The sequence below is a fragment of the Glycine max genome, chromosome 2 (genome assembly GCF_000004515.6).
Source record: "Glycine max cultivar Williams 82 chromosome 2, Glycine_max_v4.0, whole genome shotgun sequence".
Lineage (NCBI taxonomy): Eukaryota > Viridiplantae > Streptophyta > Magnoliopsida > Fabales > Fabaceae > Glycine > Glycine max.
In genome coordinates, this window is record NC_016089.4 from 7,848,896 (window position 1) to 7,912,127 (window position 63,232).

A 63,232-nucleotide genomic window follows, 5' to 3' on the forward strand; every position below is an offset into this window, starting at 1 on the left:
AAAAAAACATGCCTTGAGGCTTTGAGAAGGCTTTCGTGACATAGTTTCCTGGCCCTTTGATCTTGAGACTGCAATTTCAAGACTTACACAAAAAGAACAAGTGAACCTTAAAATTCTACCCAATCACATATATATAATAGAATAATAGGATTTATATTTATACCTTTCATGAGGCAGGCACAATCTAGAGACTACAAGTTCTTTATTAAATGAAGATTGATCTAGCAGTTGATGATAAAAAAGGATCCTCAGAGTCAAATCTATCCCTTGAAGTAAAAGTACCTTGGTATAAGAGTCAACATTCATTAAAACTGTGGGCCTAAGAAGACTTGATAACCCTCCTCAAGGAATGTTCAACACCACTCTTTCCACTACGTACCACTAAATTAAATAAGGGTCTCTTCTCTTCCAAAATCCTTTCTTGCTTGCATACCTTACAACTAGGAAACCATAGAATACACAAAGCATAACTATAATAGGGATTTAGCACATGGGTCATCCAAAACACACAATCACATGGCAACCAATGAAAGAAGAAAATACCACATCCCCTTCAATCTAATTGGAAAATACCACATTCTCTTCAGCACATGCATACATAAATATTAGTAACAGGAAAAAGCATCACAATTCAGAACTCTCAAACAAATTACACACAATTTAACAATAAGCTTACATCCGTGGGTGGGAACTGCCAAATTTGCTGTAGAACACAATCAATCATATACGCTTCCTTACAAAACAATCTCTCTTGCACTCTTTCTCATAAGTAACCACCCTTAAATAATGTTCCTAGTTTTCTATTACAATCAAATCTCTGACATATCTTTTCAACCTTTTATAGAAATTCTAAACATCTTCCACATATCCACGAGTACAATAAGAAACTATCCATAACAATATTTAATGAAATTTCGCTCAGTTACCATCTCTTCACTCTTGCCTTCTAAACTGTTAACGGATGAATCACTTGAAGAGGAACTATCAGCTAAGTTAGAATTAGAATTCTCTGTATTCTGCCCATTGCTTTTGGTTTCATTTTTTACAGGCTTCTAAACCATAGGTTTGGGCTTGGGAATTCTATTAATACTACCAACCTGTAAATGTACACTCAACAAGAAATGACATTGCTTTCTTAGACCTGTAAAATCACATGCAATTACAGAGTCTTGTGAATTAGACAAGTAGAAGAGATGAGTACCTTGGTTTATTGAATCTAGAAGTCCTTCCAAACAAGTACAAAATAAGAAATTAATAACCAATTAGGCAGTTACATTAAAACTGTTGTATGTACATAGCAATTTACTCAATGATCAAACTCAAGTTGGCAGTCAGCAAAATGGAAAAGTGATACTTTACAAAGCTAGACTGATCCATTTTCTAAACATTAAGAAGTGCATAAATGAAATATGATATAAAAAAGGGGAACTTTGAAGCCATCAACGATATGCTTCAGATCCATTGGTCATCCTAAAATCATTTACACAGTCCTTATGGAGAGCAAAGGGAGGGAGGAATGTACTGCCTTTCGAAGCTTCTGAGAGAACAACTTGCAAGCATCAATGCTCAAAATCCATGGTCGTGGCAAGAGCAATGAAAGCCACAATATCCTCTATGCAAGTCCCGTGTTGCACCACAACCTCCACTTTTGGCTTGCTACCACTACTAAAAAAATAAGTTTTAACATCGTCTTATTAACATCGGTTATTTTACAACCGATGTCGTTAAGCACTTACAATATCGGTTTTCATATAACCGATGTTAACAGCTCGATTTAGTGCGATTTTAATATTGATTATTTTAAAACCGATGAAAAAATAAGTTTTAACATCGTCTTATTAACATCGGTTATTTTACAACCGATGTCGTTAAGCACTTACAATATCGGTTTTCATATAACCGATGTTAACAGCTCGATTTAGTGCGATTTTAAAATAACCAATGTTAATATAAACTCTTTTTCTTTAATTATTTATATATTTTTTTAAAAATCATATATTGAGTTATTAATTATATTTTAATTAAAAAATATAATAATTAATAAACAATAACAAATTCAAAAGGTAAGCATTTAAAAATTAAACTAAATTTTTAAAATAAATTTTGTAATTTTAATTTTATTATTTCATGATTATCATTTAAATATAACACACATTTATATTAATTATTTCATATTAGTTCATTCAAAAATAAAAAAAAAATGGTTTTATTTGTATGACACTCGGTACCAATTGGTTCTCTGTGCATATAGTTGGTCTCTTTAAGTATGATACTCGGTATCAATTGGTTCTCTCTCTCTCTCTCAAGTTGGCAAATTGGCTAATTATTTTTTAAAATATAAAAAATTAAAAATTATTAAAATAGTTGATTTTTATATAACAAGTTAATAAAATATTTTTAATCACTATAAACTAAAATTAAAAATAGAGATTATTATTATTATACTATAAAATATAAAAATATAATACATAATAATAAAAATAAAATAAAGTGTATCAATTGTAACAATAAACAATTGTTAGAAATTAAAAAAATATATAGATAGAATATTAACCTTAAAGTGGCCATTGAACACACATGTAGTATTAAATTTATCATCTATGATTTTACCAATTATAAAAAATTAAATAAGAAAATGAGTAGATATTTTATTTAAAAACCGCTATTAGTTGGTTTTTAATATTTCTAAACCTATGAAGTTGGCTCACTTTGAAACCCTGTCATTCTCTCGAACTTCACTTCTCCGTTGTTGCCACTCTCTTGTTGATCACCGCCACCGCGTCACCATGTCTCTCGAACCAGGTTTGCTATTAGATTCTCTTTGTGGCTTTTCAATTTCTTCGTCCTTCCGCTTCCAATGGCATCAAATAACCACTCACCACCTCTCGAGATATTAGGTATTCACTACCACAGCACAACATATTTCGATTCAATTTCTTTCTCTCTAACTTTTGATTTCCATTTTTGTTCTCTCAGTTCGAGGACTAGAAGATTTGTCTCTCTAGACCATCCAGAAAGTGAAATGCATCAACGCGAAGTTCAGTGACGATGGATCCAAGCTCATGGCGACAAAATTGAACTTGTTGATTAGCGTCTATGATTGCAGAACCGCCAAAGAGATTTGGGCTTTTGAAGTCCCCATAGCCATCGTCGTGGCTTTGTCGCCCAATGGAACTTACTTTCAAACCTTTAAGAAGCCTTTGGCGCTATAGGAGAAGAACGTCACACTATGGAGCATCAAGACTGGTGCTACGGTTCACCAGCAGTCGCAGAAGAACATGACCACACCCGTTGCATAAATTGGCACGAATTTGATTTCTCTAAATTTGGCTGCTATGTTGAGAAGTTGAGTGATATGTAGATTTCAAAAATTTCTTTAATTTCTATAAATTATATTGACACATATACAACTTAACCAGAGAGCAAAAACAAGTTGGATGAGATAGTAAAAAAGGTAAGCCCTAATCACAAATTAATTGCAGGCTCTTTATATAATCTCTTTCTTCTTTTACTAGCTAGTACTGTATGTTTATCATAGTTAACTTTCAGCTATGGTAGAGGCGTTGTGTCTTGACGACAACCATTACTGGACCTGCAAGCACATGCATGTAAGTACTAATCAATTAACAAATTGGAAGAGTTACTTGTAATTTTATTTGTTTCAGTACCTTCTAGTTCCCTTAAGCCACGTTAGACATTTCTTTATTGGAATAATATTGTGATAAGAAGTTGAGTTTATTTCATATATAATGCTTGCAATATGATTGTGTTGTTTGGCTAGCTTGTTCTTCTTGTTGTTATTGCTGCTGCCCATGCTGCTTAATTAAATTTAAGAGATCATCCCTCTATATGGCATATAACTCGTATAATGAAAACCTTGTGCTTATAACTTACCAAATTGCACATATTGACTCCTTATAGAAAATTTCTTGGACATATGCATAAGTAGTCAATATGTATAATGCCTCGTTCAATGAGTTTTAAAGCATATAAAGTATTGTACACATGACCTATAATTGGAAGAAATACCCTTAACAGTAGCATATTTATAAGAGCTAGCACTAGCTTTTTCCTACATTTCTCACACAAATTACTAGACTGCACTTAATATACTTGTTTAGTCATTGTAGTAATTTATTTATTTTTTGAATTATCATGTTATTAGTATGAAATATCCACCACATGTACACCAGCCATGTTTCTTTAAAATTGGCTTCATTTGATTCATGGTTTATTTTTTTCCGTTAACGTTTAAAAAATAAATTAATGAGTGAGGGTGTATGATGATTGACATCAAGATGAGAATCCATTAGGACTTACAAGGCAGACACGGAAACTAGGATAGGCTAAAGATGAATTGAAGTAGGAAGTGAGTGGAAAACGAAGTTCTGAGAAGAAAGAAAGTGAAAGGAATATAATATGTATGAATGAGGAGCGATTGAAGCAATGCTTGAGATGACACAGACGGAGGACACTAAGAATAAGATGATGGCCTTCATGGCTACATTACATTGCAGTGTTTAAATTGAAACAACAATTACATTGTGATCTAAACATACCAAGTCTTTAGACGGCTTATTATTGATCTCGTGATTTCATCCTTTCATTTTTGCATTATTTTATTGCAGGAAGTAGGGAGGGAATGTCGGGCTGACGTGGACACACTCACAGAGAGCGACGTGTAAGTTTTAGTTTGCTCCATGCATTGAATAAAATAATACAACTCAATTATACACACAACACTGCACAGATTAAGAGTCAAACAACACACACAATACGTAAAGAGACCGAACAACGTATCTGCTTTATTTGTTTTTTTTTTAATTTGAGGCAAGCTGAACTGAAATCATAGTGACTATATGCAGAGACTGACTGTTGAAGTAACTGGTCACAAGGCCCATGGACCTGTTCCACAGCCTGGATCTGTAGTCATTGCTCGTGTATAATATCTATGTCTATGGCTATGCCCACGTGTCATCTAATACACTTTTCATTATGCTCTTTGTTTTCAACTGCTGCATTTTGCTTTGATAGGTCACCAAAGTGATGGCTAGGTCCGCTTCAGCTGATATTATGTGTGTTGGACCAAAGTCTGTTCGAGAAAAATTTACTGGCATCATTAGGTTCGCTATTCTTATACTACTACCTTCTAAGTTATCATTTGTGGATTTAGTTTGACTTTAGCGATTACATGGGAAATAAAAAGAGGAAGCAAAGGATTGGAGGAATTGTAGTTATTGATTATAGGTCTTGTATGCTTAGAGTTTCTTCGTATTTTGATTGAACTAATTTAGTTTATATTTTTTTGTGTTTTTCTAATTCCTCTTTATTTTAAGAAACAAATTTTATCTTCTTATTAAAAAATGTTTTTTTTTAAAGTGCTTACAAAAAATTGCCCCAATTGTTATTATAAAAAGGTTTTTTAATATCTCATCGAAAGTATTACACATTGTTGTTTTATTTGGTTCATTATTTATCTATATTTTAAGTGTGGACTGTGGAGCCGAGCGTAAATAAATTATTTATTTATTTATTTAATTTTCTATCCATTTTCATTCACGCAAAACCTAACCACAGAGAATAGCGTTGGTGAAAGAATGACTATGACAGACGCAACGTCTGATTCACGAAACGATGCAGCGATGCAAGCCACCAACAAGTAAATTGTACACACACCAACTTTTTTCATCATTATTAAGCCTTAAAGCTTTTTTTTTGTTTCATTGCATTTTGGATCATGCAATTTGGCTTGTTCCTAACATCAACTATGATGTAGCCTACGCATTGTTTTTTTATAGCTTTTCAGCTTATTCTTTAATTTAATTTTTGTTTGCCCTGATTTTTTTTTATTTTAAAATTTTAATGTAATTTTTTTAGGATTCTGCTCACTGCGCACCATTATAGAGATTAAGGACTAACATGCTTGAGTTGTTGGCTAGGTCTATCTAGAATATGCAGTGTTTGTTGACATGCGACATAGTGGTTATATACCCCTTTTTTTAAGACAGCCCCTAAGTTTGAATCTACAAATCCTCTTAAGTGGTTTTCTAAATAGATTTCGTTTTGGTTAGTGTATTATGGGAATTGCTTCATTCTCTTAAGTGATGACTTTGTCTTTTTTGGTCATTTACTCTCTTAAGTGATGGGAATTGCAAATCCTCTTTTTTTGCTTTCTCCTTCTTTGGTTCTTTCTCTAAAAGTTTGTTTGTCAAGGGGTGATGCAATAGAAGAGTTGCATTTATACTTTTGAAGATGAATATTGCAGAAGGTTAAGTTAGATGGCCCCTATTGCATAAGCACTAATCAAGATGAATCTTGTCCCAGTACTGGAATAAGTGGAATGCTTTATGGTCATGGAATCTGGTTTTGGTTTTTGATGAAATGTTACAATGTATTGCGTGTAAAGAGAATGTTATTTATTCACGACATGGTTTTGAGGAAACATTGGCTGGATAAATTACTTTCATTGGAGTGGCTGTGAAGTTTTATATCATGAAACAAATCCAATGAAACACTTAATTTCTCAGTTTATTAATTTGTTCAAATGTAATTTATGTTAAAACATTTGCATTCTTTTATCTATAATAGCTTGATTTAATGTTTAAGAAAGTGTTGTTACATGCAGATTGAAAGTCGTAGGAGATTTCATATCATCCGTTCCTGGGATCAAGATGGGTGAGTTGTCTCTGGGTGTTTCATGAATTCTCTAGGTGTTGATCTGACTGTTTTTCTTTCATGGAAATATGGCTTTATTCTTTAAATGTTTTATGCAGGTATCATGTTGCAGAGGTTGAATGGATACAAGATATTATGCCACCAGAAGGAACACATGAAAGAGAAATTGTAAGTTCACTAAAATTTTGTTATGAATGTGTTTGTAAGCTCATTGTCATGTTGGATAGAATGCTAGTTTATTTGACTATCTGCATGCATATGAGATTTTATTTTTGGGTGTATAATGGTGGTAATGGGGCTTGTACTTAAGATTCCATGCAAACTACTATAACTCCCACTGTTTGGCCGACCCTAGTGGTTTGAATAATTAGATCTTTGATTGCCCTTCAAGTTTATATTCTTTTATCAGTTTTATGCTTTAGTTTTAAATGTTAAGGCTTAGCTACAAGTCTAATGACTCTTTAAATTGAATGCATTATACTATAATAAATTGATCCATCTTTGTAAGTAATAACTTAATTGTTATGTTGTTAGAGTTACAACAATAAACATATAATGCAGCTAAAGATGCTCATTATAAATTTACATATCAACATCGGTTATTTAAAAAACCGATGTTAACTGGCACTAACAACATCGATTATTTAAAAAACTGATGTTAGCTGGAACTAGCAACATTGATTTTTTAAATAACCGATGTTAACTGGAACTAACAACATCGGTTTTTTAAATAACCGATGTTGTTAGTGGCAGTTAACATCGGTTTTTTAAAAAACCGATGTTGATATGTAAATTTATAATTTTCTTTTTTCAAAATTCTTATCATATAACATCGGCTATTTAAATAACCGATATTGTATTTATTAGTTAATATTGGTTTTGAAAAACCAATGTTAACGATATTACTTTCAACATTGGTACTTTCAACATTAGTAAATAACCGATGTTGAAAGTCTTAAATAACCAATGTAAAAATCTTATTTTCTAGTAGTGTACACTTCCCTTCACCGTCCAGTGTCACCAACATCACAAACCTCGAGGAGTAACACTAGAGGTAGCATCGATGGTGAATTTTTCGCCGTGCTAGGAGCTAATGGTGGAGGCGGTGAGGGTGACGGGGTCAACGGTGTCGGGAAGGACTTCAAAACGGTAGCCGATGGCATTAGAGTTGTTGGGCTTGCACCAAGCTTCAAGGTGGCCCCATGGCTTCCAGGTGTCATCTCCATCGAGACAGATTATGAGCTAGGCTCCCGGGTTGGAGTGGCCGAGCGAGTAACCCACTACAAACTAGGGGAGGGGACGAGCGGCATGACCATGGAGGCGGCGGCGATGAAGTGGAAGACGAAGTGAAAAGGTAGAGAGGGAGAGTGACAAAAACAAGAGAGTAGAGGAAGAGATAAAATTTAAAAACACTCACTTCTATGACGGTTTTTACAAAACCGTCTAGAATCACAACTATTCTAAGACGATTTTTGAAAAACCATCATAGAATGGTATAGTTTCTAAGATAGTTTTACAAAAACTATTTTCGTTTAAAAATCATATATTTATGAAATTGTCACCGTCTTAGATACGACGATTGTTTTTTTAGAACCTTCGTCAAAGGTGTGTCGTTAAAAGACTATTTTTTAATAGTAATTATACAACGTAATAATCATTATTCAATAATAATATCAAATATCTTTAAAAAATTATATTTTTTTGGCTTACCTAGTTAAAAACGTAAAATTATTTGAATTAGCCAGATTTGGATCGTGTGTAACTGTGTCTGATAATGCCAACCGCTGCTATATATACATCAATAGCTATAACATTTTACGGTTCAAATTGATCTGACCTATTTGAGGTACATCTCCAACTTATATAGTATAATTTGATGGTAATAATTGAGTGACAGATGACAGATATCCGGAGAGACCAAGATAATTCTTTATTCTTCCAAGCAATTATTAATTATTTAAAACTTTAGCTGAGAATTAATTTTCGCAACGACTTAAACTAAAGTACAAGTGGACTATATTCTTTGATGCTTGTACCACTAATCTCAAGGATCGAGAGTGAATAAAATCAATAAATAAATTCCCCCGTGCTATGTCGTCATCCACATCCTGTCTTCCAATAAACTTGCAATGGCTCTGGAAAGCTTTATAACGCGTATAGATTGACCAGAGTTTTATTTTGCGATCCGAATATTTTAAAGAAATTATTTGATTAATGTTCTACAAATTAACTAAGTAATAATATATATAAAAAAGAAACAATGCGAAAATATTGCAGTAATATGCCACATGCTATTTACAAAAACATATAAATCAAAATTAAAACTCCTTATATATATTAGAAATGAGTCATGGGTGTTGTAGAACCGGACTGTGGAAGTAGCTAGCCCAATATTGAAATTAGAAAGAGTCTGATACATTATATTAAAAATGGATCAAACCTAATAACTCAATGACAAAAGATAAGTCGAAAAAGAAAGTTGCTCAAATCTTATAAAAATTACTTTGGCCATATTCCCATTGGATGTAAGATCTTAACACTTTGTTCTTGCATGCGCGGTACGTCTCGATGAGTACATTCCACAAGGATAACATTATTTCTCATATAGCATTTGTCCTTTCTTTACGTATCAAGCTAACACACTGATATACAGCACATTATTTCTCATATAGCATTACACACACACACACATATAAATTCTTGTAGGGGATAGGCATTATAAGCATTAATTTCCCCCTATAAATAGAGCCATTTGAGACATATATTTCCGTGTCAAAACACACACACACACACACACACACATATATATATATATATATATATATATATATATATATATATATATATATATATATATATATATATATATATATATAAATTCTTGTAGGGGATAGGCATTATAAGCATTAATTTCCCCCTATAAATAGAGCCATTTGAGACATATATTTCCGTGTCAAATAGCTCTGAGGTCTCTTCCTCCTTTTAGACAAGCAAGAAGGAAAACAACCTATATCTCTTCTTCCCTCTCTCAAGTTCAAAAACAATCATATTCCGAGTTTTCATCTTAATTGGTTTTCTGGGTCATTTTTTAATATTTTAATTTGATGGTATCTATCCTTCGTTTTACATCAATATCTCGTGAGGAGGAAAGTGTTGGTGATGCTGTTGACAGAAGATAGAGAGCACAGATGATGAAATGCAAGAAAGGAAATGGCATCTTACTCTTTTGTGCTCTCTAGTCTTCTTGTCATCATCATTTTGCCTCCCCTCTCTTATGCCTCCATTAGCATTATCATGTAAAAATAAACCTTATTCAGTTTTACATCTATATTGTTTGTTTTTGTTTCTAGCTAGCATCGTCGATCTAGGGGTATAATTAATTAGTTGATGTGATTTATCTCTTTGCTGCAATTTGATTACTTTATTACTTTCATTATTTTTCCTTGTTTATACAAGTAATTAGTCACATAGTTGTAGCTTAATTTATAAGTGTACACAGAACCACATGCATATCGGTTATGTTAAATATGATCAAAATAAGAACTTTTTTATTTATATAATTATTCTATCTAATTCAAATAAAATTATATTTCAGATGAAGATATTTGTCACCTCATACCACAAAAGGGATCACATATGCATTTAAAGAAGATCATGCCTACCATTACCAATGAAAAGGTTTAATTGAATCTATTTAGCCATTAAATATTGTAATTTGATAATGTACTTCAATTTGTTGCAGAAATTCAATATTACAATTTTAATTTGTTAGCAGATCGGTGCATGCTCATTAAAATAGAAGATATGTAGATTGAGGTTGTGATTTTCCTTGTTCTAGCTTGTTCTCGTTGTTGCTTTCGGTGTGGTGATGCTGTAACTGGTCTTTGTATGCATTGACTAGCTTCAAGGTGATTTTCAAATATTAATTCGGTATACCAAATGTCACTTGTAGCTTAATACATATGTAATTGTCGCAGGTATGAAGCTAGCTAGGCAGCTAGCTGGTTTGTTTATGGTCAGGAGACTCACTTTAGTCGATCTAGAACATCTGTTAAGATGGCTACATACACAGTTCATGTCCCCAGTACGTAGTATTATTCTAATAAAATGACCCATATATTTTGCTCTTGTACGTACCCACTCAACAGTGTCAACAATGATTTTGCGACCAAATTATTACAGGAATGTTGTTAATAGATTGTTTTAAATTTTAAACATTCATTAGTCATTTTACGATCAATTTTGTTACCTACCATATTATTAATATTCACAAGTTAAGCATAAATAAATTATACTCAAATCCCCAATCTAAGACTATATTTATATATAAATTTTCGTGTGAATGTATAGCATATATAACTCATATTGTCGCACATATACAATCACCAATTCAGACTAATACTTTTACCCTGTGTTGCCCCTATATATATATATATAGCCATAACTGTATAATCTCCATCCATCCAGATCTTAAACTGCGTACCAGACCAAAAATGCAGAAAAGAAACTATAGAGTAAATTATCCTAATCTTCTTTGAAGTTTTATGAAATTATATAAATTCTTTCTGTTTTTTTCTTATAAGAGAGGGCGCTGTAATTTTTTCAAATTAAGGGGAATATTAATGTAATATATAAGAGATGTCGAGGAATTAGTATAAGAGTAAATAAAAGCAGAAAAAATGAGTAATTTTACAAAATCATCGGTATCTAATATAATTAACTCACAACTATATGTAGTCTGCCAAAAAGCTACTACTGGCAATCTCTTTTAGGAAAAAAAAAATAGAAATTAAAAAGCCTAAAAAACTATTTGTTCTCTGATTGGTAAAAGCACATTGTTATCATATTTTAACTGGGTGCACTTTTTTGCATGCGTCGAACATACAACACCGATGAAAATGAAAAGCTACAATTAATAAATAAGGTTTCAATAAAGAGTCTAGCTTAATTACTTCAACAGGAATACGTGAATTGTTGTATCTGTTTTTAATTTTTACGCATAACAAAATAAAATAAACAAGGTTTCATAAGCAGTAAATATTTCACTAACAGGGTTACAAAACCTTTGTTCTTCCTTCATTTTCAAGCGCAAACTAACCCGTTATGACCTTAAAAAACAGTCTCATCAGGCTCGGATAATCTCTCAATTGCCAAAGATGCCTGCAAATTATAGCAAGTTTAACAAACTTTGTAAATCTTCTAGTAACATAAGAACTGCTCACACTTTCCATAAGATTTATTGCTATCTTCCCTAAATATCCATGAAGCAGAAAAAATAAAGGATACTGCAACTGTACATTAAACCTAGAAGTTAATGTAGACTATGTTTTGATGTCTATTGGTAGTACAAAATGGAATGCAATGGATCATTGGATGTAGTGTACTTAGGAAATGAAATATAACAAAATTATAATAATGTTGTTTAAAAATATTTTATGATGAAATGAAATAATTTTTTTTTTCATTATTTAGGAAATATACCGAATGGTAAAGAAACTAGTTAACAATAAGTTAGTTTCATTCTATTTCATCTCATACCTCCAAAACAGGAGAAGAAAATAAGGGGTATTAGTGACATGCATTCCAATAAGTTTGAATTCCATTTCATTTCATGATCATCTCATTTCAAACAAAACAAAAAATTAAGGACAATTGATATCATTTCATTCCATCAATTCATTATTTTTCTATGTTAATTCTTATTATTATTTACTGATTTTTTGAGTAAGTCAGAACATAAAACAACAGGTAAAGCACAGAATTAAGAACCTGTTTTTCCCAGTTTGTAAATGCTGTCAGCAAAGCCAGTATTATTGTTTGTAGTGTAGATCCGGTTAATATTCCAATCCAAAGGCCTTTACCATTGAAGTTAAGACCAAAACCAAACAAGAGAGACACAGGGATTCCCACGGCATAATATGCTACAAGATTGGTAATTGCCCCTATCTTCTGCCATCCACTGCCTCTGACAATTCCTGATTCATTGAACACACAACTGAGAGCCACAAACCTAATGTTTATTTGCCACCATATCTACTAGCTTTCACCATAGAGCTGTTGTTATCATTGAGTGAAGTGATTGTCATTCCCTTTTAAAAATGTATTTTCGAAGAAGAAGAAGAAGAAATGAGTTTAGCTTTTTTCATAAGTTAAATCAATTTATGCACTTAACTATGATAGAAACTCTCTTTTAATATATCTCTTCAAAAGGTGAGAAGTATAAGTTGATTTTAACTTATAAAAGAAACTCAACCTGTTTTACTTTTTAATTTTTTTTATCCTATAAGTTCTTAATGAGAAGTTCATTCAAATAGGGCATTTATAACGTTCAATGTGGAAAGCTTACCACACAAAACTCCTAGAAAGCCATCCACCATGAAAGAGAGACAAAGCACAGGAACTATCTTTGCAACATAATGTACAACTTCCATCTCATTGCTAAATGCAAATCCCAACACATGACGGAAGCAAAAGAGAACAGAGCTAAAGACAACTGCATCCGTGAATGCTAGAACAATTACAGCAAAAACAGCCTCTCGCGCTGCCTGTGGTCTTCGTGCCCCTAATTCATTCGAAACCCGGGTACTACAAAATTATAGAAGTATGCTTTGTAATGTGGTTGATTTTTTCACGGGTAAAACAACTAAAGTATAAACTTTAGGCTCACCAATAAAAATATTTTTTCTTTTAATTTTATAAAGCAAAAATGTCACATTTATTAAAAAAATGAAATATATGTTGATAAAAACGTCTAATATATAATTTTATCATTAAAATATTTCTCTTAAAATTTATTTTAAATCTAACTTATGGTTGGTTGTTGGACCGATACCTGGTGAGATAAGAAACACAAAAGTAAGATACATAACATGAGGAGTATTTAGTGAGAACATGAAAAACTTTAATCCTGACCATATAATATTATATGCTTGGTTAAGATTGTTTTTCTTAAATCTAATCTGGACCATCCAATACAGCGATATGATCAAAATTAACTCCTCATACGACAACATAAGCCCCACATAATACATCAATGTGTGTATATAGAGCTTACCTTACTGCAGCACCGGTTCCATATGGAATGAAATAGTGCAAGGTGCAAATGTTAAGGCTGCTCAAGGAAAACATAAGCCAGATGAATCCCTGAGTTATCAGGTAATGAACTTTTAAATATTTACATAACTGGATCACGGAGAAACACACCAGATTGATAGAACGGAAGTTTCAAGTTTGGGATTTGGTAAAAGTCCAGCAAGTATTACTACCAGCTCAAATGACCACCACTCAAAACTGTATGTATCCATTAAGATAGAAAAATGTTACAAACAAAAAGTAAAGAGAAGCAGCATTGAGTCACTGACCTCCCCAATCATACAAGAAATTATTACATGGGTTGGACTTTGGAACCACCACATGTTCATGGCCTCGACAATCTTTACATGATATATAATCAAGATTTTCAATTAACAAAAAAGAGTTAATAAAACTCGGTTGCATGTCATATGGTGGTCTTGGACCATGGTAGTCCTAAACCATGTAATAATTTCTCTAATCATACAGGTGTAAAACTAGAAACTTACCAAATCATAAGTGCAGATGGGATGGCTAAGAAGAAGAACTCCTTGATGCTTCTTAAAGCATTGCTACCTAAGGCTATCTTAGTTTTCTGACATGATGGATAATACTTTGTGTAAATTAAAAGTAACATGACACTGAGCCAATATGAAATTCCAATGGATATTGCTGCTCCATTTTGTCCAAGTCCCAGTCCAAACACTAGTACCCAACAAATAGGTATGTGCAAAACTAAAACAACAACTGAGGTTACCAACATTGGAAAGATCAAGCTCTGAGTCTGAAAATAACGAACCAAAGCTTGAAGAACAGCATAACCAAAGAGTGCAGGAATGAGCCAAATGCAGTAGTTTCCTGCTATTAGTGAAATAGCATGGTCTTGCCCCAAAAGAATAAGCAGTTTATCCATGAAAATCCATATGATAGATATTGGGACACTACTTAAAATGAGAGAGAGTATTGCACAGAAGACATAGTTTCCAAGCTTATGAAATTGCTCTGCTCCAAATGATTGGCCACATTGAGTTTCCAAAGCACCAGCCATTCCCATCTGCATTACATTTCATGTTCAATCAACTAATACCAAGGCAGTATTGGAGATGGTCTAACTTGTCTAAGCATCCCAGTTCATACCAAATACCACAAATCGTAAGCAAACAAACACACTCAAGTTCCAATATGTGTGATTGCAGTATTGCATTGACAGCTAGAAAATATGTCGGATCAAGATATAAGCTATACAGCTAGTAAAAAAACATATAACTATTTCAAAGTAATAAATTTATAATTTTAATAAAAGAAAGTATTTCGTCAAAAAAAATTATAAATATATAAAATTACGCACGAGGCTGATGTTAATTTATTCTTTCAGCATATATATAGATCACAGAGTCCGAGCAAAAAAATAATCTTTATCCATCACATGAATTAGTGGAAACTAGTGAGTTTTGACTGCTTGTCTACTTTGATTTAAGAATATTATTCGGCAGATAGTCAAACACTAATCCTTCAAATTACATAAATTTATTTAAGAGACCGAGTTTTCTCAACTACTTAGATGATAATTTAAGACTACGTAGATGATGTTTCATAAGTGAGCTTGGCTTATACTATTTTTAGGTAAATATTTTATTAAGTATTTGTAAAAAAAAATTCTTTCATGAACTAAAAAAAATCGGTTTATACCTTCAGTTTTTAGAAAAGTTAAAGGAAAAAATTTCTATAAACATTAAATAATATAAAAATTAATTTTAGCCTATAAAAAATGTAATTTATTTTCTTTTCTTAGTCTATTTATTTGAATCATGAAAAAAACATAATTAAAAAAAATATTTTTTTTACAGAGATTAGTTATAGTAAATCTGTTGATATCCTGTACCAAAAAAATGGCTAAAAGTTGATTTGCTAAAAGAGAAGGAAAATGCATTTGAATGGTCTGTAAGTTGTATGTGAAAATAAGAAGGGAAAGGAGGGAACATACAAGTATGCTAAAGCCAGTGACATCAGCAAAGGAAGTAGCCAATGCAACCCCTGCAAGGGAGAGTTCACCAAGATGACCAGCCATCATCAATGACACCACTTGCAGCAAAAACTGTGACACTGAGACCACCACCATTGGTGCTGCCATCAAACTCACATTCTTCAACTCTTGGACAAAGCCACTACTACTCTTTGAGTTTGTTAAGGTCACCCTCTTGTTTTCTTTTGGCAACAATGTCTCCTCCATTTCTTTCTTTCTTTCTTTCGGAGTTCCCACGTGTGTCTGTGGTTAAAGCCAAATCAAGGATATACGAGAAGGTGAAGAAAGGTGGTAAGATAACACTAGTGAGACTGATGTTTCGTGTACAACGTGGGCATTTTCTTTCCATTTTTTTTTTCTCTGCACCGATGTGCATTTAAACAAGAGGATTGGTGCAACACAGAACTGACAATGCTCAGATTCGAGGCTATTCATTCCTGTCTATTTATTTATGAGTGTTTTCTGACTCTTTCTCATCTCAGAATTAAAAAATACACTTCTTTATAATAATATATCATAGAAAAAGGGAATTTACTTTACATAATACTTTTTTTTATAAATAATTATTTTTATTTATGAATGGATAAAGTATTAATACATTTATTCTCAACAGGTTAAAATTCAAATTTTAATTCTGAAAATATAAAAAGAATAACAACTATATTATCAAATTATAATTTCTGTAACGCCAATATTATGTATATTTAGGGACAAATGAGTATTTATTCTAAATTTTTTTTCCAATCTAAGTGTAGATATTTATCTTGTAGTTTAAAATGTTATCCATTGTTTTTTTATGTGATCACTCCAAATATGTCACAAAGATTTGTATTTGTAATAACCAAAGCTAAAAAAAAAATGCAAAACAATAGTTCACCCACCCTCTGTCAAACATAAAACATACGCCCAACGCATTGAATGCCTCATTATAGTTACCATTACTTCCAAGACGACTTCTAGAGTGGAGAAGTGACTTAGTGTTTTGCAACCTGTTATAATAGGTTTTTGTGTTTTTTAATTTTTTAACCAGTCACCTATTTTAAAAAAAAAAATACATATGTTGACGAATATAACTTTAATAAAAAATTGTATTGTGACCTTTATGCCCTCAATGTTAACTCCGAAAACAATAGTTTTTGTTGCATTACCTAGAATCTATTATCTAATTTTTACTTATTAAAATTATTTTATAGGCCCTCTATCACGCATGCCTCCATGTTCCATCTCATGCCATCGATCTTTGACGCATGTCATTGTTGGAAGTGATTTCCGAGGCAACGTCTCTTCCTTTTTTTTCCTCTCTTTTCCTTTTTCCTTTTGTCTTTATCTTTTGCTCTCTCTCACCTTCCTTAAAGAGACTCTAACCTCCCCTCCATGTCAATTCCAAAGTTGCTTCATTGAAAACTTACTTAATTAAAATAAACTAATATTTTGGGTAAAAACATCAAATGAGGACACTTTTACAAATTATTTATCAAATATGCGCTCTTTTGCAATTATTTATCTGGGGGTCTGTTATTTTATTACAAAGCGCCCCCCTGACAGACGTCTCCGCTGTGCACGCAATACATGGCGCTGGCACGGCACACGAGAGAGCAGCAGGTAGTGCCCCTGACGTGGGCGCGTCTGCTAGCACCCTGGGATTGGACGCGACTGGTGGCGCCCCTGCTGCAGGCGCAACCCTAGGCGCCTAGGGACCAGGCGCGTCCCTCTCCCCCACCCCCTCCAGCCCATTAAAGGGCGGTCCCCCCCACCCCCACCCCACTCTCTCCTGGTCCCCCCCTTCACCCCACTCCCTCCTTCTCCCCCAAGCTCCCTTTGTATGTTTTTTTTGCAGGTAGTCATCTTGTGTACAAGAAAATTGTATTAACTCACAACACAACAAGTTTATTTTCTTTATCTTTATATATTTTTGCTATTAGTTTAATTTGTTTATTATTTTAGTTATTTTTTTTTAATTATATAACAAATTGTTTATTTTTGTTACGGTTGTTTAATTTTTAGAATATAAATTTAATTAAGATTCATAATAATATTACTGTAATATTGTTATTAGACGTATTTAAAAAAGAAAGATATATATATATATATATATATATATTCTGAAATTGGTGAAATTGAGGAAAAAATATATATTTTTTTTGAAAGTTGAGAAAAAAAATTCCTCAATGTGAAGAAATTATTTTTTATTATATATATATATATATATATGTTTATTGAAATTGCTGAAATTGACAAAAAAAATATGTATATTTTTTGAAAGTTGAGAAAAAAAATTCCTCAACGTGAAGAAATTATTTATTATTATTATTATTATATATATATATATAAATATATATGTTTATTGAAATTACTGAAATTGACAAAAAATATATATATATTTCTGAAAATGAAGAAAAAAATTCCTCAATGTGAAGAAATTATTTTTTATTATATATATATATATATATATATATATATATATATGTTTATTGAAATTGACAAAAATATATATATATTTTCTGAAAATGAAGAAAAAAATTCCTCAATGTGTAGAAATTATTTTTTATTATATATATTATATATATATATATATATATATAATATATATATATATATATATATATATATATATGTGTGTGTGTGTGTGTGTGTGTGTGTGTGTGTGTGTGTGTTTTTTTGAAATTGCTGAAATGGAGAAAAAATATATATATATTTTCTGAAAATTAAGTAAAAAAATTCCTCAATGTGAAGAAAATTTAAATTACGTGTTTGTTTCTAAAATTTAAATTACGTGTTCGTTTCTAAAATTTAAATTACGCGTACGTACTTGACTTTATTTATTATTTATGATATGTGTGACTATTAATTTTTTTTCTTTCTATACAGGAGTTTTAATATGGCTAGTTCGTCATCTTCTCATCATTATGACGTGACATCTGGACCATTAGAAGATGATTTATTGTGGATGCAAAAAAATCATATATCCCAACATATTTGGAATGGTGCTAATGATAGGACGTTAAAAATCTAACGAGCCACACCACTGTACAATCATAGAGAAGCACCGCCCGAAGAAATTATTCCTTTATTACAAATTTCGGGTTTGTACCCGATAATGAAATTGGCGCAGTTGAAAGTGAATGGAGCATTGGTTAATGCTTTTATTGAAAGGTGGAGGCCAGAAACGCATACATTTCATTTGAAGTATGGGAGGCAACTATTACACTTCAAGATGTTTCTGTGCTACTTGGTATTCCTGTGGATGGAAGACCTTTAATTGGAAATACAAATATTGACTGGTTTGAGTTGTTTCATGAATTATTGGGTGTCATGCCTGACGATGCTGCAATTGATGGGAACTCAATTAAATTGAGTTGGTTGTCTTCTCATTTTGCAAATATTCATGATTTTACAGGTAACCAAGAAGGCTTGAAAGATTTGTTCGTGCTTGGATCTTACGATTCATAGGAGGGGTAATGTTTGTTGACAAAAGTAGCAAACGGGTGCATTTGAAATATTTGCAGTTTCTGAGAGACCTTAGAGAATGCAACAGTTATGCATGGGGAGTTGCTGTTTTGGGTAACCTTTATAGAGAGATGTGCATCACAACAGACTATAATACTAAATCAATAGGCAGTTTCACTCTCTTTCAATTATGGGCATGCGAACGATGCCCAACGTTAGCCCCCTCAGTTATTCCTCCACAACAACAAAACGCGCCACTTGGTTACAGGTATACTTTCCTTTACTATTTTGAATTCATTATTAATAAACATGTTTGGTTGATGTTAATCATTATTCTATGTAACATTTTATTTTGTTATTTAATTTTTTGTGAAGATGGTTGGGAGGTGAATTACATCACATAGGCAATGACAATTTAATTGAGTTTCGTCGTAAATTAGATGTCATGAAACGCGACGAGGTAACAATTTTGATGTTTGTTTATTAAATGATGTTGTATTTCTTAATTAATTTATTAAATTTAACTTTTATATGCAGTTTGTATGGGTCCTTATGCTGGACATGTGGAAATGAATTTGAGTCAAGTTTGTTTTTTGGGTTGTATTATGGACATGTATCATACCACTTATTTGTTTTCAAAAAGTGAATGGCACCAGCCGGATAGAGTCATGAGACAATTTAGAATGCAGCAACCTATTCGGACCAGTAATGCAACCCAACAACATACATGACTTGACATTAAAGGGAAAGGAAGGAAAAATTGGATGCGACTAATGCAACGCGCGCTTAATGAATGGAATAGTCGCTATGAAAGGAGAGTAGAGCAAACGCCGCCACAAACAGGGACCCTTAGTCTGAACTCTGAATATATGAGGTGGTACAGGCGTAAAACAAAAGTTTATGTGACCCAAAACATGCAAGAAGAGGACTATTGGTATACATTGTCCATTATAATTTGAAAAGAATGTTGCGCTTATTGAAGATTATTTTAATAACTATTCATTTATTTTCTATGCAGGGTCAAATCGCTGAAACACTACATTTTATGGTGTCGCTGGTTGAGAGAAGGGTTTGTACTTTTGACAATTTACTGCCATGTATCGAGAAGATCACTCTTTTGTCTGAGGAAGAGGATAGGATACTTGGCACATGAAGATGCTCCCCCTTCTTAGCCACAATTTGAACATCAACAGTTTAATATACTACAGCAAAGTGTGGAGACTCGAGGCTTAGCGCGACATCAGGAAACTGTTGATGCAGCAACGTATAGTTTGCCTCCGATGCCAGAACGACAACATGGAATGTATTACACACCGCCGGCATTCACCCAAGAACCATCTCAGATGTCGCGATGTATTCATACTCACATGATTTTCAACCAGGGTATAGTTTTGCAGGCATATTTGGGTCCTTCCTCCTTCAACGGGAACTCCTTCATTTACCCAAAGTGGTCAAGTATCGACCCCAAATGCCCCACTTGCTGGTCCATGGAATGTACCTGGAGATATACCCGACATGGACGACTTATTAGGGGTCGATTTACGTCATGATTTCTCTGCCGAGGCTGACCAAGTGGATGAAAGGGCTAATCGTAGAAGAAGAAATCCTAATAGGGTAGCTAGAAATTGGGACCGGCCATGTGGGACTTCGTCGCGGCATCACAGACATAGTGATGATTGATTAATAATGAGTTTACATTTTTTCCGCATGGTTTAACATTTTCATGTACTTTGTATTATTTTTTTCCATGTGTTCATATTGTCATGTACTTTGTATGATTTTTTTCATGTTAATTTATATTATTGTCACTTCAACATTTCAATATTATTGTGCAATGCTTTTAAAATAAATAAAAATAAATAACCATAATGTTAATGACACATAAACCAAAAGTGATCTCTAACGTAATTTAATGACAAAATCAAAAAGCATTTTAAAACATTTTAGGATTTCAAAATGTATTTTAGGTGAAAACGTATTTTATTGAAAATTTACTTATATATACTTCAAAAAGAGATAATAATAAAATATAAAAAAATAACAAATAATACTAATAATAAAAATGAAAAAAATTTTAATTTTTGATAAACAAATAATAAACAAATTAAAAAATATACAATTTAGAGTGTATAAAAAATAATCTTATTGAAATTTTGGGGTGGAGGATGTGGGAATATAAAAAAATAACAAATAATACTAATAATAAAAATAAAAAAAAATTTAATTTTTTATAAAAAAATTAAAAAATATACAATTTAGAGTGTATAAAAATAATCTTATTGAAATTTTGGGGTGGGGGGTGTGGGAATATAAAAAAATAACAAATAATACTAATAACAAAAATGAAACAAAATTTAAATTTTTGATAAACAAATTAAAAAATATACAATTTTGGGGTGGGGGGTGTGGGAAGAGGCTGGGGGTGTGAGAAGAAGAGAATGGGGGTGTGACAAGAAGAGACTGGGGGGTATGGGAAGAGGCTGGGGGGTGTGGGGGGCAGGCACCTGGCTGCCCTGCGCTAGCTGTAGCGCCTGCAGCAGTGGCGCCAGACCCCTGGGCGTTACCAGACGCGCCCGCGTCAGGGGCGCTACCTGCTGTGCCACGTGTCGCGTGCACAGCGGAGGCGCCTGTCTGGGGGCGCTTTGTAATAAAAAAAATAGACCCTCCAGGTAAATAATTGCAAAAGAGCCCATATTTGGTAAATAATTTGTAAAAGTGCCCCCATTTGGTGTTTTTGCCAATATTTTGTAACAACTTTTTAGTCATGATTATTAGTGAACTACCGTAATGGTTGAAAGGGTATTGCTATAACGAAATATTGAAATTGACATTAGAAAAGACCTCTGATTCCTTCTCCCACTTTGGGACACCTTTGAAATCAATTATGTGAACAACAAACCCAAACCCAAACCCATAGTTCTCAATCCCACACAAATTATTTTGGTTAATTGTCTTAAACCAGCGAGAGAACTTATGTTTTTGTTGTCTCATATGATGTGCCACCATTGGAGGTGGTGGATCAAGGGAAGGAGAAGGTGAAACGGTTGTCAATTCGTGGAAGCCGAGGTGTAACAAGGTCAAAGTTGTTGTCGCAACTTCAATCGAAACAGGAACACCCCAACACCATGGAATAAAACAGGAAAATAATTTTATCAATTTAATAAAATATTAATTATAAAAAAGATATACTGACATAGTACTAGAATTTTGGATCAAATCGAAGAACTAGAAATGAAGAAGAGAATCCCAAACAAGAAGAGATTCTGATATTATTGACGAAGAATGCAGAGGATTACAAGAATATTGGGATTTTCCAAACGTAAAAATGAGCCTTCACAACAACTTACTATATATATAGCAAATTGTTACTAACTACCTCCTAACAAACTTCCCAATTGGAAAACCTAACAGAATTAGCTACCTAATGACATGTGGCACTACTAACTAACTCCCTCAGCCTCCTATTATCAACTAATCTGCAATCTAATTATAGATTATAGTAATGATCCTGCATCAATTCCTCCCTCTCAAGCAAATCCTTGACCTCAAGGATTGAATTCTAAAAACTTTTTCTTTAGATCATAGTAAAATTTCCATGTGGCATCCTCTGGAAGCTGATGTTTCCACTTGATGAGTACCTTTTGTCACCGCCTTGGTGCCTCTTTTTACTGTCATCCTATCGAGTATAACCTCAGGCTCCTTGTGACTGATTTCTTCATCAGTATTTGGACAATTAACAAATGTTGATGTCTCCCCTATAAACTTCTTGAGTTGGGAGATATGGAACACATTGTGGATCAAAGAATTAGGCGAAAGTTGAACTTTGTAAGCCACTACACCAATCTGATCCAAAACAGGATAAGGACCATAGTATTTAGGGGTCAATTTAGCATTGCTTCTGAAAGCTATAGAGACCTGTCTATAGGGATGTAGCTTTACATAAACCAAATCTCCAATCTGCAACTTCCGGTCAGATCTATGCTTATATGCTAGTTGTTTCATCCTATCTTGAGCCCTTCTCATGTGAAACTTCACCAATTTAAGCATCTCCTCCCTCTTCTACAAACTTCTATCAACCAATTCAACCTTAGATTCACCAGGCAGATAGGGAAGGTAGGCAGGTGGAGCTTGTCCATACACTATTTCATAGGGGTTGGCTTTAATTGAACTGTGGTAGGCTGTGTTGTACCACCACTCAGCTAAGGGAAGCCACTTAGACCATTGTTTAGGATTGTCATAACACATACATCTCAAGTAAGTTTCCAAGCACCTATTAACCACTTCAGACTGCCTATCTGTTTGTGGGTGATAGGCAGTAGACAGCTGGACTTGCATGCCTTGGTAAGCCATAAACTCTTGCCAAAACCGACTAACAAAGATAGGATCCCGGTCACTTGTAATAGAGTCAGGAAACCCATGCAGTTTAAAGACATTGTCCATGAAACATTGAACTACATCAGCAACAGAATAAGGATGATGGAGAGCCATGAAGTGTACAACCTTACTAAGTCTATCCACCACCACAAAAATAACTTGTTTACCCCTTAAGTCAGGAAGTACCTCAATGAAATCCATTGTAATGTGTTGCCATACATGCTCAGGTATAGGTAAAGGTTGCAGCAGTCCAGGATATGCAGCAGAGTCATATTTGCACCTTTGACAAGTAATGCACTGATGAATGAACAACTTAACATCCATGGATATTCCTTTCCAAAAGACAACTGCCTTGACCCTTTTCAAGGTTGCATCTCTACTAGAGTGGCCTCCACAAGCTGAAGAATGTAACCACTTCAAAATATCTTTCCTTAATTCCAAATCTTTACCAACTTACTAACCTTCATTTCCTCCTCAATTCCCCCTTACCCAGGAGAAGTGTTTATGGGAGTTGGAATCACTTTGCAACTCAGAAATTAGCTTTTGAACATCTAGATCAGATTTCCAAGAAGCTTTAATTCTAGTGAGCATATCTGATTCAAGTTGAACCACAAAAACAACATTACACTCAACTAAACTTCCTCGCGACAATGCATCAACCACCAAATTTTCTTGACCCTGCTTGTATTCTATGCAAAAATCAAATTCCATGAGTTTTACTAACCATTTCTACTGGAATGTTGTAGCTAACCTTTGATCCAAAATATACTTTAGGCTCCTATGATCGGTTTTGATTACAAACTTCTTAGGTAACAAATAATGTCTCCACTTTTGCACTGCAAATACAACAGCTAGCAACCCCTTCTCATAAGTGGATAAGGACCATTGCTGCACATTCAAGCTCCTACTGATGAAGGCTATGGGATGATTGTCCTGCATCAAGACAGCTCCAATACCTGTACTTGAGGCATCTGCTTCTACTACAAATTCCTTATCAAAATTAGGTAGAGCAAGGACATGTGTTGAGACTAATAGATCCTTCAATTTCTGGAAGGCTAACTTAGCTTCTTGAGTCCAGCAGAAGTTATCCTTCTTAAGCATGTCATTAAGGGGCTTTGCCACACTCCCATATCGAAACACAAACTTTTATAGAACCCTGCAAGCCCAAGAAATCCCCTTAGCTCCTTCAAAGATATTGGGGCAGAGGCCACTCTTTAACTGCTTCAACTTTTGCTGGATCAGTGGCAACACCCTCACCTGAAATGAAATGACCAAAATATTCCACTCTAGCTACAGCAAAGTAGCATTTAGACCTTTTTGCAAACAATGAATTAGACCTCATTATAGAAAAGACAGTATGTAAGTGAGACACATGGTCTTCTAATGACTTACTATAGATCAGAATATCATAAAAAAATACTAGTAGAAACTTCCTCAAATATTCTTGAAACACAACATTCATAAGACCTTGAAATGTAGCTGGTGCATTTGTTAAACCAAAGGGCATAACCAAGTATTCAAAGTGACTTGCATGAGTCTTAAATGTTGTTTTGTGCACATCATTTTCATCCATTCTCACCTGATTGTAGCCAGATCTTAGAGAACCACTTGGAACCATGCAACGCATCTAGAAGATCATCCACAAGAGGGATTGGGAATCTATTCTTCATTGTAGCCTTATTCAACTCCCTATAATCCACACAAAGCCTCCAGCTGCCATCTTTTTCCCCCACCAATACAACTGGGCTAGAATAGGGACTACTATTGTTTTGTATTATGCCTGAGTGTAGATACTCCTTAAGCAGACCATCAATGATGTCTTTTTGGTGTTTAGCATATCGATATGGTCTTTTATTTACAGGAACAACGCCTGAGACTAGAGGAATATTGTGATCACAGGCCTAACAGGAGGTAGATTGGTAGGTTCCTGGAAAATATCATCAAAACTGCATAGCAATTTTGCAACACTAGTAGGCATGGCAGATGCAGGTGCATGAGTAGTAAGTGAATTCAACAATAAGTCTTATTCTCCCTCACACAACTGCAGCATAGAAATATGCACACCAAAAGAAAGTGTCTTATGCAATTATTGCTTCTTCACTATTTTCAGCTTAGCATTAGAAGCCCCTCTCAGCACATGTCTCCTTCCTTGCGTAACAAACTCCATAGTCAGCTTATCAAAGTTCCAAGTAATGTCACCCAAAGTTACCAACCACTTCACCCCAAGCACCAAATCACAATAGCCTAGGGGCAGCAACATTATATCAGATGAGAAATTGGTATTCTAAATCACCCATGTAAAACTCTTAACCACATTCGAAATCTGTACCTTATTTCCATCAGCCACAACTACATTTAAAGAGGGAATCACCTCAGTTCTACATCCTAATTTCATGGCCACATGTGCATCCAAGAAGTTATGTGTACTACCACTATCAATGAGGATATGAAGGGGTTTTTTTTCTGTAATAACCAGTGACTCGAATTGTTCTGAAACTAGTAGTTCCAGTTAGAGCATTTACTGATAATAGTGGTTCACTAGCTGAAGAGACAACCAACTCCTCACTCACAACATCTTTCCCTTCTGAATCTGAATTATCATCAACCTCCATAACATGTATATGCAATTTCTTATGTGTCAAACTATGCTCTGGTGTAAAGGGCTCATCACAGAAATAGCACAACCCCTTTGCTCTTCTTTCACTCATATAGGTAGAGATAAGATTTCTTGTACTTTGTGTTTTGGGCTGTTTCAGCAAGGTTAGGGGGTGTAGGCAACAAGGGTGGTTTCGAGAAGTGACTGGTCTTAGCTGATTTAGAAAATAATTTTTGTTGGGGGTTAGCAGTAATAGCAGATTCATACATTTTGGCTAAAGAAAAAGCCTTCCGAATTGAATATGGCTGGAACATCCTCACCATCATTTGCACATCCTGTTTGAGACCTCCCAAGAAACAACTCAATTGATGTGCCAGCTCAACTCTTGATACAATTGCATCAAATTGTTCATGAAATTTAATCACGGATCCTTTCTGCCTTAACCTCATCAGCTCACCCATAGGATCCTCATAGACTTCACCAAATCTATCCAATCAAATTTGGAAATAATCCTTCCAAGAAGGCAAATTTCTGAATCTCACTGTTCTTACATAAGCACTGTGCCATTGCAATGCTTTTCCCTCAAAATGTACCACAACCAACTTAACTTTGAAATCTTCTAGAGTATTATCCACCAAAAAAAAGTCTCACACTGAACCAACCAATTCTTAATCCCATCGTTAAACCTAGGGAAATCCAGTCTTGCAAGACATTTATAACAAGAATAGGTAGAAGATTTCTCACCCGGGTGCCGCAATTCCCGCGCTGGAAGAAGGAGAATGCCCCATTGCCTGTTGTTGTAGAAGTTCATCCATGTCTTCACATAGCGTTTGCCATAACGAACCCGCAAGCTGCAAGAACCTCTCATCCAGCTTCGAGCTCAAACGTTCTTCTGCTTCACAAAGAAGAGACTGGTTTCTGGTGTTTTCTACCATTTCGAGATGAATCTGGAAGGTGCCAAGCTGATACCAATTGATATAATACTAGGATTTTGGATCAAATTGAAGAACTAGAAATGAAATGAAGAAGAGAATCCTAACCAAGAAGATTATGATATTATTGATGAAGAATGCAGAGGATTACAAGGATATTGTGATTTTCCAAACATAAGAATGAGTCTTCACAACAACTTACTACTTGCTATATATATAGCAAGTTGTTACTAACTACCTCCTAACAAACTTCCCAATTGGGAAACCTAACAGAATTATTAACTACCTAATGACACGTGACACTACTAACTAACTCCCTCAGGTTCTTATTATCAACTAATTTGCAATTTAATTACAAATTATAGTAGAAATTATCCTGCATTATATACAGATGGTAAGAAGTCAATCATCATAACCATTGAATTATATAATATTATATCTAACGACGCACGTTAATTTGACCATCATGAACTACTTAAGTCACTTCTCCACCCTAGACGTTTACTTCCAAAGCTTATTTGGTTGTAAGTTGTAACTCAAGACTATAAAACATGCATCTTCTTCCACCTCGATACTATTAAATTGCATTGAATCTGCAAAACCATAGAGGCTCCCACCACTTTGCATTCCACAACATTATACATAGACATAATAACTTTTATCTGTTTACTTCACCAAAATAGAAATAATAGCAAAACCAGAATCTGACAGAAAATTAGTCATTACTTCCTTTTTCTTCCACTCTTTTATTCTTCTACTATAATTGCAAAATTTAAAATTTCAGACTGAACCATTATGAGCTTTAATTGACTTCTCAACTATTCTCACCCTTGCTTTTGTTGCCTGCAGTAACCACAAAATACAATCATTTAGAGCCACTTTAATTAACAGTCAATTGTTATCCATTGGATTCATCAAGCAAAGGCAACAAAAAGGGCTCAAAACTAGAAGGAAAGCAAAAAAACAAATGACACGTGCAATTATTAACAATGGAGAAGTTAAAACTGTTACACTGTTAAAAAAGTAAAAACCAACCTCTTTCTGCCAATCTGTTAACACTGTTACAACAGTCAGAATAATCACTTGTAGAACAGATCCTGTAAGACTTCCCATCCATAGTCCCTTGGCATTGAAATGTAGGACAAAACCCAATAAGAATGCTAAAGGAACTCCCACAAGATAATAGGCTCCAAGGTTCACATAAGCTCCTATTTGCTGAAATCCTCCACCTCTTGCAATCCCTGCACATATGAATATCCATTTTATTGCTAATATTTGTGCTCAATTAATGATGCTAGAATAACATAGACTATTTCAGCAAATAAAAACTCACCAGAAAGAGCTCCTATTAGACTATCTGCAGTAAAAGACCCACAAAGAATGGGAACAATATCTGAAACATAATCTACAACTTCCTTGTCGTTGCTATAAGCATATCCTAATATATGCCTACAACAAACGAAGAAAATGCTGACAATAACCCCATCAACAATTCCAATAATCACAATAACACGAACAATACCTTGAGCTGCCTTTGGATTCCCTGCTCCTAATTCATTCGAAATGCGAGTACTGCAAAGCGAAATTCATAAGATCATGATTTATCAGTAGACAATTCTACAGTGCCATTGATCCTGTGTATAGAAATGAAGAAACAAATTTGGACCAAACCTTGCAGAAGCTCCAACAGCATATGGAATGATGTAGTGCAATGTGGTTGTGTTAAGGCTGAAAAAGTCTGAAACATGTTAGAAAAACCCCTCACAAATTATTTCAATAATGAGAAATGCTAGCAACATACTTTCTAACATTATTTTAAACATAGTCTTTATTATTGGTCAAAATTTATTAAAAATCATAAATTTATATAGGTCCCACTACTTATGTAATGAGCTTTCATTCATGATTTTATAATTTCTAATAAATTTTAATCAAATAGTATAAAGTGTGTTGTCAGCCCTACTCTTCAATAATTAATAAAAATTAATCCTCTCACCAGACAGAAAGAACTGAGGTTTGAAGTTGTGGATTAGGTAAAAGCCCAGCAAATAATGTAAGTAGCTCAAACGACCACATTTCAAAACTATGAACAATGAAACAATTAAGAAAATCAATTAGGAGATGACTAAACTGAAAAAACAATTGTGCAATGTCATAATACATTACCAAAACATCAGTCCAGAAGGAATAGCAAATTGGCAGAACTCTGGAATGCTTAATAAAGCATTAAAAGAAAACACAATTTTGGTTTTCTCACATGCTGGAGAAAAATTCATATAAATTCCAAGCCCAATGACATTTAACCAATATGAAATTCCAATAGCATATGCTGCTCCAACATGTCCTAGGGCTAATTTGAATACCAAAGCCCAACAAATAGGAACATGCAAACACAGAACCGCAATTGAGCTGAAAACCATGGGAAAGATCATACTCTGAGTCTGGAAGTAGCGAATCTGACATTGAAGAACAGCAAAGCCATACAATGCAGGGATGGAGTATATGCAGTACTCATGAGCTACATGAGAAATTTCAGGGTCTTGACCAAACAACAATAGTATTTTATCCACGAATATCCACAGCATAGATATGGGGAGACAAACCAAAAGCAAAGTCACAATTGCACAAAAAGTGTAGTTTCCAATCTCTGAAAATTCTTCTGCACCATAGGTTTGGCCACATAAAGTTTCCAATGCACCAGCCATTCCCATCTGCAAGCCATTTAGCAATCTACTCAGAGTCAACAAGAATTCAGGGTGGAGATTAATTTAGAACTGTACAAGCAAATTTAAAGTGATTTAAGCTAAACTAAAAATTTAAATAAAAGGTACTTTCAATTCAACTCTTTAGTGCATATCCTGTATCAAAAGTTTGACATTGGACTAAGAGGAAGTTTCATCAGCTAAACCAAACAAAAATATTTTTTTTTTGTGCTAGATCATAGATGGCGGGATGTCCCCTAACCTTCTGAGCCAAAGATTAATCACACCTTTAGTGCATGGTTACTGTTGGCTTAAGGAAATTTTACACACGGAAGGAATTGAATTGAACATTGGTTCTTTTGCTAAATAGATCGTTTCATGAATACAGCACTGGAACCTTACACCAGTGTCTCAATCCTATGGATTGACTTTTAAGATATTTATTGTAAAGTTAACAAATTTACCATGGCGGCTTGTGATTGAATCACAATTTAAAAATCCTTTACACACATAGACTATTTACTTGTTTCAAAAAAAAAAAAAGAAGAAGAAGAATAAAGGATCCTATCTTCAAAACAAGGAAAACAATATCCTAGATCATCTCAGTAATCACATGATCACCTGCACCTGTTAACTAAGAAGTATCAAAATTTTCTTTTAATATGCTTTGAAAGGCTTTCATGAAGTGTCCATGTACTAATTCCAAGTGAAACTTTATGCATACTAACTAACAACATTAATAGATAAATCAAAGTGAACCAACTAACGATCAAAATATACGGTCTTTTATCATAATTTTCGCAAGTCATATTTGGCTTCAGGAATGTTAGTGCTATGTACTAACTAAATAACCGAATCAATCAGAGAAAGTTTCCTAATTAAAGAACCAGAAAGTGGACTAAAGCAAATACAGGCAGGTGCATGGAACAAAAAAAGTGAGGAGATGAAAGAAGACTTTACAAGAACACAAAAGCCTGTAACTTCAGCAAAAGAAGTGGCAATTGCAACCCCAGAGAAGGAGACAAGTACACCAAGATGTCCCACCATCATCAGTGACACAACTTGTAGAAGGTACTGACACATATTCGCAGCCACCATTGGAGCTGCCATGGAGCCTACCCTTTTAAGCTCTACACAAAATGCATCATCATCCTCTAATGGTGCCACCTCACTCTTTCTTAGAAGCGGTGTTGCTTCCTCCTTACCCATCATCTCTCTCAGTTTTTCTATGCAAAGCAACGTTCATGAAACAGATGTTAGACAACAAGATGATCAACAACACGAGTTATATAGAACAAGATCACAAGAAAAAGTTCTTCCTATAGGAGCAGTAAAGTTTTCCACCATAAATAAACAAATCATAAGACAAATCCAAATAGAAATTGACGACAACTACCCTTGCACGTACATTTCTGCTTATTTCTTTATTTTTGTCACGTAATTTTAATTAGTTTTAACAAAATTTATGTATTTCTTAATTTTTCCGCAACCATCATTGGATAGAATAATGTTTAAATCTCTTTAAATTGAGAATACATACTGCTGATTCTAGCTAGTTAAACTCTAGTTTGACTTGGTAAAAATTGTATCTACATAATTTTTTTAAAATAAACAGAAAATAAATGAATATAAATGTAAATAAGATGATTAACAAGATAAAAATTAATAATATATAAAGAGGAAAATATTATAAAAATATATATATAAATAATAAAATTCTACTGAAAATGACTCAATATATATATATATATATATATATATAGGTTAGGCAGAAGTGAAGATGGAAAATTCTAATAAAATAATTAAAAAGGTTAATAACAAAATGAACAATGTAACGGCAAAGAAAAAATGGAGTGCGGCAATTTATAGTTTATTGCTAGCTAGGATGATGACATGTGAGAATCACATGCCAGACCATAGAATGCAAAACAAAGATTAGAAGGTTGTTGGCTAGTCTTTTCCTTTGTTTTAAGTATTAATTAATCATGGTTATAGGATTCCTTATTTTATTCCATTGCCTGTTCCAATTTTTTTTTAATAAAAATATAGAAAACAAAGCAAAATAAAGTAATTTTTTTAGCAAAATTATATAAAAAAAAAAGGATGACATCTCACTTTAAAACAAGCGAAACCTCTAACTTAAAAAACACTTACATTTACTTTAGTAATGACTAAAATCTACAACCTATATGATAAAATTATAATTTTTACAATAAAATAATTAACTAAACCTTATATATATATATATATATATATATATATATATATATATATATATATATATATATATATATATATATATATATATATTTCTTACCATATTCCCTTGGTTGTGAAATAAACAAAAACAAGTTCGTGACTCTTCTGGAATTGAAATCGTCTGTTTTATTCACGGAGAGATGGAGCGGCATTGCACTCTAGACCTTTTGACATTAGCAAAATATTTACATTAATTTTACATGTCATGTGGTGCATGCTGTGATTTCTGTTTTCTTGTCACTTTGTCATGTTAGAAAAAGGTTGGCAAAAACAACCCAGCCTACATCTTATAGCTTCTTTAGCTGCATGCATAGCAATCAAAATTAAGCTCCTGATATGAGGTCAAATGGTCAATGTCGCTGTTATGCATGCCTCCGATGTACCGATCGAGCAATCACTTCTTTAAAGAGGATTATCTTTCCTTTTTTTAAATAAAATATATTTGTTAAATCAATGAGAGATTTCTTTTCACAAAAAATATATACCTTTAATCGACATATAGTTTCAGATGAATTCTTTAACAGCGAGGTATTAATTAAGATTATAGTAAAGATGCGGACTACCTAACTAATATAGTTAACAAATGTAACCACGCATATCAGTTGTGTGTGATATAATTTAGTGAACCGATTTGCACGCATGCAAGACATGAAAAAAACACAACAAATTATTTTACTTAGGATTTCAACTCTTATCTGCTTTCCGCGACAACTCATTCAGTTGCAATTCGTAATCACGCTTGATCATGTTAGAACTTATAAACACATTGAAATAGTGCAATATAGGTTAATAAAAAATTTAGAATATAAACACTACTACAAAAAATCTTTCAAAAACAATTATTTACACACTTCCACAACATTTTCAACCGTCTTTAAATTAATCCGCCATCTTAAAAATGTTAACTTTTCACGATAATTTTTAATTCATCTTAAAAAGTTTTTTTTAGAAATCGTCTTAAAATACATTATTTTTTGTTAAAAAAATGTGAGGATTTAAATATTATTTTTTAAAAAACCATCTCAAAATATATTCTTTCTAAGATATTTTTTAAAAATCGATATTGTTTATTTTTTTTCATGTTTATTTTGTTTTATAGAAAGGTATGAAGGCAGAATATATTAAGTTTTAAACTTGCACGAAACCAATTCAATGGTATATATGACAAAAAAAAAATTAAGCTATCAAACTTTAAAGTATAAGGACCAAAACCATAATAGAAAAAAATTATAATAACAAAAAATATATTAAAATCAAATGCGTATATGACTATCGGCCTAAGACAATCCAAATACAATATTCTCTCTAATGATTAAATATCTTCTCTAAAATGTTAGTCATATTACTATCATATTGTGAATGCTAAGCCCTTTGACTCGAACAGATTAGCAATCAATATGTAGAAACAAAATATGTGCAACAAAGAAATAGAAGTGAAAGATTAAGCTTACATGTATAAAGTGAATGGGAAAGTAAGGTTCTAAAATATCAAAAACATCTTTAGCAAAGTTTGCAAGTAGACCAGATGAATCTGGATATAATTGTGACAAAGACTTAACAGTATGAAAAGCAAGCTTTAAACAATCTGGATCCTTTTCTGCATCTACGGCTTCACAAATTCCATAAATAAGGTCCTCCCCTGCAAAAGAGTCAAGAAACGAGTTATAGAGATAAAAGTCGGGGGGAAGGGGCATCAATGCAATAAAAAGATAATGCAGCAGATTAATATAACCAGCTAAGATTCAAGTTGGTTTAAAGTATCAAATTTGATTCTCCGACACAGATGGTAAGCAGAGTCTAAATTGACTAGCATAGTTTGTGAATATTTTAGCTAGCAGTGTACTCATTAACCATGCATTGTGCTTACTATGGTGTAACACATGTAACATTTATTTCTTAATTAGTATGAAGTGTGAACAAAGCTAGAGGATTAGATTAAACTTACGGATCACTCCCTATGACCCTGGATACCATCTTGATTGAGTCTTTTAATAGCAATAACAATGCTAGTGCCAAGTTTGGTAGCAGTCAATGAATTCTCATTGATCCACCCCTTAAAAACTTATCCAAAACCACCTTCTCCTAGCCCTTCAACATATGCTTTGGTTAGGTTCAATACCTGCAAATTAAATGCTTTTGAATAATCATACTGTAAATAAGCAAATTAATTATCTAAACTACATATAACAAAGCTTCATTATTTTTTTACCTTTATCCTGCAAGCATTGTTAGCAAAGTAAAAATAAAAAGTAAAACTACTCAAATGAGTTAATACCAAATAGGCATTGGTTTCATTCTTTTTTTCCTATAAAATAAGAAAAATATTCCAGACATTGTTGTCATTATATTTTTTACTATATCCTTTCTATCATGGTGATAGCTATTTTTAATCTTTTTTTTTTTTCCTTTGTTTTAGAGTTATAACCTTTTTGCGGCTTCTGTTTTTACACCATTAGTTCAAGCTTCAATTGTTATAATTCATAGATCTATTATGGTTTTATGATCGTATTGTTTCTACACATGGATATAAGAGTAACAATCCTAATTATAAGAGTAACTATAATAATATTTAATGGTTCTCCATATAAAATAACATTATCTGTCATCTTAAGTAACACATGGCTTGGAAAGAGTTTCTTAGCTTAATGAATATCTTTGATATGAATTTAAGGAAAAAGATGATACAAGCTCTGTTGAAGAACAAAATGAAAGGAAAACTCATTTATGTTTCTTACTTTCTATTAATTTGGGAAATGACGGGGATGTTGGAGGAGGGCAGTGAAGGTGTTTGGAGGAGGGTTCTTACCTTGGCAGAGAGACCATAAGAGTGAGGTATGTGAGCACGAGAGAAAGAGGGGAATGAAAACGAGTAGAGCCAGAGTGAAAATAAAAATTGAAGGCACATTCGCAACGGGTCCAGTAAAAAATGAGATGTTGAGTATCCCATTTTAACAACGGTTTTGAAAAAAATAATTTATATTTGAAAATATGTTTTTAAGACAATTTCGTGAGAATCATCATTGAACAATTATGATTATTTACAAAAATATCATTCAGTTTTTGGAACCGTCCCTCTTGTAGAACCGTCCTTAATGTAGTGTCCTAGAAGAACTTGCATTGTATGTAATAGTGAAAAATATTAAATTTTAAATATGTTAATAGGCAAATTAAAATATTTTACTCATTAGTTCAATTCAAATAAAATTGTTTACAAACAAGCTAAATTGGTTGGAGTTAATTAATTTTTTTTCTTTTTTAAAAAATCAACTCAAACTAACCTATTTAAATTTGATTGAATTATGTGATGCAACTTCCAACATCTACATACACCCCTGTACTTGTGGGCTTGAAGTTAAGAAGTTACTCATCAAATTTCTTTTATGAATAGCCCAAACTGATCAGTAGCTATTTGATACTTTAAAATAGTTGAAAATATAAAAATAAGTAGCTATTTCTTACAAGAAAATTGAAAATTCAGTATAAGACGTACATCTACAAGTTTGAAAATGAAAACTCAAATTTATATTAGAGAAGTTGATTAAAATACTGTGCAAACAATAATTATCTCACCATAAAAAGTAAGGGTGTTTTTAAAGAGAAATTGAAATGTATAGTTGAAAAATATTGTTGACCTAAATAAAATTTTCTTTTTTAACAATATTTTTAGTTTTGTTGTTTTAACCATTGTTTTAAGTTTTCTGTTTAACATATTTGTCAATCAATAAATATTTAAAGAACAAAAAGAAATATTTAAAGGAGTAAGAGAAAAAAGAATAAAACACCAAAGCAGGTCATTTTTAAAGTTAATCAATGTATATTATATGCCAAATACCTCTGATGAGTTGGATTTAGAAATGCCACCATCTTCCATAATTTATTTGGATGAGTCCAATCATGTTTCACGAGTTAAAATAGCTTACTATGGATAAGATCGGTCGCCATTCCTACTGGGTATCATATAGCAGACATATAATTAACCAATGTGAACTTGCGCCCATAGTTTTAATAATCTCTAATTGGAGTTGATCCAGCATTTTGACCAAATTAGAATAATATAATAAAACAGTCATGCATGGACACTCCATTATTACAAACACTCCATTATTTTTCTTGTAACATTTATATTATCTGTTACTTATTTCTTTGCTTTCATTTATTTCTTTGGCTCTCTAGATGTTGACGTAGGTGTCTCGTAACATTTCTTTGCGAAACCATAGTTTGGTGACTTATTTCCTACGGAAAATCAAAATTATATATCTATGTCTATGTGAGACACAGCTGACCAAACTAGCTTTAAGCACTCGTCATGTGATATGATCCATTTACGTCTGGTGGTTTAGCATCAAATACTCTTTCCCTTGCCATAATTGCCTACAAAAATTGCACAAATCCGACACCTAATTAACACCAAACATACAATATTTCTACATTGCAAAAAAGAAAGCATATTGGATAATTAAGGATAGTGTCAAATTTATCAATTGTGAACCTGTTTTTTCCAGTTGGTAAGAGCAGTAATAAGGGAAAGGAGAATCGATTGGACAATGGAGCCAGTGACAATTCCAATCCAGAGGCCCTTTGCTCTGAAATGTGCAACAAAGCCAAGTAGGATACCCACAGGAATTCCTACCAGATAAAACGCTCCCAGATTGACATAGGCTCCTAGATGTTGCCACCCACTTCCTCTAGCAACCCCTGATTATTTTATCTATTTACTTATTTATTTTCGTTGCAGGTTAGCAAAATAATAATGATAGTTACTGACAAAATATAACACACCAAATGCATTGGTAACACATTTTCTAACGTTATCTTTTTAACAAACCCGCTTTTGAAATTTAGGTGACTCCATCCTAACAATTTAGAAATGTTGATAACATATTTTTTAACACTTATTTTTTTAACAAATTCTTTCTTACTAGTTAAAATTTAAACCACTCCAAACAATTTAGGAATGTTACCCCCATCAAATAAAGAATGTGACTTACAACATATTTAGTGAGATGAATTTTACTCTAATGATTATGGGAGAGGCTGCGTCTGTTAAAAGTATCAAAGAGTGGTGCATTTCTTCTAGTTTAACCAAAAAAGAGTGTATTTCTAGCAATTTTTTGTTCTTGTTAGCTTTATTTTACTATGCAGCATTCAAGAGTAACCTAGTTGGTTGAAAGCACCAACGTACAATTTAATTTTCAAAAAGCAACAAGCAAAAAAAGAATAGGAGAGAATAATTAACCTGAAAGAACTCCTTGTAAGCTGTCAGTAAAAATAGAGAGACAGAGCAGAGGGATCATAACAGCCACATAATGAACAACCATACGGTCATCACTATAGGCATAACCCAAGATATGTCTGCAGCCGAATAGTGTTGCACTTACAATGAAACCCTCTGTGACTGCAAGGAACATCGTTGCAGAAACAGCCACATGAACTGCTTGTGGATTCCCAGCTCCTAATTCATTCGAAACTCTAGTGCTATCACATAGTATTAATTAATGTGTCACTTTTTACTATTAGCAAATGGAAAAAAAAATTACCATATAGTTTGATTAAGTAAGAAACAAACCTAGCAGCAGCCCCAAACCCATAAGGTATGGTGAAATGCAACGTAGAGATTGTTAAGCTGGCAATATTAAAAAAAAAAAAAAAAGTGGTTAATTTCGTTTTCATCTAAATAAAGATGGGCTTTCTTCAAATATCAAATTAAGCATTACCATATAGATAGGACTGATGTCTCCAACTTTGGGTTTGGAAAAAGTCCAGCTAACAAAACAAGTATCTCGCAGGCCCACCACTTAAGACTGTATGACAGATAAGTGACCATGTTGGCCAAATCATTATGATCGTGTTGCAAAATCTTCTCAAAATACTCAAGACTTTTTTTTTTTGTATTGGCAGAAATAAAAAATAGTATAAGGAGATTTATTTTAATTAATAAAATATTCTTAAAAAAAAGTGTATGGATAGCAAAGCGAGAGAATAGTTACCAAACCATGACTGCTGCTGGGACAGCAAAGCGAAAGAACTCTCCAACACCAACCAAAGCATTCTTGGAGAAAGAGATGCGTGTTTTCTCACAAGCAGAGGAATACCTCACAAAGGACAAAAGCATTATCACATTAAACCAAACGCAAAGGCTGAAGGAGATTGCGGCACCAACATGTCCCAACCCCAGTTTAAAAACAAGGGTCCAACATGTTACTACGTGGAAGCACAAAGCTATAGCGGAGGTTAGAATCATGGGAGAAATCAAACTCTGGGTCTGGAAAAATCGTGTTAGAGGTTTGAGAATTGCGGAACCAAATAGAGCAGGTATTAGCCAAATGGCATATTTACGAACTTCAAGGGATATTGTTGGGTCTTGGCCTAATAGAGTTAATATTTTGTCATTGAAAATCCATAGAATTGTGATCGGGAAACAAACCAAAGAAAGGGATATTATGGCAGTGTAAGTATATAGTCCAAATTTTTCATATTGCCCTGCCCCGAAAGCTTGGCCACATAAAGTTTCCAATCCACCAGCCATCCCTGACTGCAATATTGACATAAATAGAAGTCATGAGTCATATTTCAAACAATTTGGTTTTACAAATTTCACATAAGATTGCTCCATAATACTATTTCTTATGAACACATTTTCCCTTGAAACGTCTTTTGTTATTTTGTGACAAAAAAAAGAGAGTTGTTATTGTACTCAGAGAAATCTAAAGGCTTTAGTATAGTTGTTTTTTGGGTCAATAGTTAAATGAATTTGAGTACACCAAGAGAAAGAATCAAGGAGGGAAAGAGTTTCTCTATTAGTAGAATAATATCTTTAAATTTTTAAGAGTACTATAGAATTTCTCAAAAAAAAAAAATAATTGATCAAGTTGATTATGTCATATAAAAAAATTTAAGAATACTTGCTCAATTCGAAAACTCTTTTTCGAAGAGAATTCGTCCAAAACATCTAAATCGTTGATTCGAAGGTAACAAAAGGAGAAAAAAATAGATAAACAAAAATATATTTGGATTTTAGATTCTCATTTTTTTCTCTCTTTTTCTCTTATTAAAAATCATAAATATGTTAATCATACAGGTTTGGATGATGCTGAAAAGAATTCACTTGATAATGATTGTCATCATCAAAAAGGTGGAGAATGTAAATATATGAATACAGGGTTTTAGTGATGCCAAAAGTATAATCAAATAAGATTGCTTCAACAAACATTCAAAGATTAAGCATTGCTTCAAGATTAATTCAAGATTAAGCATACAAGATCAAGAAAAAGATAAGGTCTCAAAGAATCTCACTAGTTGATAAGCTTTTGTCTCAAACACATTGTTTCCAATAAATCAAGACACTGGTAATCTATTACCAGACAGTGTAATTGATTACCAGAAAACAAGTTTGCAAATTAGCTTTTAAAAAGGATTTTAAAATTTGAATTTAAAAGTTATAATCGATTACTATTGGTGTGTAATCGATTACCAGTAACGGAACTCCTTAAATTCAATTTAAAAAGTCATGACCCATCAAAATGTAACTGTGCAATTGATTACGAGTATCCTGTAATCGATTACCAATGAGAAAATTTCAGAAAAACTTTTTGAAAAGACACATATCTTCAAATCATTTTGCAAAGGCACGATGAGCCTATATAAATGTGTGTTTGACTTCAAAAAGTAAGAGAGAAATATTCTAAGAGAACTTAATTGTTAAATGTTCTCTCAACAACTATTGGACAAACACTTACAAATCTATTGAGAATTTATCCAAGAACTTCAATTTGTATTATCATCTCTAAAAGAGAGAAATTTCTCTAGAATCTTCAATTTGTATCATCTACTCTAAAGGAGAGAAATCTTTCTATTCATCTCAGAAACTCAGTTGTAATCAAGAGACTGATTGTCTCTTGGACTTTGAGAATTGTAATCAAGAGACTGATTGTCTCTTGGAGAATCTTAAACACAAGGGTGAGGGATCCTAAGGTGTGTTCAAAGTCTATAAAGGATTTACAGAGATAGTAGAAAATCTTAAGTGAATTGCTTGAGGACTGGACGTAGGCACGGGAAGTGGCCGAACCAGTATAAATCAAGTTTGCAATTTTCTGTTCCCTCATCTTATTTATTTTATTGCAATCAATTTTATCTTGCACGTTTAAAAATCATTATTAAATTGATTGTTGCTTCTTCTTTTGAATTTTGAGCCTATCATTTAAAAGGAGATTAAAAGTTTGTTAGTGAAAAATTTTGTAAGACTTAATTCACTCCCTCTTAAGTTATTGAGGCTACTTGTCCAACAAAATCATATGAAAAAAATAGAGATTTTGTTACTACTATTTTTTTTTATCCTTTTAAGAAAATTGTAATGAAAGAATATAAGTCCAAAAAACTAATGATAAAATTTTTCATAGTTCCAAAAAATATTTGTTTCAAGAATATGAAAGAAAATTAAATAATTTCAAATTCTCTTATTGATCCTATATTTATTTGATGAAAAATATTAAATATTATTTATATTTTCAACATATTTAATGTACTTTTTTATTATTTTTTGATAAAATGTTAAGACAATTGGTAAAAGAATCATGTAAGAAGATATAGTCTTACACATGATTCATAAAAAACAATACAAAAGACAGCTTAAGATCATAATTTTTTTTAATGCAATAAGACACCAAAATTTTATCGTCATGTGTTCGTTTAACTTACCATTTGTTCAACCCGAATAGATTAATTGAGTAGAGCAAGATTGTTGACAAGCCTAAAAGTAATTAACAATGAATTTGTTTCTTTGAACAGGGTAATAAAAAAAATAGTAACAATGAATTAAAAATTAAATCAAAGGCCTACTTACCAAAACACTAAACCCAGAAACATTGGTGAGAGAGGTTGCAATAGCAACACTTGAAAGAGAGAGCTGGTTAAGATGGCCAACCATTACTAAGGACACCACTGGCAAAAGGTATTGTAACACACTTGAAACCGCCATTGGAGCTGCTATAGTACCCACCTTCTTCAGCTCTTCCCTCATTTTCATCCATCCCCACTTTCCTGTCGAACTTTCTTCCATCACTGCACCCTTTTATCATTTTTGTACGATCAATTTTTACTCTTTTATATCACTCACTTTCAAGTGTTATATATTATTACCTTTTCTTCTATATGTCGATCTTATCCTTCTTTGGCTCTGCCTCTACCTTTGTCCTCTTTTGTATCATCACAACTAAACACAACTTTGCGTTATCTTTTTCAGTCACCCACGCAACTATACCTTAATAAATAACAAGCAAATAAACATACAAACTAGTAACGACAATCTATACACATTTCAACAAAATATTAATGTAGATATTTTGAACGTACAACTTGCAATTTCTATTTCAGTTTAAGTTGCAGAACAAATGTTAAATGATTTTTAGACCGTAATTTTGTAAACATTCTATAACTTAAAGCAGTGTATATGTCAAAATTTAGAACATAATCATCCAATAGCAAATCAAAATATATTTGTACGCCATATTTATATAATGTATACCTAACAACTTGTATAATCAATGTATCAAAATATTTTATACAAACCTACATATATATTATTAAAAACTAAATCATAGACGGGATCAATCTGCAGATGCTTCATTGAGATTTGATATATATACATATACATACATATATATATCTGAGTGATTTATCTGATATTGAATGATTAATCTCTTTAAATTAAAATTTTGATTCGAATTGTATGGATTAAAAAAATATAATTTGAATGACAGAAATCTCTAAAGATGATGAATTAAATTTTCTGATGAAAAGTAGTTATTGATATTCCGTACAAATAAAATGATAAATATTAAAATATATTATATATGCCTTGACATGGTACATGAACCCTCTCTGATATGCATGAAGTAATAGCAACTGGTAGGACCTTCAGCTTCATGGACAGTCATCTCGATTTGATATGAATAACATTTTTTTATTGGGATCGATCAACTTGAATTATTAATCGTGATTTTAAATTGTGATGGGTTATTATGAAGCATTGCTAAAATGTGGGTAATCAAATAATAATAGAATACTTTTTCGCAAACAAAACAAAAAGGTCGTGTCCTTTATAGATAGTTTTCTGAAATATTCTCATACATTATTTTAATTGATATATAGGTTCAATGTAACAAAATCTTAATAAAAAAAAAACACACATCTTTATTTTAAGGATTCTTTAGTTTTCTGAAATATTCTCATACATTATTTTAATTGATATATAGGTTCAATGTAACAAAATCTTAATAAAAAAAAACACTTATCTTTATTTTAAGGATTCTTTGTCTAATAGCTCTTCCGAAACCTCACTTATATATACACTTAATTATTATAGAGATCGCTAAACACTGCAACTATGCAAGATATCCTCATGAGGATATTATTATTTTCTTAATTGAAAAATATTATTAATATACTAATTTCAATATTTTTCTAGTATAAAATATATTTAAATATATTATATTATTACGATTTATAATAAATAAAATTTTTGTTACTTCACTTATATACAAAAAGGAGATTTTAATCACTAATTCGGTTGTTAATTTTAAAATAGAAATACACATAGCGACTGCATTTTGGTCGGTCGCTATAATCTTGATATTACGACCAATACATCTTTAGTTGTTATCTTCAACTATATATCGATCGCTATTTTGGTGGTTAAAATACTTTCATTTTTTACATTTATAGCAATCGAAATAGTCATCGAAGTCTTCAGTGACCTTTATCTTTGGTTGCTAATTCAGTTGCTAACACAAGTTAGTCATCATTATCAAATTCGGTCGCAAATTCAATCGCGAGTTGCACCATTAACTGTATGACTGCTACTGCGATCGCTAACAGAGATTGAAGTTTTTGGGTCGCTAATTTCGATTACTAAATTGCATTTTTCTAGTGATGATCATCACTAACTTGGGGTTGACGTCTAGCTAACATATTAATTCTCTGTTTGAACTTTGAACTTTGAACGTAAAGCCAAACTCCACCATGGTAAATGATTAGCAAATAAAAATTAAATTCAAATATCATAAATGAATATTTATTTTTTAATTGATTGGTAAGATCACAGTAGTGATATAAGTAATAAAGTGAAAGTAAAATATAGTCTCTATAAATATTGTGATTTAACAACAAAGCAACAAATTAACTACTCGCTGATTTAGGAATAAAAGAATAGTTGATTTTGGATTTTTTATTACTTAAATGCAATTAACAAGTGTTAATTAGAAATTTAATTGTGTAAAAAAAATTAGAAATTTAATAGAGAAAAACGGTTAGGTGTCAGAATCCCCTTGGTTTTCTTTAAAGTAATCTCCTTCTCTTCTAATAAATCTTCTTTTGTTATATATTTTACTTCTAATTTATCTAAATTAGTTTAATCCTAATTCTTTTATGTACCTAATATATTAGGAAAGATTGATTAAAAACATTAAGAGAGAAATTTACCCATAAGCATACAACTTATTCTTATCCGTGGACTCAATAGATGGTTGTATAATGACACCAAAAACAAAATAAAAATAGATGGTTGTATTATGCGATTTGTGTACCTAGGGATAAGAATAGGTTGTACCTAATCCTTTAGGCAAACAAGAATGCTTATAAGCATTATTTTAAGAGAATTTTTTTTTTACCTAGAAGCATACAACATATTCTTATCCCTATAATTTTGTTGTTACCATTGCAGCACGAATCTTCTGTAAGCATTCGGTGCTTCTACCATCACTAATGCTTAATTTTATTTGTGGGCCCGTAAAAATAATTTAATAAATAAATTATCATGTAAGGAAGTGAAATTACAGATGGGACCCATTTACTAAATTTTCTACAGGTGCTAGATTGAAGGAATTGGTTCTTAGAAGATGCTTAAGTTGAAAAAAAGTAAAAATGAGTAGTGTGTATAAATGAATCCACTTGAGAACTCAACCGAGAGATGCTGGATTGGAGATGGCCCACCCCCCTTCTTTCTCTCGCCTTCACCCCTTCCCCTCTCGCACTCCTCATATCAGCACCCTCATCTTCTCATTTCTGTCTTTCCAAAGCCATTTCAAACCATCTTGATCTTCCATTTGTTTTTTCTTTTCACAAATGGTAATAATTGTAATGTAATTATATATATATATATATATATATATATATATATATATATATATCATGGGAAATATTTTTCATAATGCACTAATTATTTTTATACATCACAGAAACTAGTTTCCATAAAATTTTTTTTATTATACTTGTCACTTGGGACCCATTTATATTTTTTTATAATATTAATTTCTAAAAAGAAACATCTTTGTCAAAAAATAAAAAATAAAAAAAGATGCAGGTTGTGGAAAGGAGAGAAAAGAGGTGCAAAAGCAACCGCCATCTAAGTGGGTTGGGTCTATGAAGCCCAAAAAAATAACAAGTTCAATTGCCCATTGTCCCTATCGAACCCTTTCGTTTGGTCGCCACTTCGGAACGCGTGTTGGTCTGCCACTTCTCATTCTCGCCGTCGCTGCCAAGTTCATGTAAGCTCTCTCTCTCTCTCTCTCTTCGCAGCTTCATTGATTCATTGGTCTATGCACCTATTGCATGCGTTTGTTACCCGTTAAGTGTCATTACAGACTACAGAGTGGACGAGTTTAACGGTTTCGAAGTAGTATTGTTTACGGAATCACGTGTTTTGTTGCCGCAGTTAGGTTTCGCGACACAAAATGATAAAGAGGAGGTTCTTCAAGCTCGATCACGGTGATCGAGAGGCCTCCGATCCGTCTTCTTCTTCTTCGGACTCCGAGCTTGAAGCCGTAGCTGAAACCTCTGAAGAAGAATCAGAGGAAGATGCAATAGCAGAAGTGAAACCGAATGATGATGAAGCTGGCTCAAATTCTTCTGGTTGGTTTGTTCACATTTTGTTAACTGTGTTTTATTGCTCTCTCTAAAATGTGTTCAGTGTTATTAGCCCTTGCCTCTGCCTGGGATAGAATTGCATTAGCTGATTATGGAATCATGCAGAGTTCAATATTTGAACAACAGATATTAGTTCTTATTTATAATGGTGTTTGTTATTTATTAATGCTACTCACTTTTTTAAATTTTGTATTTTGGCACATTCAGGGTATGCAAGTGAGGATAGTTCTGCGAATGATGTTGATGTCAACTCAGCAGGTAGGGTTTGCTTGTACACACTAACACAGAATTGTTTACTTCTATCTGTGAGGAAATATGCTATGCAAATGTCCTCTTTCAGCTTATTGATATTTCAATAATCAATATTATAATTATAAATGGCATAATTGTCCCTTTAACTCTATTAAATTAATTAAATGAATAACTCTTTCAGATGATTTAGTTTTCCACTAGGGTTTGATGGTGCTTGAGACTTAAGTCTTGAACTTTTGGTCTTTTGCACTCGTTCAAAATTCTTTTATCATCTTACTTCCGTATGTCAATTAGATGTCTACTTCTAGGATAATAGCTTCCTTTGTATTGGTTATTTCTGTAACCTGCGTGTACCTATTCCTTAGAAAAAAATTCCTTTCTTGATTGTTTTAACATTGATGTAACATCAGGTCTGCTATTTAGTGAAGATGATGCTGGAGCTATAAACGAAAGACAAATGCTTATTAACAGAGAGTTGCTGAGTAAAGGTGATACCGAAAAGTCTAATGTCTTGGCTGAAAAGAAATCCTTACCGACAGATTTGCCATCCCATGTCTTAAAATGCAAATCAGTATTTAAGTGCAGGCTGTGTCCCCGGATTATCTGTTTATCTGAGGAAACTTTGCGGGATCATCTGCAATCAAAGGTAATGTGCCTTTTCTTTTGGTGGCTTATTATGCTTAAGCAACAGCTTTTACTATTCATTGTTATTCTTTAGTTTTGAGAAGTAATCCATAAACTCCTATCTTATTTATTCTTCCCAAAATCTATCAATTATTGCATACATTTGGCTGGAAATTAGTCCTGGGTTTGAACTTTGAAATGGGAAAGGATTAGGAATATACAACAATAAGTTTAAAGCTATTTACGTACTCTGGGATAGGACTAGCACACTTTGGGATTCTCCTACTCATTGCTACAATTTTTTATATGATCCCTTTCTTTAAGAACAAAAGTTGTTCACTCATTGAGTGTATGGCCGATATAAGGATGCTGATATATATTGGTGGCAACAAGTTTAGATTAGTAATAATAAAAAGAGGACAAATGTTAGTGAGAAGGGAAATTATGATGGGACTCTTTTAAGTGATAGACATTTGACAGTGTATAACTTGGGTCAATATGACATGGATTCTCTGCAAAGGATGTGGTGAATGTAAGTGTAACCCCCAGATTGGTTGACTACAAAAATGTATTTATAGAGCATTTCTTTTTTGTGGGTTGTAAGATTTGCCTTTCTAAATAGAAGAAAAGCAGGGGACGATACACAAATGAAACAATAGAAAGAAAACAGTCAAATCTTTTAGCTTTTCCTTGAAAGCTAGCATTTTTTTGGTTCTTGAAACCTATTAGGCTCTGTTCTTTACATTATTAATAATTAAAAATGTTAATAGTATTTTGCTCTTGCCTAATATACCAAATAACTCATTTTATAGTTTTGTTGTTCCCTCTGTAGAAGGACTTGCTTTTAGTTTGTGTTTGGTCAAAGTAATCTTTCATTCCTAACTAAATAAGGAAGACTTATTCCCTCTCCCACAAGGTCCTACTCAAGAGTCAAAGCATTAAGATGAAACTAACATTTCATTCAACTCTCAATAGTTTGATCAACTTGGACAGGACAACTATCAATTATTCAATTTTTCCTTATCATTGCGTAAAGCTTCTTATTCATGTAATGAGGACTTTGTTATTACTGTAGAGACATGCTCGATCTGAAAAACTACTTAGCGAAGGTAGACTGAAGGCTATCCTCAACAGTGATGGTGAAATTGAGAACCAAGAGATCTCAGAGATCCAAACTAAAGATTCGGAGGTTGGTTCTTCAACATGTTATTGAATTGAACACCCTTGGAAAACTAAATCATTTATGAACTTTTTAGGATGATGCGGAGAAGAATCACAAAGGGAAGAAGCAGCATAAAAAGAGATTGAGAAAGAAGGTAAAGAACACTGGTATTTCATTTATAAGGAAGATTTTAAATTGAAAATTTGAAACTGTAAGGTTTATGATTTATTTTTTTGAATGGCAGAAAAGAGACAAAGCAAGCGCAAGGAAAATGCTGTCAACGAAAGAGCCAGGCAAGAGGAGAAAGAAATGACAACTCTAATGGTATTTGGCATTTTGTAGAGCAAATTTTTCCGCCACTACCACTTGCCTTCGTGTGCAAAGCCTGCGTAGTCTGATATATATGCTATACTGATGACACTTTTTGAGCAGTCCCCCGTTCCCCTTCTGTTCAATATTTTCCTTTTTTTTTATTTGTTCAACATTGCCCTCTGCTTCCTACAGTTTCTGAGAGTATTATTATTTTTCCCTTTTCCCTTAGCATACTAATGTAACCGACATCAAAATTTCCTTGTAAAAGACTTGCCTAGTAAAGTTTATTTAAATTATATGAGGTTTAATTTTGCTGTGCTTTGGTCATAAAATGAACTATATGACATATTGAACACTAACTGTGATCCCATGCCACGTAAGAATGTAATGCTAACGGTAAGCATTTTATGAACAATTTGATAAAGAAAAATATAAGGTGAGATTTAAGGTGGATTGACGTTCAATGGTGTGTAGAAATACAATCGTTCAATCATTAAAGAAATTTGGCTATCAAAATTATAATTTAGGAAGTTCAAAATGAGACTAACATGTCATTTTATCATTTAGATGGATTTGACCCGACTAGAAAAAAAAAGTGAAAAGTTGTCAATGCTAATTGATTGGAACAAATAACTATGTATGTCCTCATGGAAGTATAAAAGAAAATAACTATGTGATCACTCTTCCATGGATTTCGAAACCCTAGACTCCACCCAACTATTCCTCATCGCCCTCAAAACCCTCCAACCCCAACCCTCACTCCAAACTCATCATCCCCCACACCCGTTTCCTTGTCAACGCCTTCAGCCACGCCGGCCCCCACTCCCACTACTTCGACCTCTCCCATTTCTGGTCCCGCGGCGTCATCTTCTACACCTCTCACCTCGCCGCCCTCGTCGTCCCCCTCCCACTCTGCTAGCCGCTCTGCATCGCCGGCGTCCAAGTCACGCCAACCACTGTCCCAGTGCCGTCCAGTCCCTCTTCATCCCCCGCGCCACCGATGACACCACTGCCCTTAGGTACGCCCACAACAGCGATTTTCGCTTTTCTAATTGCATGGTTTCTGAACCCGCCCTTGCCCCATTCGTCGGTGTCGATGCAATGTTTCTTGACACCACCTATTGTAACCCTAAGTTCATCTTCCCCTAACAAGAGGAGTCTATTGATTACGTTGCCCACTGATGTGGAGAGCGTTGAGTGCAAGTGTGAGAATAATAGTAATGATAAAGTTTTGTTTCTTGTTGCTACTTATGTCATTGGGAAGGAGAAGATTTTGCCTAAGCTTGCGCGTAGGTTTAAGAGGAAGATACACGTTGATGCTAGGAAGATGGAGGTTTTGAGGGTTCTTGGGTATGGGGAGAATGGTGAGTTTATTAAGGATGAGAAGGAGAGTAATATTCATGTTGTTGGGTGGAATGTGTTGGGGGAGACTTGGCCTTACTTTAGGCCTAATTTTGTCAGGATGAAGGAGGTTATGGCTGAGAGAGGAGGGTCATATTCCAGGTTGTCAGCTTTGTTCCAACCCAATGGACCTATGAAGTCAAGCGGAATAAGTTTGCGGTGAAGTCCAAGGATTCGTTTCAGATTAATCTTGTGCCATATAGTGAGCACTCGAACTATGTCAAGCTCAGGGAGTATGTGATGTTGAGAAGAGTGACAGTAAACATGCTGACAAAATGAGGAAGTACTTTACCTGGCTGGTTGATGAGACTGCCAACAAGCAGGATTTTTTAAGGGGTTTTCATTGTGTCCCTTGTGAGAAGGGTGAAGTGGGTTTCAAGGCTGAGAAGGTTGTTAGTGATGCTCGGGAGCCAGGGCAAGACATGGACAAAGAAGTCAATGCATTGGAGAAGACAGAAGGTGATATAGGTATTGGTCCAGATGTGGCTGTGGGTTTGTCTTCTTTTATGGAAGAAACATGTACACAAGATCCTACTTTGCTGAATGATTAAGAAAAGGAGAAAATAATTCAAGAACTGATTTGTTGTTTGCCCTCATGGTTCACCTGAAACCAGTTGTTGGATCTGATCAGCATCTCAGGGAGCAATGTCGTTGAAGCTGTTTCTAATTTCTATAAACGTGAAACTGAATTTCATGAGCAAGTGATTTCTTGTCAAAATCCTGTTTCAACACCCAAGGGCTGCTCATTAAATACCGATTCACTTGCAAAACCATGTCTTAATACAAACAACACTGGCAAAAATATTAACATTTTTTCAAGTCAAGACTCTAAACTAAATAACCTGAGGCATACAGTGCCTAGTCCCATTTCTCCTGCCAAAAGGAAGAGAAGTAGTGACAGTAAGCAAAAAAAAAAAAAACCTAAAGTCAAAGCAAGATCTGAACCAAGTGGTTCAAAGCAGGCCACAATCACGAGATTCTTCAGTAAATTAATACCTGAGATGCCTGGTGGTGCTCATTCTTATAATTCTGAACCAAAGCTTGACCAAAGCTCTAAAGTTGAAGACTTATTGCCAACTGATGATAGGCAATTGTACAAGGATGAAATTGATCAATTTATGCAAATAATAAATGGGAATGAGTCATTAAAAAAATATGCCATCACTATAATTGAGAAGACAAAAGGTGATATCAATAAGGCATTGGACATATATTACGGTAATTCTGAATATCTTGGTGAAAATAAAATATCAGTGGAGAGCAAAATTGATAGACCTGTAGTGAAGAAGCATGCATCAAAGGAATTGAGAATTAAACTTGATATTTTTTACTAGAAAGTCTTGAAAGATAATGTAGATGCTACCCATTTATCTCTACCACCTGAGAAATACAACCCTAAAGAACATGGTTTGTTTCAGTTTTTACCCCCCAGAAATATTGGTTTAGAAGTTGTTCAACTCACTGCATTTACTTCTATATTTACTCTTTATAATCACGTTATGTCTTGTAACATATGTACACAACTGGTATAAATGAGCAACGTGTTGGAGAGATGGACAGCCTGCACCATATTTACATATTGCACGAACCTTAAACCTGCTTGAGGGTGAGAAAGGAAAGATTAAAGCTACTTCATTGCTATGCAATATGTTCAGAAGGTTCCTTTGTTACTAATTACACTCTTTGTATTAGTCATTTCCTCCCTCTTTTTTTATGGAATAGTGAAACAGTTTTTCCCATAATTGGCTGATTGAGGAACAATATTTGCATGCAATGTTTCTATCACACAGTTTGTCGGCCTTATCTCTAGCAGATGTGCTTCCTGCTGTGTATCTATGCAATACCAAAATTGGTGCAGACCATGAAAACAAGGTATGCTTATTTCTGGTCTTGACTATTTGGATTTATAATTTTTATCATTAATGAGAATGGAACTTCAGCTGAGTAATTCAAAATAAATAAATGAGTAAATAAAAGTAAAACCTCTGTCCTGTTCCTTTGCTCTGGTATATGTACTCTGTCAAGTTTTTAAAATTCTAGGACTTGAGTTCCTTAATGAACACATTGACAATTTGTTATATATGGCATTTTAGTCCTTCATTGTTGATTGAGGGTGACTCTTTGTATCGAAACTTGCACGTATAGTTTTTCATTGAATTGCTATTTCCCTTTTCTTCTTCTTTTGTTTTCTTTGTATCGCGACAGCAAGGAGTGTAGCCTTGATTTCAACACACTAGTGATTTAATTGTTGTTTATGGTAAACAACATGTGAGCATGTAGGAAGTAGGGCCCACTATGCCCCTCTGCACAGTTTTCTTCTCCAGTTTGAAGAGAAAGAGGATTTCCTAGTTCTAACTTTAAAAAATTGCCTCTAAAATCCATCAGCCAATTTAAAGGTCACTTTATTTATACAATAAAAATACCTTTCTGCAAACATACATTACTATTTCTGGTTGTTAATGTTTAAGTTTGACTGCGAGTATAGGAGTCTATTGTATGGCAATAAGAGTTATTATGCACTAACAAAGTTCCTTTTATATTATTTAATATCAGGAACTAAATATTGGTGGAAGTTTAGTCACTGCAATATTTGGAACTAACAAAGTTCCTTACATTATACTATTTGACTGTTTTACTAAACCTGTTCAATCTGTGAGGATTTTGAATAACTGAAATAACATGTGATTGCTAAAGGGTGATGTTGCTCAAGAGTGTCGTCAAACACACAAGAGTGTCGTCAAACACAGATTGCTTGCAACACCTACACCACTTCTAATTAAGGATGTTTTCTCTGCACTACAAAAGATAAGGTATTAACAACCATTCTGTTTCTTATTGTAACTTTTGATCTTACAAGTTACAACGGATATAAATATAATTTACCCCCAAATGGTCTTCTCTTCAAATGTTTAGTTAAAAGTTGTTGCTAGACTTAGCTTCATGGTGTTACTTTGTATGTGGTAACTTAACATTCACTTAAATTAATTTACTCAAATGTTTCTATTGCTATTTAGTTAGGTAAAATTTTAGTTTTGCTATACATGCTCTTATGTAGTGCTCATTAGTGTAGGCAGTGGAAGCACATCTCGGAAGAAAGGCATCATTGTTCATCTCATGCATTCCTACTGTGAGAAGGAGATGAAGTTTCTTGTTCGGACCTTGGTAAATATCTGGGTTTTTTTTAGGTTCATAGAAGTTTTGTGGGAAGGAAGTTTACCCCATTTCAAGGTCAAGGCATGCTATTATTAAGACTCAATAATGGCATACAATGACACTTTGTGGTTAGGTATTATTAGAGTATATAAATACATAACTGTGTAAACAGTTTTGTTTCATATTAAACAACAATGTATATTGTTAGTCGTCTTTTACGACTAATTTTTGCATAGAAAAGTTTTTAAAAATGTATATATTTCCCCCAATTTATGGTTCTTTTTGGTAGGATTGTAAATATTTCTTGTTTAGTTTTTATATTTGCTCAGTAGAAGCTTTCCATATGAATTTAATGTAAATTTCACTTCAATTCCAAGTAAAAAGGACAAAATTTTGAAGATGCAAAAGTTGTTGTCTCGCTAAGCTTGGACCGTGCGCTTAGCGAGACTCAACCGCTAAGCGAGACATCACCCGCTTAGCGAGTGAGAGGAATATTAAAGAGAATCTGTCATGTCATCACACGCTCAGCGCGTCATCAGCTCGTTCAGCGAGAAGATTGTCTCTTCTACGCTTAGCGCGAGAATGGAGCTAAGCCAAATTTCACTTACTCGCGCTAAGCACGCCTTCGCGGACAAAAAGCCCTTTTTAAGCCTAAATTGCAGAGAATGAAAGGAAGAGGTCTGAATAGACTACGTGAGCCTAGTGCTGAACGAAGAACAAAGGTAAAGCTGAGCAAGGAAGACAAAGGCCCTAACTTTCAGGTAGATTTTAGGTTTAGGAGTGATTCCTAGGTTCCTAGAGGTGGAGGAGACATCCCCACTGCTTTGTAATATGGTATTTTCTCTGAAACCCTTCTCCTATTTGTGAAAGGTACTCCCTTGTAATGGAGGGCTAGAATCTTTTGTTGGGAAGTTCCGTTGAGTGCTTGATGTAAATATTATTACTATCTATTTGAAGTTGTTTTTATGTGTTCAATGTTTCTATCTGTGCTTATGTTATGCATGTTTGTGGCTTGATCACCCATTTGTGTGTAAGGTTATGAGCTTTAGCATTGGAAAATGTACTGCATCCTTAGAACTGGATAGGGCAGGGCTAGGTTATCGAACTGCCGGACACGGAGTGCGGTAATTTAGTTTTTATCATGTTGTAATTGTAATATTGTTCGGTTAGGCTAAGTTCAACACGAGACATTTGAGAACGAAGTTTAACTTGAATTAGGCCAAACTCGAGAGACATCGGTGTTTGGTATTTGTGCCTTCAGCATAGAACATAGAAATAATTTCAAGTAGAGAAAAACCCTAATTGCATCAAGTATCTCAGTGGAAGGACCCGACGATTTTACATATTTGTTTTCACATTCACTTGCTCATAATTATTGCTTTTACTTATAATAGAATTACTTCTGTTTTTACTTCATGATAATCAATTCTTTACGCAAATTCCTATTTACTGAATGATGTGTTGCCAAGTAAAATAAGTTCCCTGAGTTCGATACTCGGTTCACACCGTTTTAATTATTTACTTGACGACCCGGTGCACTTACCGGTTAGATTTCACATCCACAAAAACAAGTAGTACCAGGATGCGAGCATATATGTTGTAAGGGATGTTAGTTTTCACTAAATTGCACCCAAGTAGTTACATTATGTTAGAAGTTGGTTAGAGGTAGTTAGAGTTAGTCTACATTCTGTTAGAAGTTAGTTAGAGTGATGCAATCCTACTCCCAAGGGCATTGGATAGAAGACTCCAAGAAGATTGAGCCAGAGATGCAAGAGAAGGCCCTACGATTCTCATGAGCCTTAATGTAGATTTCGGGCCCATGGGCTAAATATGAGCCCACTTATCTTTGTACATATTAGATTAAGGTTTCATTAATCTTTCTTCCTTCTTCATTCCGCTGCCATTAATCTTCAAGAAGCAAAGGACTCCATTGATGAAGAAGATCCAAGGCCTACAAGCTCCACATGAAGCTACGTCATGTGGTATTAGAGCATCTTCATCTAGGTAATGTTCTTTTGCTTCCTCTATCTTTTTGTTTGGTCAATTCACTTTAATTCTTTGTTCTTCATCTTATTCTCCATGTATATCCTCTATTGACTTGTGGTTTGGTGCTGTTTAGAGTAGATTAAAAAAAAACCGATTAAATCTTAGATCTACACTTGTTCTTGCATTTCTATGGTTCAAATTTTATAGATATACTCTTGAATCATGTTTTTGTGTTGATTTTAGGTTCTATCATTTTTCAGTCATAATCTTCTTATGTTGAACCTTTAATTATAAATTTTCTTCCAAAATATTAATTAGAAAAAAAACACAAAAATTTAAGTGTAAATCATTTATTCCATGTTGTCTTAGAGTCATGTTTAGTCATAATAATTGTCACATTATGTTCTAAGTTTGTGTTGAATTTTGATTTTGTTGATTGAATTCTAGATATATTTGTTCATGTATTCTTGTCATTCTTAGCCTATCTTTTGAATTTTGAGTCTAATTCATGCATGTTATTTAGTTCATAACATGTTTTAAATCAATTCCTAGATGTAGTCTTGTTGTTGAACTTTGTTTTGTTTTCTAAGTTTCCTATATGATGCCTATGAAGAAATTGAGTTGTGGTGCTGAGTTGTGGTTGAATTTGTTAATCAAAATAAGTCTTAAACTCTCTTGAATTGTGTTATTCAAGACATTTTAGCATAAACACAAATTGTAATTATCCAAACCTTAAGCAACATAAATACTACTCTTGATTTCTAGATTGAAATCGCTGGTGCTGGCAGCTTGAACATACGTACTTGTAAAAATTACTGGGAATTGGTCAATGCGAATTTTGAGCTGAAATTTTTACTGAATTTTCTAAACATCTGGAAATAAATTATAAAAAAATAACCAAGTTATTTGGATAATGTGGAAGCAATGTCTTCCAAGATTATTTTGATGATGCCAAAGAATCAAGAGTTAAGCAAGTTCCAAAGAATCAGGAGTCAAAAAGCTTCAAGAATCAAGTTTCAAAGAACCAAGATTCAAGAACAATCAAGTTTCAAGATTTCAAGATTCAAGAACAATTAAGTTTCAAGAATCAAGATTCAAGAACAATCAAGATCAAGATTCAAGACTCAAGATTCAAGAATCAAGAGAAGACTCAATCAAGATAAGTACTAAAAAAGTTTTTCAAAACATTGAGTAGCACAAGAATTTTTCACAAAATCTTTTACCAAAGAGTTTTACTCTCTGGTAATCGATTACCAGAAGATAGTAATCGATTACCAGTAGCCAACATTGTTTTCAAACTGATTTACAAAGCCATAATCGATTACCATGAGCATGTAATCGATTACCAATGTTTTAAAACGTTAGATTTCAAATTTCAAGAGTCACAATTAGTGATAAAACATTTTCAAATCATTTTAAACTTGTGCAATCGATTACACAATACTTGTAATCGATTACCAGTGTTTCTAAACATTTTGATTTTCAAATTTAAACATAAAGAGTCATATCTGTTGATGTGTAATCGATTACACCTTGATGGTAATCAATTACCAGTGACTGATTTCGAAAATTAAATTTCCAAAAGTCACAATTCTTAAAGTGACTTATTTTTGAAGATTTTTTTGAAAGTCACAAATTTTTAAGTGACTAGTTTTCAAAAGAGTCACAATTTTTAAAAGGTGACTAATTTTAAAGAAATTGCCAAGAGTCACAAACTTTAACTTGAGTCATCAAATGATTATAAATATGTGACCATGACATGAATTTCAAAAACGTTTTTTTACAGAATTTTCTGATTCATTTCTCTTCATCTTTCTAAAAAATTTTGTTCCATACTTTCTCTTTCAAGAAAATTTCATTGACCAAAAACTTGTGTTATTATTTTTCTTCATTCACTTCTCCCTCTTGCCAAAAGAATCGAAGGACTAACCGCCTGAGTTCTTTTGTGTCTCCCTTCTCCCTCTTCCAAGAGAATTCAAAGGACTAACCACCTGAGAATTCTTTTGATTCTTCCCTTCCCCTTAAACAAAAGATTTCAAAGGACTAACTGCCTGAGATATCTTTTGTTTCCCCTTACAAAGATTCAAAGGACTAACCGCCTAAGAATTCTTTGTCCTAACACATTGGAGGGTACATCCTTTGTGGCACAAGTAGAGGGTACTTCTACTTGGGTTGTTATATTGAGAACAAGAGAGGGTACATCTCTTGTGGATCAGTTCAAGTGGAGGGTACATCCACTTGGTTGTTCAAAGAGAACAATGGAGGGTACATCCCTTGTGGATCTTTGACTTGTAAAGGATTTTACAAGGTTGAAAGAAATCTCAAGAACCGTTGGTTGCTTGGGGACTGGATATAGGCCCGGATTGCAGCCGAACCAGTATAAATCTTGTGTATGTCTTCTTCTTTCCTACACTCTTTAATTTCCGCAGTGTACTTATAATTGCCACTTTTACTTTTGGTTAAGTTATTGTTTTTGTTCTTTACTTTCGTAACTTAGTACTAAAAGCCTAGTTGAATCTAGTAACATTAAGAAGGATAAATTTTTTAATTAGTCAAGACACATTAATAATTAATTCAACCCCCTTCTTAATTATTTCGAGGCCACTTGATCCAACAAATAAAAGGAAAAAATACGAAAAATCACACAAGTTGGCAGGAAAATTAGTGTCCAGGAAAAAAAAGTGAAAGGGAAGTGTGCTTGTTGTTTTGGCTCGAAATTTGTTCTATGATTGATGCTTATTTTATACCAATCTTAGTTCTGAAATTTCAATTGAAAATTAGTGTCAAAACAAGTGTCAAAACTAGAGGTTTCTTGAGTCTTATTTTTTTTGTTTTTTTTACTCTACTCTAGAGTCATTCTAGGTTTCTCTTTGAGTCCTAGCTTGCTTTTATGTGCTTTTCATTGCTTTAATTGTTGAATAATCCTTGAAAATTTGTCTTATTAAAAATATATTGGTTTAACTTTCATTTCATTTTTTTGGTCTTTGGTTATTGCTTGTCTCCTTGTTTCCTTGTTTGTAAGTTGTTATATAGGGAATTGAAAAGGAGAATTGGTGTCATCCCTTGAAGAATTTGAGTCAAGAAGCAAGGAGCCAACCACCTTAAGAGCTATTGGACTAAGAAGAACTCCAAATTGAGTGAATCACCAAAGGGAGAACAACCACCAAAATTGAGGACCATTTTGTAATTTTGTAATTGGCAATTTACTTACCTTTATTGCTTTCATGTTTTTGTAACAAAAAGGTCTTTCATTGGAAGTGTGTTGGGAGCCTCCAATAGGTTACCAAACTTCCATTTATGTGTAATAATTTTAGGCAATTTTCCCTTAGGATAGTGAGTGTTTTGTTGGGAACCTTAAATGTGGTCATCCAAACACTCTTAGGATTCACCTAATTTACATTTCTTGAACTTTAAAAGAAATGAAAAGAGAAAAACATGTCTCCTATAGTAGTCATGACTCTTGCAAGAGTTTAAGTGAAGAACTTAGCGACTATTATAGAGGGCGCCATAGTTCACATGCTAAACATCATTCCCAAAGAAGAGAAAAGGATAGAAGGCCTCAAGAGGTTAACATTAGCCTCCCATCTTTCCATGGAAAAGATAATGTTGAGGCCTACTTAGATTGGGAAATGAAGGTTGAACAACTCTTTGTTTGCCATCATATTAGTGAAGAGAGAAAAGTTCCATTGGCTACCCTTAGCTTTCAAGGGTATACCCTCTATTGGTGGACTTCCATTGTTAGGGAACGAAGGATTCATGGGGATCCTCTAGTAGAGTATTGGAATGATCTTAAGAGTGTCCTTAGGAAGAGGCACATTCCCTCCTACTATGAAAGGCAGCTTATGGACAAGCTCCAAAGGCTTAGACAAGGGAGTATGAGTGTTGAAGAATATAGACAACAAATGGAACTACTCCTTTTAAGAGTTGGACTTAGGGAGGAGGACGGAACAAGCATAACTAGGTTCCTTAGTGGGCTTAATATGGAAGTGAGGGACAAGGTTGAACTCCTTCCTTATAGGGACCTAGATGAGCTAGTCCAACTTTGTATAAGAGTTGAGCAACAACTTAAAAGAAAGTCTTCTTCAAAATCTTATGGCTTTCACTCTTATCCAAGGAAGGACCAAGCCCAAGGAATTTTGGGGGCTGCACCTTCAAAACCCAAGGAAGATAAGGGTAAAACCATAGAGAAATCCACCCTTAAGACTAGTTCCCAAAAAAGGATTAGACACATTAAATGCTTCAAATGTCTTGGGAGAGGTCACATTGTCTCTCAATGCCCCACAAAGAAAACCATGATTATGAGGGGTCAAGACATTTATAGTAGTCAAGAGGAGACTACTTTTTCCCCTTCCTCTAGTGGAAGTGAAGATGAAGTAAGGGATGAAGATTGTAGTGAGTAAGTCTACCCCCATCAAGAAGGTGACCTCCTAATGGTTAGAAGGCTCCTTGGAGGTCAATCTTGTGATCTATCTCAATTCCAAAGAGAGAACATCTTTCATACAAGATGCAATATTTTAGATAAAACTTGTTCTCTCATTGTGGATAGTGGATCTTGTTGCAGTTGTTGTAGAAGCATATTAGTTTCCAAGTTGAACCTCACTATCATTCCCCACCCAAAACCTTATAAACTTCAATGGCTCAATGATCAAGGGGAAAGGATAGTTAACCAACAAGTGAAGGTACATTTCTCCATTGGGACATATAAGGATGAAGTTAATTGTGATATAGTTCGCATGGAGGCAGCATATATTCTTTTAGGAAGGCCATGGCAATTTAATAGGAATATCATTTACAATGGCCTAACTAATGAAATTACCCTCACCCATCTTGGCACTAAATTTGTGTTGCATCCTCAAACACCTTCACCGGTGGCCAAAGATCAAATAACTATGAAAGATAAGAGGGATGAGGAAGAAAAACTAGAAAACCAAATGAAAAAGAAGGATAGTAAGGCCTTCTCTTCAAAGGCCAAGGGGAAGGAAAAAGAGAAAAATGACTCCTCCAAGAAGATTGTTAAGAAGGAAAATCATTTTGCAACAAAATGTGATATCAAAAGAGCACTCCTTCTTAAACAATCTTTTTACCTTCTCCTATCAAGGGAAACATCCCTTAGCACCGCCATACCTATTGAGCTTGAGGTTATTCCTCAAGTAAAGGAGTTGTTGGATAAGGGTTTGGTTCGTGAGAGCTTAAATACTTGTGCTTTGTTGGTGCCCAAAATAAGTATTATGAGGCGCCAAATCCCTATGATAGGTGGTATGATGAATGTGTTGAGTGGTGCAACCCTCTTTTGTAAAATCACTCATGCATCCAACATCTTCATGATTCATATACATAGGGACTCATTAGGTAGATTTGTTCTTATTTTTAGTTTCAATACAAACTTAGGGGCTCTTGTGGGACACCTTAGGTTTGTCGTACTTTTGGTAGGAATAATCAACATGGAAATACAGAAAAAGGTATGTTTTATTGCATTAATTTTCTTAATTTTTTAAATAGTGATCAAGGGGTTCCCATGAACCCTAAGAGAATAAAGGTCATTCCTGAGTGGCCCACTCCACCAAGTATAAGGAAAATTTGGGGCTTCCATTACTTAACAAACTTTTACAAAAGGTTTGTCCCATATTTTTCTATACTTGTAGCACCACTCATTGAGTTGGTGAGGAACCATGTTCCCTCATGGGAAGATGCCCAGGAAATGGGTTTTAGACCTTACCTTACTCCAACATACCAAACACCACTAATATATATGATTTTATTCTTTTTACAAGTGTTGATGGAAGAAGCCCAGAGTTTCAAGAACCTTTGGATTTGAGGTCAAATCCTTTTCAGGGGGGAGAGAATGATGCTATCCTACCCCCCCCCAAGGGCATTGGTTAGAAGACTCCAAGAAAATTGGGCCAGAGATGCAACAGAAGGCTCTAGGGTTCTCATGAGCCTTAGTGTAGATTTCGGGCCCATGGGCTAAATATGAGCCCACTTATCTTTGTACATATTAGATTAAGGTTTCATTATTTTTGGGTCTTGTATTTAGGGCTCCGTAATGTAGGTAAGGTTCCCTAGAAATGTAGGATTTTTCAACCCTTGTATTTTAGGGCAACTAGACTAGTTTTTGTATTAGGGGTAGTTTTGTAATTTCACATGCATTATGTGAATATTTGATGTGTTTGATGGAAAATAAATTTAATTGAATTGGGAGAAGCCCAATCCAATTAAATTTTAGAGGGGGAGGTGAGCATTTGCTTGTTACACCCCATTGCCACATCAAATAGTCACACTTTGTGCATATCCTTCATGTTTTACATGCCTCATGACACCTAAGCACACTTAGTGGAGAATCTTGGACTTGATCTTGGATTAGTGGGATGAATCATAGCTAAAATTCACTAATCATACTTAGTAAAATTTTGGATCCAAAATTTGACTCCACAAGTTCAATTTCAAATTCAAGTGAAATAAATTTGAATAGAAATTCAAATTTTCCTCCAATTTTGTGTGACACTTAGGCTATAAATAGAGGTCATGTGTGTGCATTTTTTTAACTTTGATCATTTGAGAATCAAACTTCAAAGTTTAGACCTCTTTGAGGCACAAAATTTTGTGCTTCTTCTCTCTTTCTCCCTCCACTCATCTTCTCCTACCTTCAAGCTCTTATCCATGGCTTCCTATGGTGGTGAGCTTCTTCTTGACTTATCTTCTCCTTGAAATGGCGTCTCCAATCATCTTTCTTCCTTCTTCATTCCGCTGCCATTAATCTTCAAGAAGCAAATGACTCCATTGATGAAGAAGATCCAAGGCCTACAAGCTCCACATGGAGCTACGTCATAGAGGTAGTTAGAGTTAGTTGTGGTTAGTTTCTCAAGTCAGAACTCTTTAAATACATATGTTGTATCTAACTCATTGAGTTTTTCTTTCTGAGCAATAATATCAGCTTTATCTTTTTCATTTTCTCTCTCACTCTCACTTAATTTATCGAAAATGGTATCTAGAGCCATTTTTTCCTAAGCTTTTTCTTCTGCGAAGCTTCCTACTGTGCGTCCATGGCTTCCACTCCTTCCAATTCTGTTTCTCATTCATTTCCCAATTTGGTTGCAGAGAAACTTGATGACTCCAATTATATGCATTAGCGTCAACACATAGAGCCAGTGATCAAATCGCACAAGCTACAACGATTTGTGGTTATTCCTGTCATTCCTCCACGTTACCTCATCGAAGATGATCGCATCGCTCATCGAGTTAATCCAGAACATGAAACCTGGGAGGTTCAAGACCAAACACTTCTAGTTTGGATACAATCTACACTTTCAAAGTCAATATTGTCGAGAGGTCTTGGTTCCAATCACTCATATCAATTTTGGGACAAAATCCATGAGTACTTTAGCCTCCACACCAAATCTCGTGTGCAACAACTTCGATCTTCCATGCGCGCTGTTAGTCTTGATGGAAAATCAATTGAGGAATACTTTCTCAAAATCAAAGGCTACGTTGATGAATTAGCTGGCGTGGGCGTTTCGGTTCGTCACGAGGAGTATGTTGATGCGCTCCTCAAAGGGTTACCGTCAGATTACGTGCCAATCATCTCTATTATCAAGAGTTAGAAGCATACTCCCTCTATTGCAGAAATTAAAGCTCTTCTCTATGGCCATGAGACTCATCTTACACGCTATAATCGAGATGCTCAAACAACCAGTTCTATGTCGTTAAACTACACTCAAGGCTACTCACATCCAAACACCTACAAAACTGGTGGTTATCGAGTCAGAACTCTTTAAATACCTCTGTTGTATCTAACTCATTGAGTTTTTCTTTCTGAGCAATAATATCGGCTTTATCTTTTTCATTTTCTCTCTCACTCTCACTCAGTTTATCGAAAAGGTATTTATCCTTATTAGACATGCCTTAAGGCTCAATAATGGCATATAGTGGCACTTGTAGATTGTAATGGTTAAGTATTTATCCTTATTTTTGATAAATTTCATCAAGTTATATGTATACTGCTTCAATTGGGTCTGTGGAAAAGAAGATTCTAAGAAGTAAGGAATTTGGATTTTGGTTTTATCTGATCTCAATATAGATGACAAAGTCATGACAGCTCAGCCTAACTAACTATTAGCTAGTCAATTACAGCTAGAAACAGAATAAAGAGCTATTGAGTGAAATCATCATATAAACAAACAAAATATTTCTGTGTCTTATATTATTCTTATATTTATATAGCAACTTCCCTTCTCACAAATATTCCAAGGAAAGATGCAACAAATTGTATTTTATGCACATGACAATCAAGGTCAAATGTAGGCAGTGCCATTGCATGCCTTATCTATCTTCTAGCCACCTTCAAGTTGGATATCCGACAGTTTCAATAGTCCCAACGCCCTTTAATGAATGATGACTTAAAAATACTAGTCATATTCATGTTACTGAAGGTGAAAGTTGCAATTATGGACATGAATCTTGTAACACCCTGAAATATTATTAGTAATTATAATTGATGTTTAATTTTATTTATTGTGTTGTTTTATCCATGTTTTATTTCAAGGAGGTGAGTTTAGTTATTAGAAGGGTGTGAGTAGTTAAAACTATAACTTCTCAAAGAAGCCTCTCAAGGAAGCTTCTCAACGAAGCCTCTCGAGAAAAGCTTCTCAAGGAAGCTGCCTGAAGCCATCTCGGTAAAAACGCCCTCTTGCATTCGTTAACCGTTGGATCTTCACGAAATTTGGTTTGAAGGTTCATTGGACAGATGTCCACGATCTGACCGTTGCGATCTGTGATATGTCTGATGGTGCCTAAGAAACGATTCTTTTCCCGAGAGCAGAAACACTTGAGTGTTTCAAGTCTTATTTTTTGTGTAGCCTTGGAAAACAACCATTCCTTTCTCCTTCTTTCTTCCAAAACCCTTCCCCAATGTCCCAAGCTTCTTCTTCACCACCCACAACCACCAGTAGACACCATGAACCACCGTAGTTCTCCGTTGAAAGCCCACACCAAGAGGAACCCTTCAATCGGAGTGAAATCTTCTAAACTTGTCTCGCGGTTTCGGTAGAGAACGAAGCCCAATCTGACCTTCGCGGTTTTTTTCGAGGTAACCATGATTCTACACTTGTTCCTTGTTAGGTTTAGCTTGTCTTTGCATCTTTTCTTACTTTGGAACCACCATTGTATGTTTTTACGCTTCCTTTGAAAAACCCTAGAGAAAGAGACTTTGTAAAAGTTATATTTTTATGAAATGGGTGTTATTTTCGTGACCTTTGCTGAACCCTGATCACATTGGTGTGATCGGAATTTTAAAATGATGTTCCTTTTGTAGAATCCGAAACGTCCTTAGCCTTTTCATGTAGTGACATG

At 33.8% G+C, this 63,232-nt stretch overlaps 5 protein-coding genes and 1 non-coding gene across 22 annotated transcripts; 2 read left to right on the forward strand and 4 right to left on the reverse strand.

Annotated features, from left to right (window-relative positions):
• Window positions 1–9,830: 9,830 nt before the first annotated feature.
• Window positions 9,831–9,933, forward strand: MIR156J (microRNA MIR156j). The gene has a single exon (NR_048867.1). It is a non-coding gene; the product is annotated as a microRNA MIR156j (primary transcript).
• A 1,667-nt stretch (window positions 9,934–11,600) lies between these two features.
• On the reverse strand, window positions 11,601–16,147 carry LOC100820480 (protein DETOXIFICATION 3). The gene is made up of 7 exons (XM_003518586.5): window positions 15,731–16,147; window positions 14,256–14,800; window positions 13,879–13,965; window positions 13,730–13,786; window positions 13,022–13,260; window positions 12,445–12,650; window positions 11,601–11,835 (listed from the first exon to the last, which is right to left on the reverse strand). The coding sequence occupies exons 1-7, from the start codon at window positions 15,974–15,976 to the stop codon at window positions 11,785–11,787; spliced, it is 1,431 nt and encodes a 476-aa protein (XP_003518634.1). The 5' UTR covers window positions 15,977–16,147; the 3' UTR covers window positions 11,601–11,784.
• A 6,648-nt stretch (window positions 16,148–22,795) lies between these two features.
• On the reverse strand, window positions 22,796–23,239 carry LOC113000384 (uncharacterized). The gene has a single exon (XM_026126956.1). It carries the CDS (start codon window positions 23,237–23,239, stop codon window positions 22,796–22,798), a length of 444 nt encoding a protein of 147 aa, XP_025982741.1.
• Window positions 23,240–27,219: 3,980 nt separating this feature from the next.
• LOC100782561 (protein DETOXIFICATION 9) lies at window positions 27,220–31,163 on the reverse strand. 3 transcript variants are annotated; one of them, XM_014765976.3, is made up of 7 exons: window positions 30,781–31,163; window positions 29,285–29,829; window positions 29,115–29,201; window positions 28,790–28,846; window positions 28,641–28,690; window positions 28,154–28,359; window positions 27,220–27,961 (listed from the first exon to the last, which is right to left on the reverse strand). In XM_014765976.3, exons 1-7 carry the CDS (start codon window positions 31,030–31,032, stop codon window positions 27,899–27,901), a joined length of 1,260 nt encoding a protein of 419 aa, XP_014621462.1. In that variant the 5' UTR covers window positions 31,033–31,163; the 3' UTR covers window positions 27,220–27,898. The 3 variants fall into 3 exon arrangements, with proteins under 3 accessions (XP_014621462.1, XP_014621457.1, XP_014621463.1); XM_014765971.3 differs by having other exon boundaries at window positions 28,452–28,690; window positions 30,781–31,160; XM_014765977.2 differs by having other exon boundaries at window positions 28,452–28,690; window positions 29,285–29,848; window positions 30,781–30,912.
• A 4,889-nt stretch (window positions 31,164–36,052) lies between these two features.
• On the reverse strand, window positions 36,053–41,963 carry LOC100776126 (protein DETOXIFICATION 1). 14 transcript variants are annotated; one of them, XM_041011725.1, is made up of 9 exons: window positions 41,945–41,963; window positions 41,215–41,335; window positions 40,919–41,143; window positions 38,067–38,611; window positions 37,794–37,955; window positions 37,646–37,702; window positions 37,316–37,554; window positions 36,569–36,774; window positions 36,053–36,450 (listed from the first exon to the last, which is right to left on the reverse strand). In XM_041011725.1, the coding sequence occupies exons 3-9, from the start codon at window positions 41,132–41,134 to the stop codon at window positions 36,373–36,375; spliced, it is 1,503 nt and encodes a 500-aa protein (XP_040867659.1). In that variant the 5' UTR covers window positions 41,135–41,143; window positions 41,215–41,335; window positions 41,945–41,963; the 3' UTR covers window positions 36,053–36,372. The 14 variants fall into 14 exon arrangements, with proteins under 14 accessions (XP_040867659.1, XP_040867668.1, XP_040867661.1 ...); XM_041011734.1 differs by having other exon boundaries at window positions 40,919–41,136; window positions 41,945–41,962; XM_041011727.1 differs by lacking the exon at window positions 41,945–41,963 and adding an exon at window positions 41,648–41,807 and having other exon boundaries at window positions 40,919–41,136.
• Window positions 41,964–44,368: 2,405 nt separating this feature from the next.
• LOC100526968 (histone-lysine N-methyltransferase SETD1B) lies at window positions 44,369–47,643 on the forward strand. Of its 2 annotated transcripts, XM_006574782.4 has the most exons (8): window positions 44,369–44,618; window positions 44,786–44,982; window positions 45,205–45,255; window positions 45,660–45,737; window positions 45,822–45,895; window positions 46,949–47,062; window positions 47,130–47,189; window positions 47,280–47,643. In XM_006574782.4, exons 2-8 carry the CDS (start codon window positions 44,805–44,807, stop codon window positions 47,346–47,348), a joined length of 624 nt encoding a protein of 207 aa, XP_006574845.1. In that variant the 5' UTR covers window positions 44,369–44,618; window positions 44,786–44,804; the 3' UTR covers window positions 47,349–47,643. The 2 variants fall into 2 exon arrangements, with proteins under 2 accessions (XP_006574845.1, XP_003518637.1); XM_003518589.5 differs by having other exon boundaries at window positions 44,386–44,618; window positions 45,660–45,895.
• Window positions 47,644–63,232: the final 15,589 nt, after the last annotated feature.

Bases quoted from the DNA above. Each gene is read 5' to 3' on its own strand.
- LOC100820480 (XM_003518586.5), bottom strand. From the start codon at position 15,976: ATGGAGGAGACATTGTTGCCAAAAGAAAACAAGAGGGTGACCTTAACA. The intron at 13,787-13,878 runs GTGTGTTTCTCC...TTCCTTGAGCAG, and splicing joins ACTTCCGTTCTATCAATCTG to CCTTAACATTTGCACCTTGC. The intron at 11,836-12,444 runs GTTCTTAATTCT...TATAATTTGCAG, and splicing joins TTACAAACTGGGAAAAACAG to GCATCTTTGGCAATTGAGAG.
- LOC113000384 (XM_026126956.1), bottom strand. From the start codon at position 23,239: ATGAGAAGGGCTCAAGATAGGATGAAACAACTAGCATATAAGCATAGA.
- LOC100782561 (XM_014765971.3), bottom strand. From the start codon at position 31,032: ATGATGGGTAAGGAGGAAGCAACACCGCTTCTAAGAAAGAGTGAGGTG. The intron at 28,691-28,789 runs GTTTGGTCCAAA...TTCGCTTTGCAG, and splicing joins GCTGTTGGAGCTTCTGCAAG to TACTCGCATTTCGAATGAAT. The intron at 28,360-28,451 runs GTGAGTTTTTAT...TCATATGTGCAG, and splicing joins TCTAATAGGAGCTCTTTCTG to GGATTGCAAGAGGTGGAGGA.
- LOC100776126 (XM_041011725.1), bottom strand. From the start codon at position 41,134: ATGGAAGAAAGTTCGACAGGAAAGTGGGGATGGATGAAAATGAGGGAA. The intron at 37,956-38,066 runs GTAACTATTCTC...AAAAAAAAAAAG, and splicing joins CCAGCAGCAGTCATGGTTTG to TCTTGAGTATTTTGAGAAGA. The intron at 37,703-37,793 runs GTAATGCTTAAT...TAATATTGCCAG, and splicing joins ACATCAGTCCTATCTATATG to CTTAACAATCTCTACGTTGC.
- LOC100526968 (XM_003518589.5), top strand. From the start codon at position 44,805: ATGATAAAGAGGAGGTTCTTCAAGCTCGATCACGGTGATCGAGAGGCC. The intron at 45,896-46,948 runs GTAATGTGCCTT...TTATTACTGTAG, and splicing joins GGGATCATCTGCAATCAAAG to AGACATGCTCGATCTGAAAA. The intron at 47,063-47,129 runs GTTGGTTCTTCA...TGAACTTTTTAG, and splicing joins TCCAAACTAAAGATTCGGAG to GATGATGCGGAGAAGAATCA.